Raw genomic sequence first — 60,948 nt, 5'->3', positions numbered from 1 at the left:
ACGGGGTAAGGAGAAGAAATAGATTAATGGTATAGTTTCACCACATCGTCTTATGTCTTGTACTCATATTCATCAGTGCTTTACTCATTACCAACTTGGGACATAATAATTAATCCATTTTATTTGCATAGCTCATGGCAGCTCCATGAGAAATTTACATGAGATGCTAAATTGCATAAAGTGCATGACATAAACTGCATAATCAGACCTTATGACTTTCAGCTCCTGTAGAAGGCAAAGAGGCATTAAAAAAAAAAAAAAAAGTTGGTGGGTCATATTACTATTACTACTACTACTAGAGAGAAAGAGAAAGAAAAATACAAATCTTACCCCAGCACTTTATTACTGAGTAACAAGACATTAGAGAATGGTCAACCTTTAATTGCAAGACAATAATAGTGGTAGGTGGTGGCGACCATCATCCACTCACGATGTAGTGCTGCCTACTTCTTCCTAAACCCTTATAATTCTTTTTCTGTCTACCCTCCTCTCTTCCTATTTGTCCCGCCATTCCTGTCACTTGTTATTGCTCTTCTTTCCCTTTTAGGTGGCCTTACATTGAGTGACAATCCTAATGGTTTCTTGTAAGCCAGGAAACCATTTACAACGCTGGGTGGTCACCATATAACCAACCCATATGTGTTCCCTACTTGTCAACAAGTGGGTTGGTGGAGGGTTGGTGCCCCTCCCCGTAAAACAACAAACTCAGGTCAAACGGCCACCCCACATGGGATTATGGCATCTGGCTGTAGACAGAAATTCGTAGACCTAGCTGGGACGATGATAAAGAGACTATTGCAGATGTATAATGTTTCTCTTTAGGAAATGTTTTCTCTCATGAGCTTCAGTTGAGGTTGATGATTAATTTAGATCTCATGGGTTGTATGTAAACATGGCAAAATAGAGGACAAGGCCTTGCGACAGGTTCGATTTGTTTCCATCTGTTCCCACGATCCGAGGCTTAATGCGACATATAAATCAGTTGACTCAATTTTCAGCAGACTTCAGACGATTTTAATTTCCCAAGGACACTCCTGATTAACGTTTGGATGAGAATAAAGAACTTCGTATATTGTAGTATACAATTTATTTACCATACGGTTAAAACCGTGACATTTTATGTATACAGTAGTTTTGCAGATTGCAGTAGAGTTTATTCAGCATGGTAGAGGCTTCAACGTGATTAGCAAAAATAAAAATACATCCTCGTCTGTCAAGCAGTCACTCTAATCACGTGATTTTGTTGACAGTTTAGGGGCGGTATTCTTAAAAGATCTTGGCCAATTTTTAGATTGTCTAAAGTGAGAAATCGGTTTTTATGGACATTTTTCGCCTATACATTCACCCTATTTTTTGATGAAGCGTGATAACATGAAAGATTAAAGTGTAAATATAAAACACGAGTATGGTATGATGATCGCTGTAAGAGGGGGTAGCTGGACCGCTGGCTGAACTGTCTGACCTGAGCTAGCGCGGAGCGAAGAAGGAGAAGACGCATCGTGGTGGAGCATTTCTGACATTTATTTCAGCTTATCGGAGTTCTGCAGGTAAGTGGCCTGTTATTGTCCCGTTTGACTGAACGACAGTAATTATGAACTGCCACCAAAGGGATTATTTATGACAGTAGGTTAGTAGCTGAGCTTAAAAAACATTCTTAGGTGGTCCCCACCTTGGGCATATTTTTCACCAGGTAAACATCGATTTGCAGTATTGATTCCTACTAAAGAGGAATAGAAGTACTGTACTCGTAGAATTTGATAAAGATTTACACGTAAGTGCATGTAGTTCCACCTGTTATTGTTTACATTTTTCATTTTCTGCAGAACTGCTTCCAGCAGTATTTGTTGTTTCAGTATTAAAGTTTACACCTCTCCCTTTGGTTAGGTTATGGTAAACATACGCTTTACTTTAAGCCGTACGAACACCTTACTAAATCAGTGCTTCCTGATGGTTTGTGATGTGTTTCTGATTATTTCTGTGGTGGTAAACGTTTCTTGTTAAATCTCTTCCTGTTTTTAGTTACAGTATGGTCTGCAATGATGACTCGTGTTTGATTCATCAGCGTAATGGCAGAAATGACTGACCTAATCTAACAGTTTAACTAAACCCAACATAGCATAACTTACCTAATAATTTAACCTAACTTAATCTCCAGTTGGGAAATTGGAAACGAAATCCATCTTTCAGTAAGTTTCTTCCTTTACTGTACACCGGAAACAAACAATGGTAGGTGTGGCTTAAGGAACGTGTTGATAATAATAGGGGGGAAATTTTTCAGTAGGAAAAGGTCATTTACCACCCTTCAAATAGAACTACAGAAAACAAAATGGTTCCCGGTATTTTTTTTTTTTTTTTTTTTTTTTTTTTTTTTTATGCCATCCCCTTTTGTCGATAAGGGCTGAGGCATTGCCTTTGGATAGAGGACTTCGGTTTTGGAGTGTGTAGCACTTTATGATCGGATGCCCTTCCTGATGACCCTTGGGTGGACTTGAACCTCCGACTTCGGTCAGAGCGCTTAAAGTAAAGCGTACATTTACCAACCTTATTTTAGGTTAGGGTAGTTTTTTGTTAGAGTGTCGGGCTGTAGATAGATACATAGTGTTGTTTGTTTGGCATTGACATCCAGGCTGAACTTATTAAAGGATAAATTTGCTTTTTTACATACATAGTAAATAAGAAGTTGAAAGGTGAATCTGTTGCACATATATATTTTATTGCATCCACTGTGTATTAAAATAAACTAACCTAGCTTAACCTACTCAAACCTAACCCAACCTAACCTAATTTTATTGTGTACTGGTATGTGATAACAGATGGACACTTCCCTTATAATCTTTTATTTAGTAAGTACGGTATTAAAACGGGCTTTAGTGATAGATGTGTGTAGGAGAGATTTTTGCTTAAAACTTTGAAAACTAACTAAATGTAATTTCAGCTTAGTTGGGTGTGATTCTGAAATACCTCCCCCCCTCCCTCCCTCTTTTTCAGGAAACTTATATGGATGTGATTGTATGGTTATATTGATTTTGGTTATTATTATTATTATTATTACTATTATTTAAATCTTAAATTAGCAGTTTTAATGATGTCACTTCCCAGATGAATGTAATAGCCCTAAACCTAACCTATTTATGCCAACCTATCCAGACTCATCCTAATATATCCCTTTTGTAATCATATTTTCCTCATTTATTGATGGATTCTCATCATACTAAAAAATGTATTTATCTATAGCCAGACATTTTATTTTATTTTTTAGTTTTTAATAGGATTACTGCACTTTTTTTTTTTTCTCTCTCTCTGATTTATTAACACAAATTTTGGCATTCCAGGTGTTTTGGTGTGTTTCCGGGTAGATCAGTATGACACCGGAATTTGATCCTTATGGTCTACCCCCTGAGGTCACCACCCCACCTCATGCCCTCATAGGAATGATGGGTATGTGCTGCTTACCTTAGTGATGCTTGCCCTTAGTGATAGTAAAAGAGGCAAGGGAGTCAGAGCTCATACAGGGTTCCTCTTCTCAATAACTTAGTCTCATGCTGGTCATACTTATTCTTAAACATGTTAATATTGGGGCTACTAATTACAGACGCAGATAGACTGTTCCATTTATTTATCACTCGCACTAAAGAAATTCCTCTGGGTTGTTCTGTGTCGGGGCTTTGCTAGTTGTAGACTGTGTTCCCATGTTTCTAGGTGTGTATCCCTTGGTGCTGGCTGTATATGATCGTGGTATATTTTGGTGTACAGAATATGAAATGGGGAAGATAATTTCCCTTTGTTGGAATGTACCGGTATATCCATGTTATTTTAAGGAAACCAGCAGGGGATTTCACTCATCTTTTTAGTACCGTGGGGAGTAGATATTGTAAGTGACTACCATTGACCCTGTGAGGTATTGTATCATTTATAAAGACCCCAACATACATGCATCAGCTTTGGTCACCCCTCATACCCAGTGGTTGGAAGATGTTCAGGGAGCTGTTGCCTCTCTTGACATTGAGAGGGCTGTATCTCCTCGTTAAGGGATCTTTGTATGCAGCTTGTGTTAGGAGTGTAATACTGTATAGTAGTGAGACCTTGGCAGTAAAGGAAGAGGATATTCGCCGGCTCAAATGTACAGAAATGACAGTGATTAGGTGGATGTGTAGTTTGTCCTTGAATGTGAGGCTTGGGAGGGCTAGGTTTATGATGGAAGAGTTAAGAGGAAGGATGAGACTTTAGTGTATTGATGTTGCAATGAGGAGCGGTAGATTGAGATGGTTTGGAGATGTGTAGAGGATGGGGGATGTCAGTTGGGCACAGAAAGTTAGATGTGTGAGTGGTGGAGGTAGGATTGCGAGAGGCAGACTGAAAAAGACCTGGTATGAAGTCTTAGAGTGTGGCCTCAGGGATAATGGACTGAATAGGGAAGCTGCCAGAGATTGAGTAGCATGGAGAGTTACCATTAGGTGACCAAGGTCAACACATGCAAGCATGTTGGAGCCTTTATAAACGAAATGAAATGAATGAAATGTATTTTACAAGAGTTATGTGTGATATATTTGTATAATTCATGTCTTTGGGCACAGTGTATCATGGTTCTCCTACTTTGCTTTTTCTTTACTTCTGGATTACATCAGCACATCTAGGTGGGAATTAGGTTTGGGATGATGTTATTGCTGTTTATGGGTGTATATGGTGTTGCTAAGGTTTTTCTCTTCAATTCAGGGTTGGATATTGAAGGTAAGGCAACACATAAAGCCGTGTGGGAAGCATTTGCGCTGAACCGGAGAACAGATCGCATTCCACTGCACTTCCGTCACCTCACGCCTGACTTCCAGCTTCCTCCTATGAAACAGAAGGTAATGGCAGCTGTTAAACTTAGAAAAGGCCTGTTGTACTGGAGGTCTTAAATTCAGTGTGTTTGACCGTTCGAAATTCTAAATGCACAGTACATACAAAGTGTGTTAAGATCCACTGACTTGATGTAGTGCTGCCTGCTTCTTCCTTTACCTTTATCATTCTTTTTCTGTGCCTGCCCTACTCCCTTCCTATTTCTCCCATCTTTCCTGTCACTGCATATTACTCCTCTTTTCTTTTTAGGTGGCTTTACATTGAGTGACAAGCCTAATGGTTTTCAGGAAACCATTTGCAACACTGGGTGGTAACCATGTAGCCTACCCATATGCGTTCCCTACGTGTCAGCAAGTGGGTTGGCGGAGAGTTAGTGCCCCTCCCTGCGAAACCACTAACTCAGAGATAAAATAGATAGATAGATGAGCTAACCCTTTCAGTACAGTGATGTGTTTTGCCTGTGTTGGTGTTGCATTTGCCCGTTGATAATACTGTACAGTACTCATCTTAGGGAATCCTGTAGTAGTGAGGGAATTTTTGCAAGCTTATTTTTTCTCTAGTAGTTCTAGAAGTTTCACCCAAGTTTAATGAAATCATCTGGAAATAGCAAGTTAAAAAAAAAAAAAAAAGTGACACCTGAAATAGTAAGTTAAAACAAAAAAGTGATACTGGAAATAGCAAGTGAAAAAAAGTGAACGGAAATATCATGAAGAAAAAAAAAAATTTGGAAATCTATCTATCTATTGCCAGACGCCATAATCCCGTAAGGGGTGGCCATTTGACTTTGAGTTATTTGTTTTACAAGGAGGGGCACTAACCCTCCACCAACCCACTTTTTGACATGGAGGGAGCACGTATGGTTGGGTTATATGGTTACCACCCAGCGTTGTAAATGGTTTCCTGGCTTACAGGAAACCATTTGGCTTGTCACTCAATGTAAAGCCACCTGTAATGGAAAGAAAAGCAATAAGAAATGACAGGAAAGATGGGAGAAATAGGAAGTGAGGAGGGCAGGCACAGAAAAAGAATGATAAAGACTAAGCAAAAAATAGGCAGCACTATATGAAGTGAGTGGATGATAGTTGCCACCATCTGGAAATAGCAAGTAAAAAAAAAAGGGGGAGGGGGGAATCTGGAAATAGCAAGTTTCGTAAAATAAATAAATAAATAAAACAAACACGGTTAATGAGTAGTAGATCATCTGGAAATAACAAGTAAAAAGGGGGGAGTCTGGAAGTAGCAGTAAAAAAAAAAAAAAAGAAAAAAAAAAAGATTAACATGACTAATGGGTGGTAGAGTAAGACTAGTATTTGTTACACTAGCAAATCCCTCTCATTGAAGGGGTAATTGATTGCTGTCTGTAACCCCTCCAGTTTTAAAAACTTCTCCAAAGCTGAATGGAGTAATTTGGAGATAGGAAGAATAAAATAAAGAAGGCTAAAGTGGTTAAATACTACGGATCTACTACAGAATTGGAGGAAGTTGGTCTGTCAGCTTTATAAGTAGCTCTAGAATTTTCCCCCTTTCTCCAGTTGTGTTCTGTATTCTTACTAGCTGCCAGTTGATTTTGTTCCATACCTTTGTAGAGACAGACTTGATGAAGGTTAGTCTGTCCCATCCCAAATGAAGAGTCTCTCATAAGCTGAATAAAATTGTGGGAGTAGCAAGAATAAACTGTAAAGGATGTCCCCAGATTCAAGGGATTAACAGGCATTCTTTTTGTAATACAGTATACTGTGGATTTTATTGTAGTAAGGGACATAACAGTTTAGAAGGGACTTACTTTGTTACTGGTTTGCTGTTTTTCATTTGGAATATGAGGATGACAACTGGGTGCAGAAAGTGGGAAGTGTTGATGTTGGGGGTTAGGGTTGCAAGAGGCAGACCAAAAAAGACCTGGGATGAGGTTCATAGAGTGTGACCTCAGGGATACGGGACTGAATAGAGAGGCTGTCAGAGATCGAACAGCTTTGGTGACGGGCTGCTTGTGGACAAATTTTTTATTTTATTATGATTACATATTGTGGTAGGTGGGGGCGCTCACCATCCACTCATTGTAGTGCTGCTCTCGGGTGTCTGCCCTTTCCTCCCCATCCTTTTTTCCTTCCATTTTCTTCTGTCTTTCTTTCCTTCATTCTTTCCTTGTCCTTCTGCCTACGGGTGACTTTACACTTCCTCTTCTGTCTTTCTTTCCTTCATTCTTTCCACTTCCTTCAGCCTGTGGGTGACTCTACACTGAGTGACAAGCCAAATGGTTTCCTGTGCACCAGGAAACCATTTACTACGCTGGGTGGTAACCATATAACCAGATTTTGGCACCTGGTGGTTTAGTGGGTAATTATTGCACTGCAATCGGATTGAGCCGGTGAAGGTTTATATCCAAGTTGTGGTTGGGGTATATTGCTCATGTAATGCCACTCAGGGATGAGTGAGGCTGGTCACTCTCATCTTAAATGTCGGGACCAACTGCCTAGCCTCGGGCTCCTATGCTCCTCATGAGGCAATGTAGAATTAGATGATGGATGGACCTCCATAATACTGTATTTTTCGTAACACTCGCTTTGGGTGTATTTTTTTTTTTTGGCTGATGTCCCACACACGGGATTTTTTTTAGATATATAATGGTAATTGTTTAGATAAAATATTCCACACCAAAAAAATAGACCATAATTTCCTGGGTAAAATTATGTATAAAAAAAAAAAAAATGTATAGTGAGCTGTCAAAACCTGTGGTGTTGGAGCTGCTCCACTGCCAGATGTATGCCATTCAGTATGATGATAAACTCTAAACTTTTTTTTCTTTTATTATAGGACTTTCATTTTCACTCTAGCATTAATCTGACATTATAAGCTTAGTCATCAAATATCTCTTCCATCTGGTCCAAGTAAACTGCCACAGCAACAAAATATCTCATACTGGATGCCTCGACATCTTGTACGTGGCGCAAATAATAGACAATAAAATAGACCTCCTGCTATGTAACTCTTCAGTCTTGCCACCTTGTGATACTGAACCACTATTGGGCCCCCAGTACTAGCACACAAATATAAAAAGTTCAGAAAATGTATACATGCCACGCGATGGCTACAGACGTTTCCTTAGTGACATGTTGACGTGCCACCCAGTGTGAAAGGTTAATGAAGAGCTTTGGTAATGTAGGGATGAAATATAGTGTCCATGAATTCCCGTAATGAATACACATAGAATCAGCGAGAGGCAGCAAGATTAAACAGGATTAAGACATTATACAGTAATCCCGCATTTTTTGCGGATTTTTTGTCTACGGTTTTGCCCTCTCGCGGATTTTCTTAGCATTAATAAAGTTCAACAAAAATATCCTTGAATATACAGAAAAAAAAAAAAATTGAAATTCCCGCAGCTTCCAATTGTAGCGCGGTAAACTCACGCCACCCTCTGTCCCTTTCCTGTGGCCCCTCTGCCAGTGTTACCATATCTAGCATAATTTTATTCTTTTAGCATAATTTTGATCAAATTTTCGAGTCTGGAATATTTTTTAGCATATTAGAAGTTTTAGAATCATTCTAGCATAATTTAGAATGGAATGGAATATTTTTGGAATAATTTTATAAAAGCTACAAATCAGAGAGAGAGAGAGAGAGAGAGAGAGAGAGACGAATAAGGTAAGATGTTTGAATAGTTGGTTACTTTCAGTTTGGGCTTGGTTGGGTTGGATTAGGTTAGGTTAGGTTGGATTAGGTTAGGTTAGGTTAGGTTAGGATAAGTTTGAGCTTTGTACTTTACCCATGAAACCTAGGTTTTTCCGATGGGTTTTGGTATGATTCATTCGATTTTCAGCTTCATTTCAGTCGGAAATGACCATTTTCTGTTTCCCCCCCTCCCTATAACCCCCGATTCCCCAAAGATCCCTCATTATTTCAAGGGGATGGGGGGGGTCATATCTCAAAATCTGGTTATTTCCGACGGAAATGATGCTCAAAATCGAACGAATCACATCAAAATCCATCAGAAAAACGTAAGTTTCATGGGAAAAAGCAGTATGGGTAGATACCGATATTTATCCTCTTACTGTATGTAGGTTCATTTTAATATTTTCATAGTAAACAATACATAATTAATATGTTGCACGAATATGTATAGAATTTTATCATTTAGCTTCAAGTTAGCATAATTCATTTTTTACTTGGAACAAATATGCTCAATCTAGCATAATTTTTTCATTGCCCTAGCATAATTTCGTTGTTTGGATATGGCAACACTGCTCTCTGCCCCGCATTCTTCAGTCCACGCCTGACTGCCTTCAGTGGCTGTCGTGGTTGTAACTACACTATGAAATGAGCCTCTTGCCTCCCACTTGCTTTCCACATGGCCCCAGGACGTAAGCCAGCCTCACCAAAGGCTAATAATACAATTAGTAAGAACTCCAAAGTGACAAAACGATCAAGTTATGACCTTAGCAGAGAAAATTGTGTTACTGGACAATCTAAGAAACGACCGTGCGAGTGTTTGCTATCACCAGTTAATGCATCTTTTTATTTTGTACTGTTTTGTTAATAAATGTGTAGATAATTGTGTATTACAGTACGGTGTTTACGTTTTTCCTTCATAATGGAGTATGTGCTTTCAATCTTGTAAGAAGGTATTTCGGGATGAGTATGGAGGTTTCGGGACAATTCGCAGTCACAACAAACACAAAACAATTAGCCTTCATTAATGAAGATAGCTATGGGTGACGCTAGAATATAATTCAAAGGCGACTACAGCGAGGAAGAAACAAGTTAATTATTGACTAAAGGTGCAACTAATAAATAATATCCAGAACCTACGCTACTGAACATAGACTTTGCTGGATCCCCCTGAAATATAGTTATTAAAGTATTGATTAATTAATAATAAGTATATTGATGAAAGTATTGATTAGTATATTTATAGAATGGCGGGGAATCGTCCAGGGTGCGAATTGTTCTGAAGGGGAATCGTCCATGTTTTGACGGGGAATTATCTGACGGCGAATTGTCTCGCAATCAGTATGGACATGGACTGTGTGATGGGCAGCATGGTGGACATAAGTGTAAGTTTTCAATTGTTAATAGAGTATTCGCGGAATTGACTTTTCGCGGGGGTTACAAGAACGTAACTACCGCGAAATATGTGGGATTACTGTAGTACTGAATTGGTTAAACAGTGTGTGTGGTGTAGCAGTGTATGAACTGTTAAGAAAGAGGCAGCTTGGTGGGATGTAAAGGCTAAAAACAGCTTGGAAAGCAAAATGCAGAAGTGGTTGTGTTAGATGTAGGGAGGGAGTTTTTATGAATGAAAGAGGGATTATACTGTATTGATATAAGGTGTCTGTGAATAGGTTGCTTAAGTTTCACATTTTTTTAGAATTGTGGGATTTGTGAGACAGAGCCAGGATTCTAGGGCTTGAATGATGTGTGATTGTCTTACGAGATTATTTCATTGGGCAAACTGTTGATAATTCTCCCACTTCTGTAGCCTACGGTACTAACCTTTCTCTTCCCTTTCTTTCTGTAGCTATTCTTTCTCACTCCAGTTTAATGTAGAAAAAAGATTATGAGTTAACATGTGGATATTTCTTACAGAGACAGTCCTATGAATGGTATATACCGAAAGGAATTCTCAAGTCTAACTGGATACCCAAATACCTCGCTCATGTGCCAGCTCTTGTTGTGATGTTCTATGATTTAGACTGGAATGACGGCAGTTGGATGGAGAAGAAAAATGACCTCGCCAGCAGAGTACAGGCTCTCAAGTAAGTACAGGCAGTCCTCGTCCTTGTTATATATCAGGGATGTATTCTCATATGTCATAAGTTTTACCATATACAGTAATTGGTGCAGGAACTCCCTTTATTTGCTCCACCCTAAGTCAAGAAAGGTATTAATTCATTAGTAGCTTAACTCCCTTACCACTTTGACCAGTTAGGCATTTTTTGGCAAATACTGTATTTGTTATTTGGGAGTGGTACATGGGTGGCACAAGTGATTTCAGGAAGTGCAGTTGGCCTATCACATTATCATAGAAACATAAGTAATCTGCCAGCACCTTTCAAACACACGCACTCATGCACGCAAGCACATTCAGGTACGGTGTCCAGTGCATCCTACATGCATGTCCAGGAATGGGGATCAGTGTGAAGGGGTTAATAATGAACCAGCTTTAATTGAAAGAGCCTCATAAGTCAGGAGTGTCTTTCAGACTATCACTAGGTTTCCATACAATTGATAATGTAAATGGAGATAAATCAGCTGTATAGCTATCAATGAAACTTTGACTGGGAATTTTCCAGAAGGTACTTCTGTTGTAATAGCAAAGAAAAGTGTTAAAGATGACTTTCATTGAGGTTAAAAAAAAAAAAAATGATAAGTGCCAGTTGAATTATAGGTACTCCGATTAAGTTGCAGGGGCACAAGGTTACCGTATTCCCTTGATGGTATTACATAATTGATTAACTTCCACTCACTGCTAGTGCATTGAACCTTTGCACAGAGCCTGAACATCATCTTGATTGATGTTCTTTAACCAATTAACAACCATGTACCAGAGGACTAACTGTGTATTTCTCTTACAGATCTGTGTTGGGAGGCCGAAACAGTCGTGTGGCATTGGTATTAATTCAGAGTGGCATCAGTGTACCTGGAGAGGATACAGGGGCTGCAGAAAAGGCCGCTACACTGTGCACAGCTTGTGATCTTCCTGCCAAACATCTCTTTGTTTTGCCACACTCAGATGCCCACCTCCTGGGATATACTGTCAGGTTAGAATGTTGTTGTCCTAATGAAACTAATGCACCTGGAAAAGCACTATTACTTTATTACTCCCTTGTGGGTACTGGATTGCCTGGGGTGTGGGAGGACTCAAGGCTGGGCCCAAGGCATTTAAGCCATAGCAGACCACTCTATGTCCTTTTGAGCCATAATTAACAGAAACGTCTGTCCCTACAACTTGGATTTTAACCATGGAAAGTTAACAGCTAGAGCATGCTCTCCTGTAAACACCAAGGCACATGGGTGTAAGCTTCTGTGCAGGTTGTTCTGTACACAGTGCTCTGACTGGGGGTCTCATTGGTGAGTGAGTGAGTGACTTGTCTTGTTTTAATGTGATTTGCATCAAAATGCAGCTTCAGGAGAGTCATGTCAGAGTGAACAAAAGGGTTAAGGGTTGCACTTTATTAACTTCCTATTCAGTTGAATTACTCTCACTGACATCTTTATGTGAAGCTCATCTTTTTAAAAATGTTCTGATGGCTTTTGTTTCTTAGGTAAAAGCCATTATTTTGGAAGTGTGAATGATTATGTGGTCTGTTTCACAGGGGACTCTGCACATATGTCTCCTGCAGTACTTTTGTGCTTTCATTTTCCTGATCGTGGATTCTTCACTCTTCTTTCTGTTAGATGGATGATGAGGGAATTTATTTCTTATGAGTCAAGCTTCATGCATAGGCCAGTCAGTCAGTTCCCTGAGTCTCAGCAGTGTGTGTTTTGGTGGCATATCATCATATTTATATACTGCTCTGTGGGATTGTTGCTCCTTATATGGTTGCTAGGTGACAGTTTGCACATATAATTTATTGTTGCTTGATATCAGCTAGAACTCCACAAGATAAAGTGTAATTTCCTGCATCATATCCCACATCATATCAGTATATTGATGGACAACATCATTGTTTACCTTAACTCTTTGGTACAATAATGCATAACTGTGTTTGGTACTTATCTTTGAACCAAGGGACATTCCTTTTTTGAGAGAGTACCTATTAAGTGCTTCCAGCCAGAGAGGGACAAGCACTGTCCATCTTGAGATGCAGATCTTTGTCTCCAGGCATGTTTTAGCTTCCTTGTTTTTTAATTGTTGTGGTAGGTGGGGGTGCTTACCATCCACTCACTCGATGTGTTGCTCTCGGGTATCTGCCCTTTCCTCTCTTCCATCCTTCTTTCCTTCCATCCTCTTCTGTCTTTGTTTCCTTGTCCTGCCTACGGGTGACTTTACACTCCCTCTTCTTTCTTTCCTTCATTCTTTCCTTTTCCTTCTGCCTGTGGTTGACTCTACATTGAGTGACAAGCCAAATGGTTTCCTGTACACCAGGAAACCATTTACTATGCTGGGTGGCAACCATATAACCAAATTTTGGCACCTGATGGTTTAGTGGGTAATTATTAGGCTTCAGTCGGATTGAGCCGGTGAAGGTTTACATCCAAGGGGTGGTTGGGGTTGATTGCTCACGTAATGCCACTCAGGGATGAGTGAGGCTGGTCACTCTCATCTTAAATGTCGAGACCAACTGCCTAGCCTCGGGCTCCTACGCTCCTCATGGGGCAATGTAGGATTGGATGGTGGATGGATGGATGGTTTTTTAATTGTGACTCTTGTCCTTCTATGACTACAAGTGTGCAAGGTGGGTGAGGCAAGACCATCCAGAACATGAGTCATAATTCAATAGTATGAAAGCAGAGTCATGTTTGTAGACAGAAATTTACCTCATAATGGATGGTGCTTGTCCCTCTGTGGTAAGGAGGGCCTCATATAATTTTTGTTTAAACTTTGTGTTTCAGATTGTTTTGTGTTTTAACCAAATACTGTTACCTTTATCTTTTGAAACAAGTGATTTGATATGGAGGTAATAAAAACAGTTACAGCTTTAGATTACAGTGGGTATATAGTTATATTTTATCTTATTAGTTCTGACACTTTGAGACCTCAGAAGATAGGGAATAGTACATCCCACTCCAGTGTTGGTTTTGGAATTTTGATAGACCTTACGGTTGGAGTGTTATGTAAAAGCCATGGCAAAAGTCACCTGCCTTTTTACTTGGCAGTTGGGAGAAATATTAGGATTTTGTGTTTGGACGACTGATAGCGGTGCAGCACATCTGAGTCTGTTATCATTCTGGGAGAACTTTTTTTTACTAACATTTTAAGAAATTTTCCTAGCTTTCAACCTGGTCCTGGAGTTTGTGTTGGATTGTCATTAGGAAGTGAAGTTCCCTGGGTGTGGGTGTTGTATCCAGATAACCAAAAGTATTAACCCCTTCTTTACCGAAAATATGTTTTGATGTACCCCCGTACATCGCCAGTAAACACCCGTGAGACTCCGGAACCTCTACCGTGGTACGTTGGTACACCCTCTAATGAATGGCAGCTTATGGGCCTCAGGGGAGCCCAGTAAGGCTGTTTCTGAGGACCTTGTGTTAGCAACAGCTCTGTGTTTTGATGACAGACTGTGACGAAGTTCTGACGAATTCTGACATCATAAGATACGTCTTGACTGAGTTGCGGTGGCACCAATGGGTTGCTCACTCATTTGTGATGTAACCTCTTTTAGACCCATCATTATTTTATTTATAATTTCTACTACAGATATCGTACTATATTTTCTGCTGACATACGGCAAAATTTACACCCCTTGGCCTGCCTGAGAGAGTCAGTTACCACGCACTTGACCATGAGAGAGGGTGTACAGGATATTTTTCTCTCATGGCATCTCTGGCAAATTCCGATAGTGACGAGTTTATTCCACTTGAGGATACTTATTTAGATGTATCAGATGATGATGCAGCAGTGTCTGATGTGTCAGTAGATGACTGTGATCCTGAAAATGATAGCGAAGTTGATGTGAGTGAGGAAGGAGGAGGAAAACAGTAGCGAGCTTAGTGACGCTGCACTCTCGGCAACAAGTGGGTCAAGGTCGCCATCACCATCACGTGTGTCCACATACTTCATGCTCAGCTTACAAAGTAAATAAATAAGCCATCCATCTGTGCAGGACATTTTTTTCAAGCCAGTCTGTACAGTAGTTGCCTGGGTAACAGTACTTTAGCATAAGATATGTAAACTTATATACCTTAATGATTTATTTTATAATATTTTTTTATTACCAACATCATGCTGGGTTTATGTGATCATCAGTATACAAACAAATAAAAAAGAGTGAATAGTTTCGACGTGGCAAAAAATATACACTACCCCTCACACTACGGGAGGGGGAGCTATCAGGTCAGTATGGGGGGTAAACGTAATGTTTACATTGGGGGGAGGGGTCGGTAGAGAAGGGGTTAATGTAGTTTTAGTAGATCTGTCTGTTTATCTATCAATCTATCGCCATATGCTTTAATCTCGTAAGGGGTGGCTGCAATCTAATTGCCTCCGTCACCCTGTCCCCTGCCTTCACTGCCCTCCCCACAGCTCCCATCCCCCTTCTCATATACATCCCCGCTCTGTCCCTTCATCTCATCCTCAGTCTCCCACTCCCTTTCCCCCTCTCTACCTCACTCACATACACACTCCACATTAGTCTCTCACTCTCCATCCTCTCCACATGGCCAAACCACTTCAGTGTATATCACCTAACACGTTCTCATCCACATCCACACTGCAATGCTCTGTTTAGTAGATACAATATTTTTTTCCACCAGGTTAGAGAGTGCTCTCAGTGAAATAGCATGGAGCTTCTACCAGGGCGAGGCCAAAGGTGTTCGCACCCACCGGGACTTCCTCAACAAGACCAACCACACTCTCCTCTTTGTACGACATCAGTTCAAGCTTGGTTTCCTGAATGAATTAAGGAATGATGCACAAACAGCTGTCAAGTATGTAAAATTTGTATGAAATACAGTCATCACTCAATAAATGTGAAGGATGTGTTCAGGCAAAATGCTACCTTCAGTGATACAACTTTGAGATATGTTTTTGGTTCATGACTGAGGGGTCAAAAGTGCAAAAAACAATCTTGATTTTTGAATAAATTTTTAAAGTATCATGAGTAACTTTAAGGGAAGGATGGGGTTGCTTATTCATTTAAAAAAAAAAAAAAAAAAAAAAAAAAAAAAAAAAAAAAAAAACTGGACTAATATAAAATTCTTGGATTTTAAAAATAATATGTAATAACCTCTAATTTTGGAGTGCTGTGTTGTAATCTTTAACTGTACCATAATCTTCAACTGTATGCTCAAAAATAATTATTGGAATCCCCCCCCCTCCAGGAAACTAATTATAGGCCAGTGAATGGTCCATTAACTCTAAGGTGAAACAAATTTACGAAATAGATGAGGGTGAGGGTGAGTTCGTAGGAATGTGATGGGAAAATTACTAAAAAATGGGAGACATCTGTGGCCTATGGTTTTTATCTTCTGAAGGGATGCCAGTTAATGTTTTCATCTTTACACTTCAGGCCCATACAATTCTTCATTTTTCCCTACAGACACTATGCACAATGCTACCACCAGCTTTTGGATTTGCGCTCAACAGACACCAACCTGCATGAAATTCGTATTGTGGCTGCCATTGTCAACTACAAGATATGTCGTTTGGATTTTGCCTTGAATCTTCCCCGTGACGCCATTGCTCAGTTTCGTCGCCACATTGATCTCTTCCGTCAGCGCACTGGACCCAAGGAGCTGATATTTGAGCATTATGCCTGGCTATCAAAACAGTGAGTGATTCTTTTACTGGGTATGTTATAAATTTGAGATATGGAATTGCCGGTGTGTTTTATATCGTATGAACAAATTTTCATGAGCCAGAAGAATTTTTTAGACCCCGAAAAGGTATGTAAAGAGTGTATGAGTACATGTTTTATACACTGAAATGCCAGTTAAGTGAAAAAAATGGTCTGTAGGCCTTCTGGATCATTTCTTTATTGATTAATCAGCCACACTTATTTTTTTTTTTAAGCTTTGTTACAAGTTGCCTCCTGCTGGGAACCCTCCAGCAGGAGACAACCATAACAGAACTGCCTCCAGGTGACTTTGTCCTTATATAGATACTGTATGTCTTTCATCATTTTAGGCACTCTTCTTCCTCTCATTTTGTCTGTTAGCATTGTAACACATGTTAAAATGTGGCATGAACTGGGGAAATTTAATAAGTCCCTCCATTATCCTTCTCTCTCTCTCTCTCTCTCTTTCTCTCTCTTTTCTTTTCTTTTTTCTACTAAGTTGATGTTATATTGGCTAGAAGTAGTAATTTTCCAGTTCATTTACCACAGTCATTATTCAGAAAAATTTCTCTTGAGTTAGGAAAGGAACGTGGTGGGTTTGTTGGATTTGTGCACGGTATGGTGCATATGCTAAGGGTTTTGCACCCCTTTCATCACTTGATAATCAGTAGATTGATTTTGATAAGTGTATGTAAAAGGCATCTGTAAGAAAAAAATTGTAGATGGTTAGGCTTGTGACATGGCGCCAGGATTGTTGAGGCTTGAATGATGTGTGAATGAGCATGTGACCCATTTCAGTGGACGTACTATTGATAGATCTCCCACTTTGTACTTTGTTTCTGGATCTTATCTTAACCAGTTCTGTAGGTGGGGAAAGATGGTTGAGACAGTGATGACTGATGATGATTGTATTTACCAGGTACCAGATCTTTGGAGATGTGTTTGAGGAAGCTGTGAGAATGGGGCTGCCTGCTGTACAGACCCAACACCCTGGGTTTTACTATCAACAGGCAGCTCAGTATGCCGTACTGAGGAGGAAAACAGCATTTCAAGTTTGCAAGGTATATACAGCACTTAACAGTTATATTTGTGTCGTAATATAATGTCACCAAGAATTGTTTGAATAGGAGAGTCGTGTGGTATGCATGAATGGAAGTTTTGTTACCTGTTATTCAGAAGGCAGAGCGATTTCAGCCAGACTGGGACCCTCTTCCAGCCCAAGTCCTAATGGGGTCCCTCCTATTGTTCTTAGGGTTTGGGCTTCTTTGCTAACACTGTGCCAAGTCAAACCCTTTTGCCTTTGTCTGCACCATTTCTTCTTGCTGGCAGTTTGCTCTTGATCATCTTGTCCCAAAGAAGAGTGATTGTCTCCACCCTACTGTCTGTCACCTACTTGCTGTCAACTCTGGTATTTCTAATGTCTTTGAATCTGTCTTCAGTAAGAATACCTTGGGACGTCTTTCATTTCATAACTTTTCTAATGAGTATGGGCTCTCTCAGGGACCCTCCACTGGTGTTCATGCATTCCTCTCTGACCAGGCATGAGGGGCCACTACATAACAGTTTTTCCTTATTTTCCTCATTTATTGTACCAGTGCTAAGGGAAAAAATTGGGCCTTACTGTTTTCATGTGTTTTGTTTAAGAAAAATGAAGTATGTTGGAGTGTAGAGTGCCTTATATAGCATCTGTATTTCAGGATGTGGGTAGTCGTGCGTCAGACTTGCTGGAGGGCTGGGACAAGCTAGAGTTTTATGGTCAGCGTCCATGGCGCCCTGGCAAGCATTCCCTTGAACCACCAGAACAACAACGTGAAGCGGAAGGAATAAAGGTATCACACATAGTTACATTTTTATGCTGATGGTAACTTGCAGGCCCCAACTTTTTTTTTTTTTATTATTTTTTATTTTTATTTTCATTTTTTTTTTTTAATGAGGAAAAAAGTATGGAAATATTTGAATAATTGGGAATGTTAACATGTAAGATTTGGTATTTCCTGCCCTTCCTGTAGTATGTGTATCTGAAGAGTGAGTGAATAGTGGGTGTGCCCATACACCCATAAACTCCATACATCTAATGCCAATGGGAAATTATGGTATTATTTTTTAGTGTTTGAGGGGTATTGCAGTAGTTGTGGTGTGTAAAAGAGTTGTATTGTAGGCCTTAGATGGAAATTATTTTTCTGTTTATCTATCTGCCTATAGCCCGACGCCCTAATCCCGCAAAGGGTAGCCGCAGACAAAACGCCTCCAAGTCGCTCTGTCACCCACCATTTGACTACCCATCCGCCAGCTCACTCCCCCCTCCCTTATATACCTCTCAACTCCATTATTTTTACTGCACAATATTCTAATCAACCTTGCATTGTTAATATGTGTTGATCTTACTCCAGGATGTGCAGTACCAGGAGCTGCATCGCGTCAACCACTCCAACACCATCATCCCACTCTTCTCTTCAGCCATCAGCCAGTTCAAGAAGTACCGCTGCCCACGCATCAAGCGACACCTTATGGTTCAGATGGCCGAGGAATACCACCAGGCGTTTGACTCTGCTAAGGCTCTCACGTATGTTCATAGTGTGGCTCTGTGTTATTGTATTTGTCGGCAGTAAGATGTGGATGTGATAGGAAGCGTTAGGAGAAACACACTGAGGTGGTTTGGCCATGTGGAAAGGATGGAGAGCGAGTGACTGACGAGGAGAATATATGTGCGTCAGGCGGAGGGGAGGAGAGGGAGGGGGAGACTAAGGATGAGATGGAGGGATGGAGTGGAGAGGTGCATGAGAGAGGGGGGGTGTGAGCTGGGAGCAGGGCTGTGAAATGGCGGGGGACAGGGCGACCTGGAGGCGATTTGTTTGTGGCCACGCCTTACGGGATTAAGGCGTCTGGCAGTAGACAGGAGAATAACTTGGATTGGGCAAACTTGGGCTGTCTGGATGTTGCTACCCCTCACCCTGCCCTATGGTGGGGAAGGAGGTCTGGATGATGATGATGGTGATTGATGATGTTGATGATTTATACAGATGTTGTGGATATACTTTATTGTATCATACTTTCTTGTGTTGTATGGAGAGATGGTGTTTGAGGTGATGCATGTACACTATACTCCACTGTGTTGTCCTCTCAGTCTCTTGAATCATGTGATGTGGGACTATCGGAGTGAGAAATGGTGGCGGTTGCTGTGGTCTGCCTCAAGCCTGGCCCTGGAGTGTGCCTATAATACAGCAGCCATTATGGAATACTGCAGTGTTGCTTTGGAGATCATGGGCCCCAGACTGCCTGCCACAGAAGAGGAGAAAAACAGGGTACATGAAAATCTCAGCAGAATATTGAAAGTAAGTTGCCATTTTCACCGTATTAGGAAACAAAGAGGTGGAGGGGGGGAGAGGGAGGGGGAGGCCAAGGATGAGATGGAAGGATGGAGTGGAGAGGTATATGAGAGAGGGGGGGTGTGAGCTGGGAGCAGGGCAGTGAAATGGCGTGGGACAGGGCAACATGGAGGCTATTTGTTTGTGGCCACCCCTTACCAGATGAATGCGTCTGGCAATAGATAGATAAGAAACGAAGTACTTCACTCCCATAGACGTTAGCGACTTTAGTGAAGCCTTATATTAGGGGTCCTGAAGCCCCTCCATCAGTCTAGTGCTTTTGTATATGATTTGCTGGCAAGTAGGATGATGGTAATGATGGTTGATTGATGGGTTGGGTGGTTGATGGTGGTGATGATGAGTGGCTGGTTGGTTGGTGGATGATGATGATGATTGATTGGCAGGTTGGTTGGTTGATGGATGATGGTGATGAGTAATGATTGACAGGTTGGTTGGTTGATGGATGATGATGATGATGATGATTGATTGGCAGGTTGGTTGGTTGATGGATGATGATGATGATGATTGATTGGCTGGTTGGTTGGTTGTTGATGATGATGATGACGATGAATTGTTTAGAATGTACTAACAAGTGTGACACTCACAGGGCCAGTCCCCAGAGCCTGAACCCAGTGGTGATGGCAGTGTGAGGGGGGCTGGTGATGGTGTTGATGGTGGGAGGGAGGCATGGGAGTCGCTGCTTGAGGGTCCAGTGCCACCCATCACCGTGGATATGACATGCTTGGTGCCGTGTCTCGAAGTCCGCACGTCATTCTCACAGTCCGTCTTCCATGTTGACCAGGAGGTGCCATTGGTGGTAAAGATAAGGTAAGTTGATATATCTGAGCGAATTTGAAGGAGGGAGGAGGCGAGGTAGGCCAAGGAGAAGATGGAGTGATATGGTGGATGAGTGTGTGAGGAAGAGAGGTTTGGAAGTCAGTGAGGCTAGGGGACTGACGAGAGATTGAGCTGGCTGGATGAGTATTGTGAGGAGAAGTGCATGATCAGGGATTTGGCACCCCTTTTTAACGTGACAGCGTCCAGACTGACTCAGTCAGATACATGTATGTGAAGCTACAGAACGTGGTGAATGTTTTTGGTGTATCAGATAGAGCCAGGATTCCAGGGGCTTGAATGGTGAGTGAATGGAAGCGTGGTCCATTGGACTGGGCAAATTTGGGGTGTCTGGACATTGATACTCCTCACCTTGCCCTAGGGTGGGAAAGGAGGTTCGGGTGATGATGACGGTGATGTTGATGATGATGATGATATTACGTTATTATTTTAACCCTCGTAGGTTGAATGGCAGGGACAAAACTTTACCTTCCAGTACTGTTTCACTGTATCTACTTAATGCTCGCAGCTTACCTTTCACTTTCCTTGATGCACCATACAGAAAAAGAATCATGTATGGGCAGAAAAATGTATAAAGCCTCCCTCAGCTTAGGAGTATTAGCCATTAGAGGCAAGATCCAGTGCTACCTATGGCTTTGAATGTAGGGAGGTTTGCACATCATTCTTGTATCCCTTCCTTCATGTTGACTGTACCCTTTTTACTTTAACCTGGCCTAAGTAGTAGTAGTAGTAGTAGTTACCTAGGCAGTCTGGCTGAACAGCCCCGAGTCCCTTAGAAAGGCCATGGTCGAGACTGGGCTTTCCCACAGAGCTCTCAAGGAGTGTATGTTGTGTTGTTGGCATAGGTGATTGTGTGCAATGCAGTCTTCCATAATGTGCTTAATAGTATGGGGTGCTGTGTTGCATCCTGGACAGGCATCAGCGACGGAGTCATCCAGCCTCTTATGGTAGCTTAAGAGGGCTGGATGGTGCCCACATCTCAGCCTGGCCAGGTGGACCCTGTCCTCACGAGGAAGATAGGATTCAGAAGGGTGGATGTCAGGAGGCCGTGCATGCAGCTGTGTGTTGTCTTTAAGTGACTGAATGGAGCGGCGAGTGATCTGAGTGTGGATATGCTTCTGGAAGCTGGTCTGAGGTGGGCGAGGGGGGAGAGATGATAGTATTTTTGTATGGTATCGTGTGCTGGGTGTTGTTTTGATGTTCCTTGGTGTGGGTGGATGTGCTGCCATGTAATATAGTGGATTTTGTGGGTTTGTGGAGGCTGCAGCAAGAAACTGGGTGCCTCTCATGTCTAAGTGATCCTTGACTTTGAGGACTTTGGTTTCTTGATGTAGGTGGTTTGTGGGTGTAGTAGCTGTGCAGCCTGTGATTATTTTTAGGGCCTTGTTCTGTATGGTCTGTAGAGTGTTGTAGTGTGTTTTGGTGAGGTTGTAAGAAGGGTGTTTATGGAGTGTAGTGGCCTAAAGCCATGTTGTGACTGGACTAGGGTAATGCGAGGTGTGACTAGTTGTAGTACCAGTTGTTTAGTGACTTTAGAGGGGGTGCAGAGGAGTGTGATGGGGCAATGTGAGGAGGGTAACGTGGGGTCTTTGGTGGGTTTGGGGATAGTGATGATATTGCCATGCTTCCAGATGTTGGGTATTATGTTGTGTGAGTAGCTGTAGTTTGATATGTTGGTGAGTGCTTGTATGCCTTGTGGTCCTAAGTGTTTAAGGTGAATATTGCTTATTTTGTCTGGTCCACAGGCAGATGAGTGCTTGAGGTTGTTAATGATGTGCTTCGTTGGTTTAAGTGAAAGGTGCGTATTCTGGGTCTTTGGGGAACTGTCTCTTACGTCGGATGATACATCGGTCTTCGGGATGGGGGTTTAGATGGCTGACTTGTGAAAAGTGATAGATGAGAGTGTTTGCTTGTTGTTTGTTTGAGGGTATGGTGTCTGTTGTTGTGATGGCAGTGTGTGATTGTGTGGTGTTGCTGTTGGAAAGTGTGGTGCTGTTTAGTGTTTTGTAGAGTTTGCTGATGTTTGTATTGTGGTCAAGTGTTTGGAGGTAATTTTTCCTGTTTAGTGTTTGCTGTTCTGATATTTTATTGTTTATTTGAGTGTTGAGTTCTTGTATTTGTTGTACGGTGTCTTTTGTATGGGGAGTGTCGCAGTGTGTCCCGTTGTCTGATGAGGCCTTGAATTTCTGGTGTGAAGTTGGGGTTGTGTCTCTTTCTGTTGCCTCTAGAGATGTGTCTTTTGTCTGCATTTTGTATAATTGTATTGAAAGTGTGCACAGTGGTGTTGATGTTTGTGATGGGTGTACTGTTTAGTGTTTCGAAATGTTGTTCTGTTTCAGTTACAAAGGCCTCCCGGTTGGCTGTCTTATAATTAGTGTATGTGTGTTTGTGGCCAGCTGGGGTGATTCTGGTTTTGGTAGTGATGATGATTGGGAGGTGATCAGAACCTAGGGTTTTGACCACTCTCCGTGATGTAGTGGGGGCGAGGTTTGGGGAGCAGAAGGTGATGTCTGGAGATGATAGGAGGAAGAGGGCTTGGTGTGGGATATGGGTATGTTGGCCTAATATTGCCATCGGTTCATGAATACTGATGTGTAACAATAGATTAGCATTACAATATGGTACGGGCAAACCCTGATTTACGATACCTATAGATGTGATACTCCGGTATAGTGATGGGGGTAGAAATACCACCCTACCCCGCCTATCGCAGGCCTACCCCCGGTTTTGCTATTTTCTTTATTTCTTTATTTTTTTTTTTCATATTTTAGACTTAAATTTTGTGTTTGGGTTGAGTTATAAACTGTTTTTAGACTGAGATTAATGTGTTTTATGATATTTTCAACTCAAATTTTGTGTTTAGGTTGATTTATAAACTGGTTTTAGACTTAGATTAATGTGTTTTAGTCATAGATGGAGTGAACACTGTGATTTGGGGTACGGATTCCTGTCCATCAGATGAGGTACAAAACGGTGTGGACAACTAGGCGACTCAACAATTTGTTTGTGGGGGGTGGCCACTCAATAAGATGGAGGGATGGAGTGGAGAGGTATATGAGAGAAGGGGGTGTGAACTGGAAGCAGGGCAGTGATGGGGGGGGATGGTGACGTGGAAGCAATTTGTTTGTGGCCACCCCATATTAGGGATTAAGGTTTCTGGCAATAGATAGATAGATAGATAGAACTATTGAACATCAAACCTGTCATGGAATACATAATAATAATTTTAAATAAATATTAATAATTATGAAAGTCTTAGAGAGTAAATATTTTTATGCACTGATGAAAGCTGTGACATCAATAAATCATGTGTTTACGTTCGGGCTGTTCAAGGGAAAAAGCTTTGAAAATACAAAGGAATTTCTAAATAAATGTTGGAAAATAAGAGAGAAGAAAATAAAGGAGCTCAGCAATCAGATGAGTAACAAAAATGACATAAAGAGGGGCCTTTGAAAAGGCTATCCCGATCGCATTCCCTATCAAGAGAATTCCCCGTCAAAACATCAGTGATTCTCCGTCCCAGCACTTTGCACCTTGGATGATTCTGCGTCATTCATACATCATTATTATGCATAACGGATGTTTATGTAATTGTCCCGGGACTGTCTGATGGTGGGATTGTATACAGTGTTGCTGCTTCTTCTCTACTAGTTTGAATACGAGTCAGAGATTGCATTCTCCAGTGACCTTGACTGGGTACAAGTGAGACTGGCACTGGTTTTAGGCTTAGTTTAGCTTCTTTTACAGCTGTTAGGCCATTTACATTGACTTTAAACTTTTTTGGATGGGTTTAGGACTTGGTTGGTGGGAAAACCTAAGACTCAAGAACACATTCCTATACTTTAGATGTTAAATCTACTCAGAGATATGGTACTCAACCTAACGATTGGTTTTTACATAACAAATTGCATTGTTAAACTGGGTTATGCCTGTATTAATGAAGGAGAAGTGTTGTGAAATGGATTTACAGTCACAGTATTGTCTTTATATGGCATTGAGCTATGTGAAATACACTGCAAAGAGAAAAATGTGTCAGGTTAAGGTAAATGGACTGTGGGAGGTTTCATTGTTGGTAAAGATGAAGTAAGTTAATATTACTGTACATTTTAAGCATGTTAAGCTGTACATTGACATCCAGGGACAAAAGTTTGCCTTTGTGACTCGGCAAGTGGGGCTATGCAGAAATCCTGATATGTCAGAAATATGTATCATCATATGGGTTGGGACTGAAAAATATCCTCCCATAACGGATTTACCTGGTTCTTCGTAGAATTGAGGTGGCTTGGCATTTATCGCACAGTGGTGTAGTGATAATGGTGCCTGACATCTGTCTAGAGGTCTCTGGATCAGTTCTCGGCTGGAGCGTCAAAAAAGTTACCGCGTACAATATATACAGGTTTTGTGTACCTCTACCACCTCATTCAAGGTTGGAAAAAACAGATATACTGTAGTGATCTTTATGTGAGTGAGAACATCAGGATAACAATGATGATGATTTTGAATGATTGCATGGTCCATAACACTGGGCATGCTGTTGATAGCTTTCCAAGTTTTATATCTTCTCTTTCCCTGTTTATGGAATCCCTGTCTCACCTCGCTTTTGGTGGGAAGAAAAAGTCAAGATAACGATGATGAGGTTTTATTGAATCTAGCTTCTCTGTGAAAATTTTTATAGTTTGAGTTGAGTGCAGTTTTATCTTTTCAGGAACTCATTTCATTCAACTCTGTACCTGAGTTCTCTAAGGGTCAGTACCAACACATCTGCCTATAATGAGCGGCTTGTGGAGATGAATCCAGAAAAGCTGATCCTGCTGCCTCGTCAGGTTAGAGAGATCAGCCTCAACTTTGTCCCTCTAGTGGAAGATGTGGGAAAGAAAGTGAAGGTGAGCTATTATGGAAATTTGTGTGATTAGGCAGATTTCATGAGGATACGTTTATGTGAAGCTACAGAATGTGGTGAATGTTTTTGGCATATCAGATAGAGCCAGGATTTTGGGGGCTTGAATGATGAGTGAATGGAAGCGTGGCCCACTTGAATGATGACTGAATGGAAGCGTGGCCCACTTGAATGATGACTGAATGGAAGCATGGTCCATTGGATTGGGCAAACTTGGGCTGTCTGGATGTTGCTACTCCTCGCCCTGCCCTAGGATGGGAAAGGTCTGGGTGATGATGATGATGTACTGTAATTGGGGGAACTGGCAAATCAGTATTATAGGTAGCCATGCAGCTTTGATAGGTAATTTTATAATAATTAGCTGGGAAGGTGATGGTTAAATGCTGTAGAGAACTTGGCTGCTGTTCTAAAGGAAGCAAGTTTAATCCTAGTTTAATCCTAGGCTTGAGCAAGAACAGTTTGAAGATTTGAATTTCATTAAAACAAACTATATATTCTGCATATCATAAAGCTTCCGCCAGTACTACCTAGCCAGTCCTGATTGGGGCAGCCCTAGCATGAACAGCAGTCAGTATGGTGAGAGGCTGTTGGTGCAGAAATGGTGACATGTGAAGGACCATTACATGTAGGATTTCTTGGCCTTTAGGAACAGAATATCAAGTGTCTCTCCACAGTCATGAAAAAAAGTGGGGGGGAGTAAGAGAAAAAATTGTTGATGATGACAAACTGTGGTGCATTCCTCAGGTGACAGAAGTGCGGGCCCAGTTTGGTGAGCCTGGCAGTAAGGTTGGAGTGTTCCTACAGTGGGCAGGAGCTGGCAATGAAGGGGTGACTGCACACACTGCCGACACACCTGCATGGCCAGAATTCAGGTGAGCGTTGTTTCATTCATTTCATTTTGTTTATAAAGGGTCCAGCAGGCTTGCATGTGTCGGCCTTGGTCACCCTAATGGCGGCTCTCCATGCTGCTCGATCTCTTGCAGCCTCCTCACTCTGTCCCTTGTCCCTGATGTCACATTGTATGGCTTTATCCCAGGTCTTTTTCAGTCTGCCTCCTAAAATCTGTGAATAATAAAAACTATCTCACAGCCATAATGAAACTGCTAGATGTTACTGCCTAAAATTTGTTTGTAGTGCCCAGATCATCACAAGACATTAGAATCTTTGGGTTCAGAATGTTTTTTCAGATGCTGTTGTAATAAATCATGCCAAACCATCACAAAATACACCTTCACCTAGTGCATAGTTTGATGGTTTACTACCTGTGCATACCCAAATTTGGAAGTTGAAGCCGCAGAAAGTGAGGGATAGTAATTCAACCATCTTGACCCCTTCATTTCACTTATATATTACTGTGTTTGTAGAGGGGGGAGGGGGAGGGGGAGGCCAAGGATGAGATGGAGGGATGGAGTGGAAAGGTATATGAGAGAGGGGGGTCTGAGCTGGGAGCAGGGCAGTGAAATGGCGGGGGACAGGGCGACATGGAGGCGATTTGTTGGTGGCCACCCCTTATGGGATAAGCGTGTCTGACGATAAATAGATAGATAGTTTTAATCAAACCATCACCAGACTGTATTATATAATTTAGGAGAGATTGTACAAAATGATATAGATGTAGTTGTTCTTTACCCGTTTACTTGAAGAGAGCTCCCTTAAACTGAAGAAAATCATTTGGAGGTAGCAGGAGTATAACAGTGCAGGATGTTGCTGGATTGGAGGATTAATTTGGCAGAGTTTTCATTTTTTCTTGGAGGAAACAATCTTTGTGGGCTTCTAGCTATTGGTTCCTTCTTCATTGCATTAAAAAATAATTAAATAAATGAATAAAGTTATCTTGCCTGTAATGCATGTTTTCAGTGCTTGATTTGTTTATAATGCAAGTTGTTCAGGTTCAGAAACTTTGCATGATACAGATAAACCATGCATAGTACCAAATGCAGGCCCCACGCGGCTCAGATATGGATGACATTTTCAACCACTGGGCAACCCTTTTTCTCACAGCCGGAGCTCCAAACTCTCTGAAACTCCCCCAGTCTCCCTCTTCTCTTCACCGTACATGTCACATAAAGTAAAACCTCTTTAAGGCGGAATAATAGGTGCTGAGGCCATTCAGACTTCACTGAAATTTTAACTTATGGAAAGTATGATGCCTCCTGACTAACGAGAAAAAAATCACTTACCATGTTTGCAGAGAGTGTAATCCAAGCATAAGGAGGGCGTTTTGGTAGGATGTAGAGGTATTAGAGGGGCACATGATCGCTTCTGTGCAACAGTTTCACTTCGTGCAACATTTTCTAACAGTAACCACAATTGCACTACCTTACACTTTATATACAGGCCTTAGTCACAACTGTAAAGCACTATTGTATGCAAATTCATCACTATCAGAGTCACTGCAGAAAATTTGTGCAGGCATCTCTGAGGACACACTGCAGAGGATGGTGGTAGATGCAAGACTAAGGCGGGAAGTGCCTTGGGAGGTGGGAGGTGGATAATGGGTCCTCACAGGCTAAAACATGACATGGGGAGACTCCATTAGACGACATTTTACGACTTAGGGGAGTTTTTTCTGGGATTTTTACGATTTGTTCAAAAATTTTGATTATCACTCTCATCTTAAATGTCAGGACCAATTTGCCTAGCCCCAGGCTCTTATGCTGCTCATGGGGCAACACAAGATTGAATGATGGATTGATGGATGGATGAATTATTTTATCAACAAATATCATATGCCATGCCGACTCGAGCATAATCCTGACTAAAATGTTTCTGACTTATGGAGGTTTTACTGTACAGTTGCTTGTTGGTTAGTCTTCAGTGTTTTTAGGACAAGCTTTTAAAACTGGAGGGCTTAGGTATACCCTTCATCAACTCCCATCTTTCATGTGTCTGGCTGTTGCCAGAAGCCATAATCCCATAAGGGGTGGCCATTTGACTGTGAGTTTGTTGTTTTACAGGAAGAGGCACTGACCCTCCACTAATCCACTTGTTGACATGTAGGGAACACATATGGCCAGTTAAGTTCTGTAAAATTGCCGGGAGCTGCAAAAAAGAAGTATTGGAAAAGGTTTACACTTGCAGTATGACATAACCAAAGCTTTACCAGTTGATGAGTACTCTGTCTATATAGTACACTGCTGCTTTTGCTGCCAACTCTTACCTCTCATATTCACTGCCATAACCCTTTGCAAATTAGGTGTTACAATAAAATAACATAGAGTAATGTAGTCATAGTTTCCTGCCATGAATTGAATATAGAAATGTGTAATCCACTTCCTTGTTTAAATCACACTATTTTTTTTTTTGGACATGTGGAGAGAATGGAGAATGAAAGACTGACTAAGAGGGTGTACAGTATGTAGATGAAGTGGAGGGAGGGGGAGACTGAGGATGAGGGGGGGGGGGATGGAGTTGAGAGGTATATGAGGCAGGGGGGAGTGAGCTGGGGGGAGGGCAGTCAAATGGTGGGTGACAGAGTGACTTGGAGGCATTTTGTCTACGGTCACCCTTTGCGGGATTAGGGCATCGGGCTGTAGATAGATAGATAGATAGTTTTTTTGTTGCCTTAATAATAGGGACTGAGTAACATCTCCCAGGCTCCTTTTTACCAGTGTATGGGGCAAGATGGGACTGGATGTTGTAGAGATCATATTCATCTCTGATAAATTACTTTGAATAATTCTTACATTCCTTTTTCCAGCCTCCTGTGCAGAGATGCCTATGATACTGCACAGCCCATCACTGAAGCAGAAATTATTCCTCGACAACCTCAGCTCACATTGGAGGTAAGTTTGTGTCAGTTGTTGTTATTTTGTGTTGTTGCAAATTCTATCTATCTATCTATTGTCAGACACCCCAGTCCCACAAAGGATGGCCACAAACAAATTACCTCCATGTTGCCCAGCCCCCCACCATTTCATTGCCCTGCTCCCAGCTCACACTCCCCTCTCTCATATACCTCTCCACTCCATCCCTAGAATTACTGTAGAATATTGTGGGTATTTAGTTGCTGATTACCAATATAGTACAGTATATTTTTCAAACCATTTCAGTGTGAGTATGATGGCACAGCGTTGGTGTGGGAGTGGCTGCCCGTGAAGCTTCAGCTGTTAAATAATGAGGACTCCATCATATCAGACATCTCCATTAGTTTTGGTTTGGATCCAGCCTCACCAACCAACGTGGAGCATGCTAGTGAGTTATATTATTTTGATGCTTTTATCGTCGTCATCGTCATTATCATCATCATCATATCATCATCATCATTGTTGTTGTCGTCGTCACCACCTCTTTTCCCACCCTAGGGCAGGGTGAGGAGCAGCAACATCCAGACAGCCCAAGTTTGCTTAGTCCAATGGGCCACACTTCCATTCACTCATTATTCAAGCCCCCAGAATCCTTGCTCCATCAGATTGGCCAAAAAAAATTCACCACGTTCTGTAGCTTCACATATACGTATAAATCATGTATTTCAGTGATTAATGAAGGTTATATCAGACTCCTCCAGATTGAAAAGTCTGAGGTAGCAAAAATAAACGACGTCATTGTATTGAAGGTGTAAAGGATCATTGTTTACATTTCAGCTCAAGTGTGTACAGCGTCAGGCCTTCACAGTGACAAGCTGGGATCTCAGGTGACGGGGTTCAGATGTGGAGACCTTCGTGTGGGTGAAAAGTCATCAGTTGTCTTCTATGTTAAGTCCCTCACTGCCACTGAAAGGACTTTACATATGAAGGTATAGATGATTAGATTTTTATTTCCTCTTCTACTTCTCAGTTTCTTGTTGTTAGTTGATAATCCAGAGAGTCCTTTGTTGTTTAATATTTCTAATGTGGGAGAGTCTTCTTTTGGCCAATATTCCTTAGCTTAGAGTCCTCTGTTGGCTATTGTCCCAAGCTGAGAGAGTTCTCTGTTGGCTAATATCCTAAACTGAGAAGGTTCTTTGTGGGCTAATATTCCTATGCTTAGAGAGCCATTTAGTGACCAGTATCATGTGCTGAGAGAGTTCTCAGTTGGTTAATATTCCTAAGCCTAAAGAGTCCTCTGTTGGCTAATGTTACCAAGTTGAGAGAGTCCTTTGCAGACAGATGTTCCAAAGCTGAGAGAGTCTTTTGTTGGCTACAGTTCCTAGGCTGAGTTTGCACTGTTGACTAATATTCCAAAGCTAAGAGAGGCCTGATATGTTTCTTTGCTAATAAATGATTACTTTGATTTAATGCATCAAGAAGGAAAGTGATGAACATTTCCAAAGTGTGAAGTAGACTTATTGAGATAGTAGGTGCACTGTTTTCCTTGATTGTACCAGTAACAGTGTCATCACAAATACAACCCACTCCTTGGCCATATTCATTCATACTTCATCTGTCCATTTTTATCCTTCATCATTTCTTCTGCTTCCTTAACTTCTTTGCCTCACTGATCCACATATCTGCCAGCCATATCAAATCATCATCATCATCATCATCAAGTTTTACACCTCTTCTCACCCTCCTACTCCCTCACATATATTAACTCCGTCAATCATATTAGGCCTTTAATTTATTCTTCCTACCTCGGTAAAATTTTATTCATCATACAGGAAACTTGCTGACTTTGATAAGTTAAAATACATCCTTCATTAACACTTTTGCAGTCTGACACCACTGCAGCCAGTAGAACCCTTCTGTATTCCCCCCTCCCTCCTACCCTGCCGTGCACTCATTTTTTCTTTTCCTATCATTTTTTCACCCCAAAATATTTGGATTAGCAGATTTGTTTTTATAACATTAGAAAGCTGAGACTTTGTAGAATAGGATGAAAGAAAAAGGTAAATGATATTGCATAATATAAAATAGTTATGACAAGTACAAGTTGAAAGAGTGCATAAGAATGTTTATACTGTACCACCTTTTTTTCCAAGTGTTTTTTGGTCATGTTCTCGAATTTTACCCTGAATAAAAATAGTGTATCACCAAACTGGAAATTCAATCAGGCTAATATCAGACCAATTTTCAGGACGCTAGACACAGTTCTTGATTTATGGTGAATATTTCTTTGTTTGGATGTGGGTCTGCTTCCAAAGAGTGGGTTGGACACTTTCAGGTTTAATATGGATCCGTGTCCAAAGACCGCGAAAGTGTTAAGTCCTTCACAATTAGAGACCATTCCTGAGTTGAACAAAATTGTCTGTTGGTGATCTGATAAAGAGGGAAAAGGCCTCATTTGATTGAAAGAGTTGATATTCTTGTAGTACCGTATTCTGAAACGTAATGAAGTGCAGGATGAAGATGAGGTGGAGGGATGGAGTGGAGAGGTATGTGAGAGAAGGGGCTGTGAGATGGGAGTGGGGCATTGAAATGGTGGGGGACAGGGTGACTTGGAGGCGATTTGTTTGTGGCCACCCTTTACGGGATTAAGGCGCCTGGCTATAGATATATAGATAGATAGATGAAGTGCAGTATTGTGTGGATTGTTTTGGTTGTGAGTTTGAGCCAAGGATTTGAAAGGCTTGCCAGTATATAAATGACAAGTAGGTGGATGTGTGGTCTACATTTGCCTTGCACTGTGTTGATAGTCCTTCTGGTTTTGTATATTTACCTGTTTCTGGATTTTCCTCTGTATATAAGTGAAAAATATGGTTAAGGAGATGATGATGATGTTCATGATGATGATCATGATGATGACTTCAGTGTCTCACGGTTTCACATATTCACCAACTTTATGAAACCATCACCATCTTGACCTTCTATAGCTCCTACTGCTCCTCAACCTCATTTATGTATCTGTTAATGTAGTTTGTATGTTTTTGTAATGAACTTTTATTTTTAGGTTGAGTACAGTGTGGATGTGCCATCAGGGAACACTGTCATCCACTGCCCTTGTGTTAGTGAGAAGACAGTCACACTACAGGCTAAGATACCATTCCAGGTAAGGTGCAGTGAAGGAAAAATTTTATATACTGGGTGCTCCATATGTTACACCCCCTTGCCAATTCTCTTATTAGGGGAACAGCTCAGTCAGTGTTACAGTTGTATGTTGTTGTGGGCCCAGGCTCCTCTGAACTTGAACCCAGTGCACTGTTGTGTTTGTGGAAGTACTTCTGCAAACGCAAACCTGCCCGCAAACCAGCCTGATCTCTGAGGACTTTGAGCAATTTGTTTTTTATGAAGGGCAACATAGACCTGCACAAGATGGAGTTGTCTCAGTTGTTGAAGGTGTCCGACTGTGACTGAAGAGTGAGGACTGAGGAGGTTAGAACCGAGGAATAGATGTGGACTGGTATGTCAACTTTTCAAGTTTTGAGCTGTGAAGTGTAATAATTTAAATCATTTATGTACAGTAATGAATGATTTACCCTTGTTTTGTAATAAAAAGTCTATTATCCTGATATAATAAGGTGAGTGAAGTGAGTGCAAGAATCATCGTGGCATAAATTTATTGAGTGTAGTAGGGAAGATATATGGAAGAATTATTATAGAGAAAGAGAGATTTCAGAAGTCCTAGTGAGTGATGAACAGGGTGGCTTTAGGAGTTGCAGGGGATGTGTGGGTCAAATATTTGCAGTGAGACAGATAGTGGAGAAGGCTTTCAAGAAGGACCATAAGGTTCTTATGGCATTCATGGATCTGGAAAAGGCATACGACAAAGTAGACAGAGCGTGGTGAAAGTTTTTGGCGTATCAGATAGTCAGGATTCTTGGGGCTTGAATAGTGAGTGAATGGAAGTGTGGCCCATTGGATTGGGCAGATTTGTGCTGTCTGGATATTGCTACTCCTCACCCTGCCCTAGGGTGGGAAAGGAGGTCCAGATGATGATGATGATGATCATGATGATGAATATTTAAAATATATATTTTAGTTTTACTATACATCCAGTTTTATACTGTATACAAATGGTTTGCATTTGCGGAACTGCAAATTTCAAGAAGTTTGCGGATTTGCGGTTGCGAAAGGTAATGGTTTTAGTTTGTGGATTTGTGTTTGCAGAAGTGAATTTTAGTTTGCAGTGCCCAGCTCTGACAATGAGGACTTTCTGTGTATGTATTTTTTAGTTACCATTCAGTGCAGACCCTATCACTGGGAACTTTATGAGTATCTATTTTGAATGGGTAAATTGATTCGCTCATGGTCATGTCCTGTAATCCATTTTATTCCAGCCAGTATCAGATTACATGTAATATATTCAGCTGAGATTAAATATTTGTGTCTGAGAGTAATAATCCCACCACCATTAATCCACTCATGGTTAGGACAGCACTAGTATCAGTTAATAATGGATATTTTGCAAGAGGCAGGGTGAGAAAGACATGGGACAAGGTCATAGAGTGTGACCTTAAGGATAAGGGACTGAACAGGGAGGCTGTCAGAAATCGAGGAGCATTGAGAGCCATCATTAGGCGACCAAGGCTGACACATGCAAGCACATTGGAGGCTTTGTATATGAAACAAAACAAATGAAGACAGTACAGTTTTTGGTTTACATGTACAGTATGCACTCATGACTCTGGAAGAACACTGTTATTTTTCTTTCCAAAATGATCGTAATTTTTTTTTTTTTATGCGAGGAAGAAGGAACCAAAGGCCATGAGCCTGCAATAACAATTCCCTTCAAGAGAAAAACAAAATACAATAGAGAGCCAAATTCAAGATCTGATCATTTCGAGATGCCTGGACACACTGCATTTGAAAGACTGGAGATCATAGGGGTAAAGAAAGAACAGAGGCGGCTTAGCACACCTAATCTCTTGGAAGCAGATTTTACAAGAGATGTAATATGATCTTTCCAAGATAAGTCCCGAGTAAATGAAACCCCAAGCATGTTCAAGGATGATGCAGGATTAAGCTGAACATTATTAAACATTAGTGGGTTACCAGTGCATTTTCAACAGGTGAGTGTGGAGACTCAATCTCTGAAGTTTGAGAAGCTCGGCCGAGTGTCTGACGGAGAAAGCTTCCTGGTGGTGCCCAGAATCAAGTGTACCTCCCATGTCCCCATCACACTTACTGATTCATCCCTTTCACTGGTACGTTATGCTCTAGGCCACATCAAGAATGTGTGTGCTGCCAAGTGATTAGTGGTTTTACAGTGTGTGTGTGTGTGTGTTTCTGTTTCTGTGTTTATTTGTTTTTGACATTTCAGAATGGATAGTGTATTTCGTGCCTTTTAATAGTTCCTTCTTCATGGAGTAGTGATTAAAACATCAACCATACACATATTTGTAAAGTTACTAGGGAATATTTTTAGACATTTCATGCATAATTTCAAGATATAAAGACAACAATTTCAGACACTTTGAAGCATTTTTTATTTTATTTTATTTATTTTTTTTTTTTTTTAATGCAAGGAAGAAAGAACCAAAGACAAGGAGCCCACAAAATTGTTGCTTCCAAGAAAAAACAAAAACAAGGTAACAGGGAGCCAAGTTCAGGATCTGTTCATTTTGAGATGCCTGGACACATTGTATTTAAAAGACTGGAGATCATAGGCAGTGGGAAATAAAGACAGAGGGAGAGAGTTCCAGAGCTGACCTGTTGCATAAAAGAAGGACTTAACAGTTACGTTGCTTTTAAACATGGGACAGCAGTAGTGTGTAGCAGACGTCTGGTTGTTGGCACACCTGACTGTCTTAATATATTCACATGTTTATTGGTGGCATTAATAGGGTATATGAGAATGGGGTGTGAGTTGGGAGCAGGGCAGTGAAATGGCGGGGGACAGGGCAACGTGGAGGCGATTTGTTTGTGGCCACCCCGTACGGGATTGAGGCGTCTGGCAATAGATAGATGGATTAATAGGGTTGCCATTTATCAGTTGAAATGGCCAAGGAACTGTGATGCATTAATATTGTGATGTGTAACTAGACCTGTTTCACACTGAGGCACACGCAAGTTTATGTGTGGAATACTATGCTGCAGATCTGAATGAATTTCTTTCTTATTTTTTTTTGTGTGAAAGTTAATAATGATGGATGGTTGGATGATAAATAAACTAAGTGATATGTTCATGCTGAAAAGTGTAATGATTAAATGGGTCCAAGGTTGTATGTAATGTGTAAAAGCTTGAGAGTTTAATAGTATGTGAGAGAGGACTCCTGCTCTGTTCCATGAGGCAATATAAGTTTTAAATATACTGCTATAGTGAATAGTGTGTAGTGACATGTGGAGAGAAGGGAGAATGTAAGATTAAGAGGGTGTATGTAGGTGAAGTGGAGGGAGGGAGAGGGAAGGGGAGACGAGGATGAGGTGGAGGGATGGAGTTGAGAGGTATATGAGCAATGGGGGAGTGAGTTGGAGGAGGGCAGTCAAATGGTGGGTGACAGAGCGACTTGGAGGGGTTTTGTCTGCGGCCACCCTTTGCAGGATTGGGGCATCGGACTATAGATAGATAGTTAGATAGATAGATGGAATAATGACACATATGTAAATCCTTCCTATATAATGTTTCAGGCAAATGAGGTTCATCAAGTTGACAGTGAAATGAGGTCACAGGTGATGGACACAGAGCTGGCCGAGGGTGAGGTGGGTGTGGACTGCTTCTGTGTGGCTCTGAGTGGCAAGGGTCCTGCAAACACTGCTGTCACCTTAGGGCAATATGTGTTGTATTGGAAGAGGTAAGATGTGATTTTTACTTTTTATTCTTTATTTATTTGGGCATGTGGAGAGGATGGGGGATGACAATTGGGGAGCAGAAAGAGAGAAGTGTTAATCTTAGGGTTAGGGTTGTGAGAGGCAGACCGAAAAAGACCTGGAACGAGATTATTGAGTGTGACATCAGGGATAAGGGACTGAATAGGCTGCCAGAGATCGAGCAGCTTGGAGAGCCGCCATTAGATGATCAAGACCGATCCTGCAAGCATGTTGAAGCCATTATAAACGAAACGAAACAGAACGATTTATTTATTTATTTATTAACAGTAACAGCCAATCCCACACCGTATACTGTACCCCCTTTGACCTGTACAGACCCAAGTATATGATAATGTAGTCCCAAATACAGTACATTTAAGAACAGGTGACCAACTGAATATCCTTTATTGTATACAAGAGAGGGGCATGTGAGCTGGGAGCAGGGCAGTGAAATGGGTGGGGGACAGACAGGGCGACATGGAGGTGATTTCTTTGTGGCCACCACTTATGGGATTAAGGCATGTGGCAATAAAAAAAAGATAGATAGATAGATGTTACATGATTTAAAACACCTCTTAGGGATTAAACGTATGCACACAGGCAAGGATGGTGTGTTGAATAGGGTGTGCTCAGTGTAAGTCAGGGATGTGTTTAAAGAATATAGCACCATTTTCTGTATATATCTGGTGCTGTAATATAGAGTTAATGCTTTAATATAGGGGTAAGGATGTAACCCTCCCCCTCTTTTTTCTTTGTGTGTGTGTGTGTGTGTGTGTGTGTGTGTGTGTGTGTGTGTGTGTGTGTGTAGGAGCCCTCATGTGGGATCAAGTGGTTTAGTGGTGAAAAGAAGAGATGATATTTTACCCATTCTGTGTTTTCTTTTTGTATTTCTTGATCCTACCTCAACTAATTTCCCCCCCCCCCATACAACTAGTGCTTTAAAATAGGTGTAAGGATCCCCCCCCCTCCCCTCTCTCTCCCTCTCTCTCTCTCTCTCTCTCTCTCTCTCTCTCTCATTAGTGGCATCTGTTGGTTTAGTGGTGAAGATTAGAGTTTGTGTTTCTCCCACATTTGTGCTTTTCTCTCTCTCTTTCTCTATGCTGCCTTATCTCATCTTTATTTGTAAAGGTTGGGACGATGATGATTGATGATGATATTGGTGTTGATGTTGATATTGATGATGATTGGTGATGATGATGATGATGACAATGATGATGCCAGTAACAGTGATGATGATGATGATAAGTAAAAGCATTTCCTTGGTTACAGATCAGGGAGTGAGAGTTCCGTGGTGAGTGTGAGTGTGGGTCTCCCGGCTGTGATGGTGGAGCATTGGGGTGTGTGGGTGGACTGTGAAATTGCTCCACAAGGCACTGTACGTACACCCTTGCCAGTATCGTACATCGTCACCAACAATGCCACACACACAGCTGATCTAGCTCTCACAATGCAGGTCTCCGATGCCTTCATGTTTGCAGGACATAAGGAGGTACTGTACTATTTATTTTGAAGCTTTGAATGATTGGATGATTGATTTTTACACATCCCTTACCAATATACTACATCATCACCAACAACGCCACACACACGGCTGATCTGGCCCTCACCATGCAGGTCTCCGTTGCCTTCATGTTTGCTGGACATAAGGAGGTACTGTACTATGTATCTCTCTTGAGGGTTTGGTATGTGGATGATTGTGTGATTGATTTTGCATGCCCCTACTAATATCCTACATTAGCACTTACCATGCCTTCCATCCTACTAATCTTTTCCCTACTCTGCAGATCTCAAATATGTCTTTGAGCATTATATATCTGTATTTTGAAGGCTCGACTAATTTTTTACCATTTTCTCACACCTTGTTCAGTATTCTAAATCATCATGAGTATTGCCACCAACTCTCCAGATAATACCCTTACCATGCAAAACTTTGTGGTCTTATGTTTGCAGCACAAGGAGGCATAGTACAGTGTTGTTTATTATATAGAGTATAACATTTATGAGGGAGAGTAGTGTAGAGAGTGGGGTGTACTGTACTGTACTGTACTGTACCACAGTGCAGTACAGTATATAAAATATGTAGAGATTTGGTGGCCCTTTATAGTAGACAGTGCCTCACCAAGGTCAGGCCAGGGTCCTTCCATGGCAAGATGCCCGGAAGGCGATTGGAGGTTTGGCGTCCAGGTGGATGCCATGTCTACTCCATCCACGGTGCAGAGTGCCACCATATGTAGGCTCCTCACCATCACCTGTACTTTATGTTGCAGATGCAAGTGAGCATAGTGGTGAGATGCAGTCAGAGTAAATTATGCCCTGCATCAAGGCAGGCTTTGATTTAGGTCAAGGATATGCTCCAAAAAACATAAGATTTTCAGTACAGTTAGTGCTGGTATATGATATAACTGACAAAGTGGCTGTATGGGTGGCAATAGAACTTGAGTGTCATATGGTATATATTTTATGCTACTTTGGACTTAGCTTATGACAATAAGGAAAAAAAAGTTTGTAATGAGTGCGCTGCTGCTGATATATTATCATCATTGGCTACCATTGCCGCTGGGGTATTATTGTAAGAGAAATGTTGTACCAGCTTGGTTACTGACCACACAAGTGTCACTTGTAGGCAAAAGATTCAGCCACAATGACCAAATCCAAACTGTTAATCATACAGTAATACAAGTGTTAATTACAGATCAGAGATTTCCATTTTGTAACTGTCTCCAGTAACTGCTGGGAAGTAATTAGGTGGTTTTGACACCTTATTTAACATCCAGTCAGTTAAAAAAGCAGCTGTACTATGACCTACAACATTATGGAATTTCCACAAGAGTCTTGAGTCCCATGTTGTTTATCATGGTACTTGAAGCCCTTTCACGTGACTTTAGAAACGGACTCCCGTGGGAGTTGTTGTATGCTGATGATTTGGTGTTGATTGCAGAGAATGAAAGGGAGGCGGAGGAAAGGTTTAGGAAGTGGAGAGATGGTATGGGGCAAAAGGGTTTAAGGGTAAATGCAGATAAAACAAAAGTGATGATATCTAGGGTTGGTGGCGGTACTGTCAAAGGCGAGGGAGAGTGGCCATGTGCAGTTTGCCACAAGGGCGTGGGAAGTAATTCCATCTTGTGCGGTGTGTGTGATAAATGGGTGCATAAGAGATGTAGTGGTATCAGAGGTAGACTGCGAGATAATGTTGATTTTATGTGTACGGCGTGCCGGGGTGAGCAGGTGGAGATCGTCAGACGTGAAAGAATTGAACTTGCTGGTGAATCTCTTGAGTCTGTGGAAGAGTTTTGTTATTTAGGAGACATGTTGTGTGCTGGAGGTGGGGCTGGAGCTAGCTCTGTGGCTAGGGTGAGAAGTGGTTGGAAGAAGTTCAGGGAGCTCTTGCCTCTCCTGACATTGAGGGGGCTCTCCCTACGTGCTAAAGGGTCTTTGTATGCAGCGTGTGTTAGGAGTGTAATGCTGTATGGCAGTGAGACCTGGGCAGTGAAGGAGGAAGACATTCGCCGGCTCAGACGTACAGAAATGACCATGATTAGGTGGATGTGCAGTGCGTCCCTGCGTCCAAGGCCTGGAGTGGCTGGGTTTACAATGGAAGAGTTGAGAGGTAGGATGGGACTGGAGTGTATTGGTGTTGTGATGAGGAGAGGTAGATTGAGGTGGTTTGGACATGTGGAGAGGATGGGGGATGATAGTTGGGTGAGGAAGGTGAGAAGTGTTAATATTGGGGGTTGGGTTATGAGGGGTAGACCGAGAAAGACATGGGACGAGGTCATTAAGTGTGACCTTAGGGTTAAGGGACTGAACAGGGAGGCTGCAATGGATCGTGCAGCGTGGAGAGCCGCCATTAGGTGACCAAGGCCGACACATGCAAGCATGTTGGAGCCTTTAAAAACGAAAACGAAGCATGGCATCATTTTCATTCATTTTGATTGTTTTAAGTTGTGTGTGTGGCGCCTGCGTTACGGAGGCTTGAATGATGAATGATTTGGAATGTGACTTATTCATTCGAGCAAACTTTGATTAGAACGGTATCTCATTTTACCAAACTTTTTCGTAGCTGTCTGGATCCTTCCTCACCTCACCTTGGTGTGGGGAGGGAAGTCTTTGGTGATGATGATGGTAATGACAATGATGATGATGATAATGATGTTTTTGTGGTGCAGGTACGAATACGTGTGCTAGCAGGGTGCAGTGAGCGTGTGAGTTATACCCTGTACCCTCTGCTGGCTGGGTATGTGCACCTGCCTCGCCTCACCATCACACTGGAGACACACCACACCACAGGGCCCGGCCACCCCACCTCCCTGGACCCACTCACATCCCGCACTTTACCCACTCATATCTACATCATGGTTAGTATGGATGCTCTTCCGCTGTACACTGGTAGAGTAGATCCCTGACTATACCCATTGAGTATGATGACACACTAGATATTTTTCCTGTTACCTGACTGTTGATTCACCTCAGGAAAGAATGTTTAAATTTGTAGGGTCACATACAGTCTTCCTGAACCCCTTGCAGCACTGTGTTATTCTCCTGTGCAGAATAAAAATGTCTGGAAGTAGCAAAAATTGTGCAGACCACATCAACTGGTTGAAGGGGCTGAAGAAAAGGTGTTCCATCTAGAAACCCACATTTAATTAATAAATGCCTGATATAGCAAACATATGATTGATACCATTCATTATTTTTCTTGCAGCCACAAGCTAAGGAGAGTGATGGTGTTACGTCATTGACAGGTCAGCTCTCGGCAGTGACAGTCAGCTAAACGGTCAGTCGTAGTGTTTTATTGTACAGTGATGCTCAACTCCTACAGCCCAAAAATGTCTTTTGAATAGTGATCTGCAGCTAAAGGCCTTCATATGTACCAGAGGGGGTGGCTGTGAACAAATCTTCTCTGTGTCACTCTGTCCCATATTATCAAGCTGGCCTTTCCCCATCCCACACCACTCACACCCATATACCTGTTGGCTTGATTCTCCCACCTCATCCTTGATCTCCCTTTCCCCTTCTTTCCCTCCACCTAACTCATATACAGTACACTCTCCTAGTCAGTCTCTTACAGTTCATTTACTCCACATGGCCAGACCATCTCAGGGTACTCCTCTTAACACTTTCCAAATTGAGTAAAATAAATTGGTTTTTCAGAATAAAATTTGAATGACATACTCAGGCTGAAGTGGTTATGGAGATATTTTCAAAACTCTGTTACCCAGAAGTGTCATATTGACAGTGAATAAAAATTGTGGTGTTTGCCAGAATAAAATTAAATGGACGTACATGGGCTGAAGGGGTTATAAGTCATTCATTGCTTTAGAATTGTCATTACACTTGCACAGTTTGGCATGGAGAACCGTGTGCTGTGTTTTGTAATCTTGGTGTTGAATTGAGACGGGTGAGGACAGAGGTCACAGAAGAGATATGTCCAGTTTGGGGGAGGAGGTGACTGAGTTGGTAGAGAGGGGGGTCTGTTGTTTCAGTGGATGTGGGTTTGAATCCAGGCTGGGACAGGGCACAGTATAAAGGATTTGAATTTCATTAAAATTGACTTTACTATTTTACTACAAAATCTGCTGACGTTGTTAAAGCTCCGCCAGTAATACCAGTAGTGTACACCAGTCCTATGTGAAACAACTCTAGCATGGACAGTGGGTGTTAGTGCTGAAATGGCTATATGTGGAGGTGCATAGTACATAAGAGGACTGCTAGGCCTCAGGGAATGGACTGTTAAAGTGTTTGTCCTAAGTTAGAAATGTTCATAAAGAAAACACACATATGTGTGAGCAGGTGGAGATTGCCAGGTGTGAAAGGATTGACCTTACAGGTGAGTCTCTTGAGTGTGTGGAAGAGTTATGTTATTTGGGAGACATGTTATGTGCTGGAGGTGGGGCAGGAGCTAGCTCTGTGGCTAGAGTGAGGAGTGTTTGGGAGAAGTTCAGGGAGCTGATGCCTCTTCTGACATTGAGAGGGCTCTTCCTCCGTGCTAAGGGATCTTTGTATGTGGCATATGTTAGGAAGGTAATGTTGTATGGTAGTGAGACCTGGGCAGTAAAGGAAGAGGATATTCACAGGCTCAGACATACAGAAATGGCAGTGATTAGGTGGATATGCAGTGCATCCGTGAGTGCAAGGCTTGAGGGGGCTAGGTTTACGATGGAAGAGTTGAGAGGTAGGATGGGACTGGAGTGTATTGGTGTTGTGATGAGTAGAGGTAGATTGAGATGGTTTGGGCATGTGGAGAGGATGGGGGATGATAATTGGGTGCAGAAAGTGAGAAGTGTTAATGTGGATGGTAGGGTAGTGAGAGGTAGACCGAAAAAGACCTGGGACGAGGTCATTGAGTGTGACCTCAGAGTTAAGGGACTAAATAGGGAAGCTGCCAGGGATCGAGCAGCATGGAGAGCCACCATTAGGTGACCAAGGCCGATTCATCCAAGCATGTTGGAGCAACACACACACACACACACACACACACACACACACACACACACACACACACACACACACACACACACACACACACACACACACACACACACACACACACACACACACACACACACACACACACACACACACACACACACACACACACACACACACACACACACACACACACACACACACACACACACACACACACACACACACACACACACACACACACACACACACACACACACACACACACACACACACACACACACACACACACACACACACACACACACACACACACACACACACACACACACACACACACACACACACACACACACACACACACACACACACACACACACACACACACACACACACACACACACACACACACACACACACACACACACACACACACACACACACACACACACACACACACACACACACACACACACACACACACACACACACACACACACACACACACACACACACACACACACACACACACACACACACACACACACACACACACACACACACACACACACACACACACACACACACACACACACACACACACACACACACACACACACACACACACACACACACACACACACACACACACACACACACACACACACACACACACACACACACACACACACACACACACACACACACACACACACACAAAACAAATCTGGCATTGTCAAGAAAGCTGCATATTAACGTACGTCGCTTAACTGTCGATAGTAGCCAGAGAGGGTCTTTTGGCCAACATTTGCTTGTATAGTCAAAAGAACAGCAGTCTTCCTAATTCTTCATGTGGAAAATTTACGACTGGTGAAATACAGTGAAAACTCCAGCTCCACTAGTGCGTATTTCAGATGGTTCGATTTTCCTGCTATGTATTCATCAGACTTTTGGAAGATATTCGTGTCTCTCATTGCATATACCTTTATTTTGAGTGAACTGTGGCGTAGTTAATTTCAGAGTGATATTTAAGGTATACAGTAATCCAGTCGAAAAGTTAATTTCACTGGTAAGTACTGTAGCTATAATTGGTATGTTAGTCCTTTTGGTGTAGTTATCAAGCAGAATGAGTAGTGTGTATTTATGTTGTTAATTTAAGTTGTGTTTAGTAATTGATTAGTTCCTAGAATTGGTAAGTGGTAGTTGTAACACTAACACCTCTCATTCTCTCATCACCAGTCCATCCTGCCATGCTGTACCATCCTCAGGCCTCCCTCATCTGTTCATACCCATTATCTTATCACCTCATTGTTGGTCTCTTTCTCTTCCATCATCTTTGCATCAGTACTATCATCATTTATCATCATCATCATCATCATCAGAACCTCCTTTCCCACCTTAGGGAAGGATGAGGAGTAGCAATGTCCAGACAGCCCAAATTTGCCCAGTCCAATGGACCATGCTTCCATTCACTCACCATACAAGTCCCTGGAATCCTGGCTCTATCTGATACGCCAAAATCAACACAAAATTGTGTAAATCTTTCATCTATTATACGTTCTTTTTGTCCAGACCTATACGACATAACCTTTTACTTATGTCTGGTATGTTTGTTGTGATGTTCCCTGTGACATAATTAATTCGTCTGGGTACCCTCAGTGTTGTATAAAACCATTCTAGGAAATTTCGGTTATCTGGGAAAATGCGGATTCTACCAACAGTCATCCACAAGACCACTGACATAAAAACATTCCCTCTAATACCATTACACCAGATGTGAATGAGACAGCCTTGGCATAGATGGTGGGTATTAGTGCTGAAGTGGTGACAGGTGAAAGTATGTGGCATGTAGGAGGACTGCTGGGCTTGAGGAACCTTTTGTTGAAGATGGACGATGAATAGATAAGATTTTAAACTGAGAAACAACACACAGTCCCTTGGGTCAGATATTGTGTGTCATTTAACAGTTTGAATTCTAGATATGACTGAAGGATTTCTCATGTAAAATGCTGTCAGTATTGTTGGTCAGTTCTCCCTTTGATTATTTTTGCATTACAGTAACCATGTTGTGGGCCTTTGCATCTCCTGGCCTTTATTTCCTTCTTTCTTGAATTAAAAAAAAATTTGCAGAGGGAAATATTGTATTGGCTGTCAACTGCTATTATTCCTTTTTATGCACAAGAACAAGAAATAATTGAATATACTTTGGAAATATTTTGAGAGAGAGAGAGAGAGAGAGAGAGGATACTAAAAGAAAAGAAAATTATGACACAGTTTATGAACCACATGCTGTACTCTCATTACTTTAACTTGGCCTAAAATTTCCATCTCTCCTTCTTGAATGCTGAGCTGTAGATACCAACAGTGTTATATAATGCTAGTCATGAAAAAGTGCTGTATAAAGGATGTAGAACCATGGTGTGTCATTGTGTTATTGGCTGTGAGAAATTTGCTGCAAAAGGATAAAAATTGTATACCATGTTGAGGTGGCAAAATCGTGGTGTTGTGAAAAAGTAACAAAAAGGGTTTGGTTTACACGATATTTCTGAAATGCATTTGTGTCTGCAGTCAAGGATTATCAAGCGAAAATTGGAATTCTAAAGGCGGTATTGTTTGAGCAATTACTTAGCAGTTTGTCCATGGAACTTGATCTTGGTGGGAAACTGGACAAACAGGTGACGTTTCCTGGGTATTTAGCAGTTGGAAGAAGTTCATGGAGTTTTAGCTCTTATCACTGAGTGGGCTTTCCATTTTTGCAGAGGAGTCCTTGTATGTGGTATATGTTAGGAGTATAATTCTGTTTGCTAGTGAGACTTGGGCAGTGGAGGAGAAAGACAGGAATTTAATTCTGTATGGTTGAGAGACATGGAGAGTGGAAGAGGAGGATATTCATAGGCTCAAACATACAGAGATCACAATGATTAGATGGATGTGCAGTGTGTCCTTGAATGGGAGGCTTAGGGGGAGGGGTCAGGATATAAGGGACTGCATTGAAAGGCTGCTAGAGATAGAACAGCCTGGACACCATTTTTGATCAAGGCCGATGCTTGCAAACGTATTGGAACCTTTATAAACAAGCGTACGAATGAACGAACTGGAACTGCAAAGGCTCGTGTTACAGTATTATATTTCAGTTTAAGTTGCAAAGAGGAAGTCACCAGGGAGAATTAGCCAGAAAAAAGATATTGTACCACTTATAGGCAGAACAACAAGACACTCCACCTCACTGACAACACACACCATGTCCGTCCACCTGAGGAAGTGCAGACCAACCATTATGTCCTGTTTTCTGTGTGTAGTGGATTTGAGTGCCATACCCCTCCATATGGCACAGAGATTACCCTCAGAAATTAGAAAGTAAGTCTTGTTAAGTTTTGTCTGTCTGTCTCTGTCTGTCTGTCTCTCTCTCTCTCTCTCTCTCTCTCTCTCTCTCTCTCTCTCTCTCTCTCTCATGACTTTTTATAACCATGCCAAAAACTGTCATATAATTAAACAACCCAAGTAAATCTCTGTATAAATAAGTAATCCTTTAATCATTTATGCAGGTGATGTTGCCTCCCCTTCCTCCCGGTGCTCTGGTCCATCCCTACTGGCTCTCCTGCTGCCCCAGAGTTATGCATCTTGGTGGTTAAGATTTCGCCGTCATTTTTTAGCTAGTTCCAGACAATTTTGTTTAGTTGAGTGAGTCCAAAGAACCTGATAGTTTTAATACTGGTACCATTACCTCTTTTATGCGTGGGACAACACTCATTTAATTTAATTTCATTTATAAAGACTCCAACATGCTTGCATGTGTCATCCTTGGTCATCTAATGGCAGCATCTTATGCTGCACGATCTCTGCCAGCCTCCCTAATCAGTCCCTTATCTCTGAGGTCACAGTCTATGACCTCATCCCAAGTCTTTTTCAGTGTGCCTCTTGCATTCCTGCCCCCAAAGTTCACACGTCTCACTTTCTGCACCCAAGTGTCATCCCTCTTCCTCCCCACATGTCCAAACCATCTCAATCTACCTCTCCACATCACAACACAAATACATTCCAGTCCCATCCTTTCTCCCAGCTCTTCCATCATAAACTTGGCACCCCCAGGCCTTGCATTCAGGAATGCACTGCACATCCACCTAACCATTGTCATTTCTATATGTTTGAACCTATGAATATCCTCTTCCTTTACTGCCCAGGTCTCACTGCCATATAGCATTACACTCCCAATGCATGCTGCATACAGTGATCCCTTTGCACAGAGGGAGAGCCCTCTCAGTGTTAGGGGAGGCAACAGCTCTCCGAACTTTTCCCATCCATTCCTCAACCTAGCCATAGAGCTAGCTCCAGCCCCACCTCTAACACATAACATGTCTCCCAAATAACATAACTCTTCCACACACTCAAGAGACTCACCAGCAAGATCAATCCTTTCACACCTGGCAGTCTCCACATGCTCTCCCCAACACACCGCACACATGAAATCAACATTATCTTGCAGTCTACCGCTAATACCACTACATCTCTTTTGCACCCACTTATCATGAACACTGCACAAGATGGAATTACTTCCCATGCCCTTATGGCAAACTGCACATGGCCTCGCTGACACTACCGCCACCAACCTTAGATACCATCACCTTTGTTTTATCTGCATTTCCTCTCAATCCCTTGTGCCCCATACCATCTCTCCACTAAACCACTTTTAACTGGGCCTAAAATTGCTGTCTTCTTCTTAAATGCTGAGTTGTGAAAATATATTTCACAAAAATACAATGCTAGTTACAAAGAAGTGATGTGGATAGGAGTTAGAGCTGCATTATTGTCTTTTTGTGTCACTGAGCTGTGTGAAATAAGTTGCTAAAAGTTGAAACTCTGGGTCAAGTTAGAGTAAAAATCAGTCTCTCTGTCTGGGTATCTCTCTGTCTCCCTACCTATCCATCTATCTGTATATCTATCTATCTATCTATTATATCTGTAGCAGACACTTTAATCCCATAAGGGGTGGCCACAAACAGGTTGCCTCTATGTCATTCTGTCTTCTTGCATGTGGCTGCCACCTCTCACACTATGTTTCATATGTCTCTCCATTCTGTCCTTCCATGTCTTTCTCAGTCTCCCCCCTCCTTCTTCCTTCCCTCCACCTCACTTGTATCCAGTCTTCTAGTCAGTCTTTTGTGGCCTCCTTCCTTCCAACTCACACATCATTTCTCATACACAGCACTTGGTATCTATATCTATCACTAACTAGATGCTTAATTCCGTAAGAGGTGGCCACAAATAAAATCACCTCCCTGTTACCCAGTCCTGTGGTATTTGGCTGCCCTCCCTCCAACTCACATTCCTCTATCTCATTGCTCTCCATTCCTTCCCCCCAGCTCATCCTCAGTTTACCCCTCCCCTTTCCCCCTCCACGTCTCTCACATAAACCCATCTAATCAGTCTTTCATACTTCATCCTCACCACATGGCCAGCAGTAATGAAAAGAGTTATTTAATACTAGTTCTAATCCATCAAGGTTTTAAAAAGGCTCTCTTGAGGTGAATAACATTGTCTGGTGATGGCATGAATGAAATATAAAAAAATCACTGAACTGAATGGAGTAAAGTTCCATCCTTACATATAAAGCCAGTATCATGTTTTTCAGTTTACAGTACCAGTTGTGTGGGAATAAGTCTGTGATTATTGCAACACATTTGTGACATACAACAAAAACTACTTGTATCTGGAAAATATGCTGAGCTTTATATGTCTCAGAGTAATATATATAAACTGTAAATAGTGTAATTTTTATTGGTAGATTGTTGACAGAGATATATACAGTATATGATTTATACAGTATTTAAATGTGCTGGTGAGGGACGCCTTCATTCGGTGGACCTGACTTTGCTGGGCGGTTCCATTGCCTGGTTGTGCAAACACTCCTCAACTCCCTCCTTGATCCTTGAAGGGTGGATGGTTGACTGCAGGAGATGGGCAACTTCATCCTGCAGTTTACTGATTTCACTTTCAGTTGGGCTGAGAGTTACAACTACAGTATTTGAAGCAGTGTGCATTCCATATCTTGTTGGCAGTATGGATTTATATAAATTATCATGAAGCATTTGTCTTCAGATTCATGCTGATATGATTTATAGACCATTTCTTCTCACAGAAGTTAAAATTATTAATCATGATTTATTACAGATCATTATACGGTACAGTACTGTAAGAAGACAGTACGTATCATTTACTGCCTTAGTTTTTATAACTTTAATGATTATCAGAGTTTTCTTGATATGGAATGAATTAACAGTAGCACTTTATATATCTCTTTAATACATGGCTGATATCTAGAACTTTGAGTTTTCCCAAATTCTTTGTTACTAGAAGAACTGAATTTTTTTTTTTATTAAAGTGCTTGTTAACGAAGAGTATGTTTATCAGTCACATGATTTAACAAAAAAAAAAATCTAGATGTACAGTTGCGAACAGTAATATCAATCCACTTTTTGGGGGGTAAAAGCTTTTGAAACTCTTACACAATGTTCTGAGAAGTTTGATGGACTCCTCTAAGTTCACATCACTGTGGTGCAGAAGTCATTGTTTACTATCTCATAAGTTATTGTGAAGAAGTGGCTTGATATTAATGTCTGCAATGTATTTACACATTTTGCAGTGCCCCTCCCCGGAAAACAACTAACTAAAAAAACAAACAATAAGCCTCAGACAAGGACTGACCAAACGTTGACGACCAAGGACCGGACAAAGGACATTGCAATTGGAACGTGGAATGTAAGGGGAGCAAATGATGAGGTGAAAGAGAGAGAGATTGTCCAGGTGCTTGAGGATGCGAAAGTGGATGTATGTGGAATAACTGAAACAAAATGGAGAGGAGAAAGTGTGAGAGAATGGGAGTATGGATGGGGTATATGTGCAGGAGTAGGTGAGAATGAGAGGGCAAAGGAAGGAGTATGTATAGTTGTGAGTAAAAGATAGAAGAGGAGCATAAGACAGTATGGATCAGTTGGATCAAGGATTGTGTGGGTAAAGTTGAAAGTTGGAATACAAATGTGGGCGATTGTGTGTGTGTATGCGCCAACGCAAGATCGTGCTAGAAGAGTGAGAGAAGAGTTCTGGACAAATGTAGAAGTGTGCATGGAAAAGTTTGGAAGGAATGATAGAGTGTTTTTGATTGGTGATATGAATGGTAAAGTTGGGAATGTGAAGGTGGATGGAATAGTTGGTGAGTGGGGTGTGCCTGCTGAGATAGATGAGAATGGGAGTGCGTTAGTGGACATTTGTGCTGGGAGGGGGTTGGTGATAGCCAATACCCTCTTCGGGCATATAATGATCCTCAGGTATACATGGCGAGTGATGAGAAGGGTGGGTGGTGAATTGAGTGAAAGGAAGGCAATGATTGATTATGTGTGTGTGGATGAAAGGATGCGAAGATGTATAGTGGATGCAAGAGTTTATAGAGGTTGGGGGAGTGGACTTTCTGACCACTACTTGGTGGTGGCCAGAGTTAAAGTTCAAGTAAGATGGAGGAATAGAAGAAGGGAAAGATGAGAGGAAGGAGTAGTTGCAAGGAGAGTGGAAAGGTTACAAGAGGATGAGAAAAAGGCAGAGTATAAGAGAGAAGTGGAGGAACGATTGGGCAAATATGAGTTGGAGCAGATGGGGGACGTGGAAGGTGTGTGTAGAATATTTACAGAAGAAATATGTGCAGCATGTGATGTGGTGTGTGGAAGGAAGAGAAGACGGAGGGGGGTGCAAGGAACAGCGTGGTGGACTGAAGAGGTGAAACGGGCTGTGGCACAAAAGAAGAAAGCATACAATGAATGGATGAGAAATAGGGGCGTGGAAGAAGTTGAGAGGCTGAAGAGAGAGTTATATGTAGAAAGAAAGAGATAGGTGAAAAGATTAGTAAGAGAGAGTAAGAAGAGAGTAGATGAGGAATTTGGAAGGAATTTGAGTGTAAAGTGGAGGGACTGTAAGAAAATGTTCTGGAAAGAGGTGAAAAGAGTAAGACAGGGTGGAAGTGAAGTTAGCAGGGGAGTGAAAGATAAAAATGGTAGATTACTAGTGGAGAAGGGAGAAAAAGTGAGCAGATGGAGAGAACACTTTAAGGAATTGTTGAACGTGGAGGATGGAAGTAATGCGAGTATAAGTGGCTGGGGAATGGCTGGAAGAAGGAGGGAGGTGAGAAGACAGGAAGAAATCAGTAGGATAGAAGTTGTGGAAGCAATGAAGAAAGTTAAATCAGGGAAAGCCCCAGGAATTGATGGAGTGTGTGGTGAAATGCTGAAGCAATGGGGAGAGATAGTAGTAGAATGGATGTGGAAGATGTGCAGATTGGCCTGGGAGGAAGGTAGAGTCCCGGAGGATTGGAAGTCAGGTATAATTATTCCCTTGTACAAATGAAAAGGGGAAAAAGAAGTGTGTGGTAATCATAGGGGCATTTGTCTTCTTAGTATAATAGGAAAAGTGTATGGTAGGATACTTATTGACAGAGTTAGAGAGAAAGAACAGAGAAATTAGTTGGAGAAGAACAGGGAGGCTTTAGGAAGGGAAGAGGTTGTGTAGATCAGATATTCATTCTCAGATCTTTAGTGGAAAAGTTTCTAGAGAAGGGAAAGAAGTTGTATGCGGCTTTCATGGATTTGGAGAAAGCATATGACAGGGTGGATAGACTAGGATTGTGGAAAGTGTTAAGAATATATGGAATAGATGGGAAGTTGTTGAATGCTGTGAAGAGTATGTACGATGGTGCGAAGGCTGCAGTGCGTGTGGATGGTGAACTAAGTGAATTTTTCTCTTTGAAAGTTGGGTTGAAACAGGGATGTGTCATGTCTCCATGGTTGTTCAATCTGTACATGGATGGGGTAATAAAAGAGGTACAAGGTAGGGTAGTGGATGTTGGAGTGGCCCTGATGAGAGAGGATAGTGTTTGGAAACTCCCTGTACTGTTGTTTGCAGATGATACTGTGTTGTTGAGTGAAGACGAAGGGGAGCTGCAAGGCTTGGTGGATGAGTTTGAGAGAGTGTGTAAGAAACGGAATCTAAAGGTGAATGTAGGGAAGAGTAAAGTGATGGTCTTTGAGAGAGGTGAAGTCAGTGAATGTACAGTGAGGTTGGATGGTGAGGAATTGGAAAATGTGAGTACGTTTAAGTACTTGGGTAGTGTGATGAGTAAGGATGGAGGTTTGGAGGGTGAAGTGCTTGAAAGGGTACAGCAGGGAAGAAAGGTTGCTGGTTCTTTGAAAGCAGTGATAAGAAACAGGGAAGTGAGCATGGAAGTGAAAAAGTTACTACATGACAGTATTGTGATACCAACTCTAACGTACGGAAGTGAAGCTTGGACGTTGTTGGAAGGACACAAGTCAAGAGTGAGAGCCGTGGAAATGAGTTACTTAAGAGGAGCCTGTGGAGTCACATGGAGAGACAGGCTGACGAATGAGGATATAAAGGAGCGTTGTGGTGTGGATGTGGATGTAATAGGAAGCGTTATGAGGAACACACTGAGGTGGTTTGGCCATGTGGAGAGGATGGAGGGTCAAAGACTGACGAAGAGAGTGTATGTGAGTGAGGTGGAGGGGGAAAGAGGGAGGGGGAGGCCGAGGATGAGATGGAGAGATGGGGTGGAGAGGTATATGAGAGAGGGGGGTGTGAGTTGGGAGCAGGGGAGTGAAATGGTGGGGGACAGGGCGACTTGGAGGCGATTTGTTTGTGGCCACCCCAAACGGGATTGAGGCGTTTGGCAATAGATAGATAGATAGTTTCAGAAAGGTATATTTGCTGTTAATTTGTTGTGTAATTTAGACAGGAAACTACTGTACATAGAAATTTTTTACACGAGCTATGTTCCAAAAGTATCCGACCTTAGGCTCTAAAAAAATAAAGAGCTAACCTGTTGAGCTAGGACACTAATCCCCCTCCAAGTACACCCCATCTGACTTGACACACGTAGCCTAACATTCTGTTCTCTGCCTGAAACATTTTTCAAAGTATGTTTTTGGTATCTGTAGGTGCTTCGTCGCATTTGTTGTGATTTCTTCTCTCGGATGAACGTTGCTCAAGACATGGAGCGTGCAAATCACGATCCAGCCTTTATGAAGACTGTTAGCACTGGAAATGAGACTTGGATGTATGGGTACAACCCAGAAATGAAAGAACAGTCATCCCAGGGAAGCATGCAGGGTTGCCTTGGCCAAAAAAAAGCACAACAGGTCCGCAGCAAGGTGAAATACACTTGCATGTTGACAGTTTCCTTTTTACTACTGTGGCGTTGTGCATCACGAATACACACCAGAAGGTCAGACTGTCAACGAACATTACTACCTCAACGTTATCCATCATCATCGTGATGTACTTTGGCGGAAGAGACCAAACCTTTGGAAAGCAGCAGGTTGGAAGCTGCACCATGACAACGCCCCTACCCATTCTTCTCAACCAATTCAGGAATTTTTGGCCAAGCACAACGTCTCAAAGGTCCAGTAGGCTCCCTATTCACCAGACATGGCTCTGTGTGATTTTTGGTTATTCTCTAAGCTCAAAACTCCGCTAAAAGGTTCCCGATTTGAGACGAGAGAAGAGATCACAACGATTGTGACAAAGCACCTGCAGGAGATACTGAAAACTGACTTTGAAAAATGTTGCCGGCAGTGGTAAGAATGCTGGGCTATGTGTGTCAAGTCAGAAGAGGCCTACTTTGATGGGGATTAGTGTTCTTGCTCAATAGGCTAGCTGTTTATTTTTTTTTAGCCTAAGGTTGGATACTTTCTGGACTGACATCGCACATAATTTTACTATACATCCCTATGCTGCTGTAACTGTATGTTGTGGTCAGAAATTTTGGGTAATTGTTGGCAAAGGCATTGAATACTGCTGTTATTGTGGTGTTGCAGTAGTTAGTGTTATGTAAATGATAGGCTGCTGTTTTGGATGGTGGCATTTGTGTCTGCTTTGTAAATGTGTGCTTTGTGCAGCATATGTGTGTGTGTGTGTGCGCGCAAACACGCAAGTGTGCACATTTGTTGCAAACATGCGTGAGAAAGAGTTTAGTAGGCAGGTAGGTTCATGGATGAGTCCTCCTTTCCTATATCCTCACTCTTGTTCCAACTTTGCTGGCTGATGAAGTATTATTGGAATTCTCTCTTGATGCTTTTCAGGAAGCTTGCTGTATCAGATGGATGTGTTCAGTTGTGACAAAAGGAACTATTTCATCACAAGAATCGGTGTTGGGAGTAACTAGAAGTCATTGGTGTTAAGGTGGGTGAAGTAGATAGGTGTGGGATGAATGGAATTTTTGTCTTGCCCTCAGATTGCTGGGTTATGTGTTTTGCTTTGTTTTTTCTCTCTCCAGTGAATCTGCCTCCTGCCATTCCACTTCTTATGTTGTATGCATCTCACTGCCTGTTATAAACGTTTCAGATCTTCCAGGTGGGAAACTATATGCTGTCATTAATACATATCTAATCTGAAAATGATGTCATGTTTCCTCCCAAGGAATCCCTGTATTGAGGTTGGCCAAGGTACAGTTGATGTTTTCTGTGATCTGGAAGCTAAACCAAGTGCCAAACCAGCAATTGCCGGAATCAGTAGTATATCTGGAGATATTCTGTGTGTGCAATTCTTGTGTGTTAAAATGTGAGAGAAGCATGATTTTCATTTGCAGTTTGGACTGATAGGCTTTCTTGAGTCTCAGTGACACTGGTGTCTTTCACTGGGAACTCACTCTTTTGGTCTCTGGGTTGTCATTGTTGTTGCTGTTCATATCATCTATGTACAGTAGGCTCCAACATGCTTGCATGTGTCAACCTTGGTCACCTAATGGTGGCTTCTCATACCGCACGATCTCTGGCAGCCTCCCTGTTCAGTCCCGTATCCCTGTGGCCACACCCAATGACCTCATCTGAGGTCTTTTTCAGTCTGCTTCTTGCAACCCTTTGTTTTCCTTTATTTAACCACCACCTTTTCAACATCAGGTCATTCCTGCAAAGTGCTACAAGAGTTTGAGGTGAACTAGGGAATGCAAGGGCACAGAGAAATGAGGAGTCCTTTTGGCCACAGTTGTGCTGAAGGAGGGTCACTTGAGAGAAATTCAATCCGGCAGAACCCTATGAACTTGTCATTAGAAGTTTTCCTCCAGACCTCAGAGTGCTGACTTTCAAACACTTTTTCAGAAGGTTGGGGGTGGCAAGATTTTGGTAGACAGTATTGAAGAGTTCAACGGTAATTTCTGAAAGGGAGTGTCATAGAAGGAAAGATGATCCTTGTGCTTTGTGGAAGTTTCGGGCTCATGGCTTTCTGTGCTCTCCTGACTACACCATGATTCTTCACTTGCATTTGGGCAGAAGAGGTGGTCTTCGTTTTTTTTTGCTGCACGTTGAATGAAGGAGGACCTGGTGGCTCTAGATATTGTATTTTGGTCAGTGTTCACCGTGTCCCTAATTGGTTGCTATAAAGTACTGAAGCATGTTGATAACATATTCAGGGAATTTGGCACCTCCAAAAGTGCTCCCCCTCGTGAGTGTCCTTTGTTTGGCTTAATGACAATGTCATGATATTTATTCAGCCTCTGAAGACAGGTGTCCATATGTTTGCACATGTGGTTGATGCAGTCTTCCTTTAAGATGGGTACATCATGAGATCCTTTGTTTTCTTTAAGTGCACAAGCAACATTGTAGGCAGCAGAGTCTCTATCACCAACAAAGGTATTGTGACGTAAACCAAGCTGGGATGGTCACTGCCTCATAGTGATTGCTGCTTCCACCTCTGTGGCCCCAAACTTCCCCTCAAAATTCTTTTGCATTGGGTGGTGTGGCTGGCTTTCCAGTCTGTGAATGCAGCTGGGGATTGAATCGTACATGCAGAGCAGGTGGAACACCAATTTGACTGATCTCAAAGTCCATTACAGTCCTGGTGTCAATTTTGATGACAAAGCCGATACTGATCTGTGACCTGCGTCCTTTCATCATTCACATCGTCAAATGATACATTGATGTCCAGCAAACCATATTGTCAGTCTTGACTCCAAGGTCAGTGTAGTGCTGTGAGATTGCAGCATAAGCCTTGGTTGTTGTCTTCCTGTTGCTCGTTCATCTTAAGTATAAATGCAACAAGCATAATCTTGATAAGCATGTGAGGAGAATGCATTGCCTCTGCCATTGCAGTGAGGCCTACAAATCCCAGGTTGCTGATCAGAGAATAGTACACCATGCTGACATTAGCCTCAGTCAGTTCCTTCTTTACTGCAGGTGCTATGGTAGGGCTGGCAACATAGGTGTCACAGAGGCACTCTCATTTAACTGTAGACTCAAGACAGTCATTCTTTACAGTCATTTTGAATTCCCTGCCACACTTTATGCACACGACTTTCCAAGCTTGTACGTTTTATGAGAAGAAACTGGTCCTTTGCTGAGCCAGGTATGAGATGAAGAAGGGACGGGCCGAACTGCAGCTGCTTTCGACACCACAGGACCAGCAAAAGTAATGGAGCCCTCAAATGTGGCCGAGGTAAAAGGTGAGGGGTTACAGTGTGGTGTGTCTAAGGTGGTTAGTGCAGCAGGTGGTGGTAATTATCCTTCACTTTCCCTTTGCATGGCTTCCATTGCTCTTTTCTTTGCATGGCTTCCATTGCTCTTTTCTTTGCATATCATGCTGCAACTGCCTTCTTAGCAAGCTCTAAATGCTTCATTTGCTGCCTGGACTTGGGCATCATGGGAAAAAAAAGTGAAATTGCATGAAGAGTGGTGACAACTCACGTATCTTCGTTTAACGTGCTTATAGCCATGTTTTAGCAGGCTTTTAATAAAGTTTCGCGCTTGGTCTACTAACTGGGCCGCTCTGGTGTTGGTGTTGAAGATGCTTGCTATGACATTAGCAATTTCATAAAAAATCAGTAGAGGGAGGTGCAAAATCTGAGGCTTTTGGTCAGTGCTTATGCATGAAATATTATATTTACTTAAATATAAACAGTTTCATCACATATTTACTGAAGCGTTCACCTCTCTACATCAGGTGAGTCATGGTAAAATGCCAGGAATTGTGTAGCATTTCATACGTTGACGTCTTAGTTCTGACCAATGTATATAGAATATAAAATGGTGTTTTTTATATGAATCATCACAATGTTCTACATCCCTTTACAGTCTACAGTATTGGCTGGGATAAATATTTCTAATAGACAAATTTGCGGGCTAGGCAATGATAGATGCAAAGATTATGCGAGAAAATGCTGCCTGGAAAGAAGAAAAAAAATCACGTGAGTTGACAGGTCTCAAGGCATTTAAATACGCGTGCGTAGCCTTTTAAATACTATATTAGAAAACTACGTATTTTGGCGCGGAGAAAAATTCTTCCACGAACTTGTACAGGCATTACGCTTTCCTTGAATGCTGTTTCATAGAAAATACTTTTGAGGTATAACCGAAGGTTTCTCATTTGAGCTTACCAAAGTGGATGTCAGATGTCAATCTGTATAGATGAGAGCTTTGACCTGAGCTATTTTGTCTGCACTTCGACTTACAGGCAACCACTCCCAGTTTTTTCCTTCAGCAACTCACTGCCGTTCCATTCAGACCATCATCAAAGTGAATGCACGAGAAATCGCTGTTGCCAGGTATTGTCTGAGACATGTGAGTTCTCCAGTATTTTCGTATTTATTGTGTTTTATGCATTATACAACCGTATGTTTTGCGATAGTTTTTTGTACAGATAATTGCCATTTCGAAAGGGAAAGTATTAAATATGATCATATCTTCCTTACCAGTTTGGTGAATCAGACATGCGTCCACAATCAACAGTAAAGGGTTCATGAAATGAAACTTTGCTAACAGAAAAACAGTTCCTTTGAGTAAGCGTTGGGAAAAAAAAATTGTACTATTATTTTCATTTATTGTATCGTGGGTTTTATTTTTCCCATTTAGCTGGAAAATATATATATATTTTTATTCACAAGTACCTTACAATTTATGCTGTGTTATTAGAATTACTGTACCGCGTCTGCAGGTGCATGGTATTGAACAAGGTCCAAGGAGAGAGAACTGTCCTAGTATGAGATAAACATATGGGAACACCGAGCTCTCCACCATTGCGGCCTAGGGAAACTAAGTGGCCGAGTGCGTGGAGTGAGTAGCTGTCTCCCACGTGACGTCAGACGCCAACCAGGTTGAATTCTCGCCCGGGCTGGACAGACCTTGTCTCCTTGGACTTTGGTATTGAAGTTCCTTCATTTTTCCCACGGCTACTGAGCATTATTGTAGCCAAACCAGTGTAGTCTGACCATGATGCAAATGATTACCTCATAGTAAGAGGACCTTCGAGGCATAGGGGGACCAAGGATAGGGTGTACTAGTACTGACATTCAAGTTAAAGGAGCGCGACTTATGCCCCTAGCAATACTTTACGTGGTTGAAATATCCGTAGCCGTCTCATGGACTTGAACTGTTGCAAGGCACGTTTGTCGAACCTATAATAGTTCTATCCCACCCCCTCAACACAAATTACAGTTCGAGGATGGTGTATATCAGTAGTTAGGCCTTTTGTGCAACTTACACGTATGCACGCATGCAAAACAGGCTCATGGTAAAGATAAATCTGCTAGTTTTCATGGGGTCATGATGCGCGCTTTGTTGCATGTTGCCCATGCAATTTGTGTTTGGCGAGGCCTGTGATGCTCACATTAGTACAATGGGTAGTGCGCCAGTTATCGTTGAACTCTGAGAGGAGGAAATATCTACACCGCAGCAGTTCAAGAGACTGTCACGTGGAGCATTGTGGCACTATACCGTGACAAAAGAAAAAGAACAGCGAAAAGATGATGTGGTGTAAGCAGTGGCTGTCTCGACGTAATTTCGGAGTGAGCTTTAACCAAATTTTCTCAGAGCCTGAGACAGTGAAAAAGAAACTACACTAAAATGCCAGTGAGTGCATTTTATGATGTCTATCTATCTATCTATCTATAGCCCGACGCCCTAATCCCGCAAAGGGTGGCCGCAGACAAAACACCTCCAAGTCACTCTGTCACCCACCATTTGACTACCCTCCCCCCAACTCACCCCCCCTCCCTCATATACCTCTCAACTCCATCCCTCCACCTCATCCTCGGTCTACCCCTCCCTCTCCCTCCCTCCACCTCACCTACATACACCCTCTTAGTCAGTCTTTCATTCTCCATTCTCTCCACATGTTCAAACCACCTCAGTGTATTTCTCCTAATCTTCTCAACCACATCCACATCTACCCCACAACGTTCCTTCACTTCTTCATTCGTCAACCTGTCCCTCCACGTCACTCCACATGCTCCTCTAAAGTAACTCATTTCCACTGCTCTCACTCTTGACTTGTTCCCCTCTTGCAAGGTCCACGCCTCGCTTCCATACGTCAGGGTACCTAAGAAAATAGAGCCACTCATTACCAGAGGATACTCAACGTGACAGCATCTCAGCAGGAGCTCTTCTTGATTCTTGCGCTACTTAAGTTCTTGTTCTTATATTGCTTGTTTTTCACCTGCCAGATACATGGATCCATCTTCAGCAGTTCTATAAAATGTAGGGTGTTGCCCATTTCACCATTCAGTACCTGTGCGTTCTACCATTGCATCCTACTCGAGTGGGGAAAAAAAAAAAAGCGGTAACAATTTATCAACTTTCAACACAAGCCAGACGGCTGCTGAGGCCATGGCGCGCGCTGTCACCATGAAATGTCCCTCGGCCAGATTTGCCAGATAAGAAGCACGCGCTACTGTACAGACCCTCCACGGCACGAACACCTGAGTTGGGCAACAGGATGCGGAACAGAGCGTGCGATATAACTCCTATTATAGTGCAGGGAAAATGTAGCAAAAATTGGTTCAGTCGAGGAATTCGTGGAGAAGGCTAGGGGAGACCTTTGTTCAGCAGTGGATGATAGTGTGGATGGTGCTTATACTGTGATCTTTATGACTCAAACGTTATAGAGCATTTTTATTTTACAGTTAACGTATTCGCATTATTTTCTTTTATTATGATGCTAGTGATATGCTTTGAGCTCTGCAGTCGTGCATCACAGTTTTGGGACACTATAATCGTTTCACCTTAACTTAGCCCAGATTTCTGTCCTTTTGTAGCTTAATTCACTTAACTCAGTGGCAGATGGCAATATTGTGGCTCTACATCCTTCCCTCGGCACTTCCTCATGACTAGCATCATATTCTAGCGTTAATCTCTTGTTAGATTTCATAACCGCCACCACAGCTGTCACCATTACCATCACCACAGCCATTACCATTACCCCTGCCACAACTATTTCCATTATTACCACAACTACAGCTATCACCACCACTTCCACTATACAGCTGTCACCATTACCACCACCGCCATTGCAGCTCACAATTACCACCACCACTACAACCATCACCACACCACATCACCCTACCACACACCGCCACACCACATCACCCTACCACACACCGCCACACCACATCACCCTACCACACACCGCCACACCACATCACCCTACCACACACCGCCACACCACATCACCCTACCACACACCGCCACACCACATCACCCTACCACACACCGCCACACCACATCACCCTACCACACACCACTACACCACATCACCCTACCACACACCACTACACCACATCACCCTACCACGCATCACCACCACATCACCCTACCACACACCACTACACCACATCACCCTACCATACACCACCACCCTACCATACACCACCACCCTACCGCACACCACCACACCACGTCACCCTACCATACACCACAGCCACACACAAACAGTAGGCGGGAAAAGTGTGACAATTTGTTCTTAAATAATTCATAGAGTTCATACCTCTGAAGAAATGAGACCTCTTTTAATACTTATCTGTTGTTGTTGCCATTATTTTATTATTATTATTATCATCATACCCACGCGCGAAAAACGAGAACGGATATTACTTTTGTGTGAGGCCAGTCCAGTCGCTCTCGTGAGGCCAGTCAGCTCAGACGTGCTAGAGACCTGTGGTAGTGTTGTGCTAGTGTGCTTTAGTGATCTGTGATAGTGGTTGTGTTAGTGTGTTGTAGTGATCAGCGATAGTGCTGTGCTAGTGATCCGTGAGTGTGTGTGTTGTGGTGACCCGTAGTGACCCGTGATAGTGTGTGCTACCTTGTGTGAACTAGTGCGTAATGGCTTCCTCGGCAGAGAGCTGTGTCCCCACTGCAGGTACTGAAAAGGACTACCTTGAATTAAAAGGAGGAACTTCGAACTGAAGCGGGAGGTACAAATTCTCAGGCAGGAGAAGGCACAAATGAGGGAATTGTTGGAGGAGATGTTGGAGGAGAAAGAGAAAAAGGCTCAAGGTTGGACACTTGTTAACAAGGGTGCAACGAAGTTCACTCTTAAAAAGCAAACGGAAATTAAGACAACTAATACATTCTGACACACTACGGGACGAATGTGAAGGGAAGGCAGAGAGGGAAGTAGAGGAGAAGAGGGGAAGTAGAGGAGAAGGACGGTGAGAGAACTTCCAGTACAGGTAAGTATAAACAGAACAAGAAAGGTAAGAAAATGTTGTT

General features: G+C 42.1%; 1 protein-coding gene across 1 annotated transcript; it reads left to right on the top strand.

Moving 5' to 3' along the window:
- The first annotated feature begins 3,326 nt into the window (after positions 1-3,326).
- On the top strand, positions 3,327-40,766 carry gry (trafficking protein particle complex subunit 11 gry). Its single transcript, XM_080286804.1, has 22 exons — positions 3,327-3,438; positions 4,714-4,847; positions 10,423-10,592; positions 11,412-11,597; positions 15,253-15,426; positions 16,038-16,268; positions 17,194-17,335; positions 17,972-18,103; positions 18,665-18,837; positions 19,399-19,606; positions 20,247-20,467; positions 25,200-25,377; positions 26,136-26,263; positions 29,092-29,176; positions 29,444-29,585; positions 29,975-30,126; positions 32,199-32,297; positions 34,258-34,392; positions 35,816-35,979; positions 37,265-37,484; positions 40,162-40,350; positions 40,698-40,766. The coding sequence occupies exons 1-22, from the start codon at positions 3,363-3,365 to the stop codon at positions 40,764-40,766; spliced, it is 3,408 nt and encodes a 1,135-aa protein (XP_080142930.1). The 5' UTR covers positions 3,327-3,362.
- Positions 40,767-60,948: the final 20,182 nt, after the last annotated feature.

The sequence above is a fragment of the Coenobita brevimanus genome, chromosome 114, assembly GCF_032717465.1.
Source record: "Coenobita brevimanus isolate Jiangsu-jjx chromosome 114, ASM3271746v2, whole genome shotgun sequence".
In the NCBI taxonomy this organism is placed as follows: Eukaryota; Metazoa; Arthropoda; class Malacostraca; order Decapoda; family Coenobitidae; genus Coenobita; species Coenobita brevimanus.
This window is presented reverse-complemented; position numbering and strand designations above follow the sequence as displayed.

Coding starts and splice junctions, on each gene's coding strand:
- gry (XM_080286804.1), top strand. CDS start 3,363: ATGACACCGGAATTTGATCCTTATGGTCTACCCCCTGAGGTCACCACC. Junction 18,838..19,398: donor GACTCTGCTAAGGCTCTCAC/GTATGTTCATAG, acceptor TTGTCCTCTCAG/TCTCTTGAATCATGTGATGT. Junction 25,378..26,135: donor ATGTGGGAAAGAAAGTGAAG/GTGAGCTATTAT, acceptor TGCATTCCTCAG/GTGACAGAAGTGCGGGCCCA.